The sequence below is a fragment of the Durio zibethinus genome, chromosome 10, assembly GCF_047325235.1.
Source record: "Durio zibethinus cultivar Kanyao isolate XHJ-2024 chromosome 10, ASM4732523v1, whole genome shotgun sequence".
Classification (NCBI taxonomy): domain Eukaryota; kingdom Viridiplantae; phylum Streptophyta; class Magnoliopsida; order Malvales; family Malvaceae; genus Durio; species Durio zibethinus.
Genome location: NC_143171.1, coordinates 21,008,552 through 21,080,122, shown reverse-complemented (window position 1 = coordinate 21,080,122; position 71,571 = coordinate 21,008,552). Strand labels below are relative to the sequence as shown.

The 71,571-nt window shown below is 31.6% G+C and overlaps 3 protein-coding genes across 5 annotated transcripts; 1 reads left to right on the top strand and 2 right to left on the bottom strand.

Annotated features, from left to right (window-relative positions):
* Nucleotides 1–16,409: 16,409 nt before the first annotated feature.
* Nucleotides 16,410–18,814, bottom strand: GPAT1 (glycerol-3-phosphate acyltransferase 1). The gene is made up of 2 exons (XM_022884029.2): nt 17,960–18,814; nt 16,410–17,604 (listed from the first exon to the last, which is right to left on the bottom strand). The coding sequence occupies exons 1-2, from the start codon at nt 18,701–18,703 to the stop codon at nt 16,723–16,725; spliced, it is 1,626 nt and encodes a 541-aa protein (XP_022739764.2). The 5' UTR covers nt 18,704–18,814; the 3' UTR covers nt 16,410–16,722.
* Nucleotides 18,815–24,313: 5,499 nt separating this feature from the next.
* Nucleotides 24,314–39,073, top strand: LOC111291904 (ribose-phosphate pyrophosphokinase 4). Of its 2 annotated transcripts, none has more exons than XM_022884030.2 (7): nt 24,314–24,587; nt 35,321–35,636; nt 37,620–37,715; nt 37,895–37,963; nt 38,045–38,173; nt 38,538–38,637; nt 38,728–39,073. In XM_022884030.2, exons 1-7 carry the CDS (start codon nt 24,442–24,444, stop codon nt 38,856–38,858), a joined length of 987 nt encoding a protein of 328 aa, XP_022739765.2. In that variant the 5' UTR covers nt 24,314–24,441; the 3' UTR covers nt 38,859–39,073. The 2 variants fall into 2 exon arrangements, with proteins under 2 accessions (XP_022739765.2, XP_022739766.2); XM_022884031.2 differs by having other exon boundaries at nt 24,315–24,587; nt 38,734–39,073.
* A 744-nt stretch (nt 39,074–39,817) lies between these two features.
* Nucleotides 39,818–47,052, bottom strand: LOC111291958 (protein MEI2-like 2). Of its 2 annotated transcripts, XM_022884107.2 has the most exons (13): nt 46,847–47,052; nt 45,988–46,041; nt 45,733–45,876; nt 45,179–45,648; nt 44,820–44,978; nt 44,610–44,726; nt 44,359–44,510; nt 43,093–43,184; nt 42,022–42,964; nt 41,836–41,920; nt 41,678–41,746; nt 41,222–41,401; nt 39,818–40,508 (listed from the first exon to the last, which is right to left on the bottom strand). In XM_022884107.2, the coding sequence occupies exons 2-13, from the start codon at nt 46,028–46,030 to the stop codon at nt 40,392–40,394; spliced, it is 2,571 nt and encodes an 856-aa protein (XP_022739842.2). In that variant the 5' UTR covers nt 46,031–46,041; nt 46,847–47,052; the 3' UTR covers nt 39,818–40,391. The 2 variants fall into 2 exon arrangements, with proteins under 2 accessions (XP_022739842.2, XP_089623030.1); XM_089766904.1 differs by having other exon boundaries at nt 44,610–44,978.
* Nucleotides 47,053–71,571: the final 24,519 nt, after the last annotated feature.

Below are 71,571 nucleotides of genomic sequence, written 5' to 3'. Positions count from 1 at the left end.
TATTCAAAATTTTTTTATTATGCTTAAAAAGTTTTGTTTTAAGGAGAAAAAAAAAAAGAATGTGAATCATTGAACAGTTACAATTGCAAAAAATAAAAATTAATTTTTAATTTATTTTTTAAAATAAAGGAATTAGCAATTAATTAACCAAGCCTACACCTATCCATGGTAACATTATAATGATAATATTATAGTTTTTTGTTATATTACACAAGGCCGAGTAAGGCCCAACAGAGCCTACAACAGGAAGCCCACTCATCACATTACCCATTACATATCATGGTGTAAGAGGGTGACAGACCAATTGGTATCTCTAATAATTTAAAATATGGGAATGATATAATATAAAAATAATATAATAATATAATTTAAAATTTTAATAAAAATTATATATAAATTTAATAAAAATAAAAATTTACTTTGTATTTTTATTATTGAGAGAAATTATAATACATAATTTTTATATAAAATATAATATAAATATATAAATTATCAAATCTATCTACAGATATCAACTCCAAGCAACCCTGATATAGGAATTCTGCTACTCGTGGATCCCTGGTATGTAAGAATAATAATGGTGCCATCTGATAGCGAAGGGTACTTTCGCTTTTACTTGATAGAAGTTAGTTTAAAGTAGATAATTGATAAAAATGTTCCAAAATTTTGTTATCAACAGGAACAAATAATATATTTTTAAAAAAAAGAGTAATTTAATTTTAATAAAAAATTTGTAAGAAATGAATATAAAATGGTACTTAGTGTCAACAAATTCATTTAATTTGAACTTTTGATCCATAAACTAAAAATAAAAAATTAATTTTTTAATGATTTAAAACCAACTATTTATACTTTTACAAAGCATTGAAACATAAAAAAAAAAAAAAATTAAAATTGAACTTTTATATACCTAGAAAGATTGATCATAATTGCTATTTATGTTTCTAATTAAGAGTCTCAATGAATACACAAAAGAGCATATATTGATAGAAACAACTGGATTTGATTCATGACATTTATATCAAAGATATGAATATATACTCAAAATAATTAATCTTAAATGACACTACAAATTAAATATACCATTAATTGGATTCATAAATATCATATATTCATAATGATTAATTTTAGAAAAAGTTAAATTCATGTAATTTAAAAATTAAGAAATAATCTAAGTTTGATTCATAAGTATTTATATTACTCAATATATATATATATATATGAATCTAAGCTTATACTATTAAACTTAAACAAAACTAAATACTAAATATATTCATTTAGGATTAATTGAATTCATATATTCATAAATGATTAAGTTTATGAATAATTAAATTCGTGTAACTTAAAATAAAATAATTAAATAATAATATAAAAAGGTTGTTGATAACTGTTACGTGACAACAAAGGAACTCCTTCAAGGATGATTTTTATATGATGTATAGATACAAAAGATAAGAATGTATAGTTAGGAAACTATACTAATGCCCTTCATGTCAATCAAAGTTATAAAAAGTTTTTTTTTTTTTACCACACAGAGTTATGAAAAGTATATAAATATATATATTATACTTATTGAATAAACCAATAAAAAAACAAAAACAATTGTTAAATAAATTTTGAAAGGTAATCAAGATTGGATTGAATGTTGAATGCTATTTAAATGATTTAATAAAATTAAAGGGACTAAGTAGAAGTGGAAAATCAAAATAAAAGATGCCCTAGGTATAAAAATAATTTTGGAAAAGCTTTGTTATTTTGATTAATCATTAAAAGATAACATATCTGTCATATGATATTTCACTTCATCATATATCAACGAGGTGCCATGATCAAAATATTATCTTTCATAAATTAATAATTAAAACAAAAATTTTTAGTAATTAAATAATTAAAATATATAATTTTATTATAAATTTGATGATTAACAGTATTTTTTATTTTTAAGATAGTTAAAATTTAAATTTTAATAACTAAAATTAAAATTTTAATACTTTATCAATATATCATAATACTAGTGATACAGTAACAATAAATGAATTGAAAATATATAAAAAAAAATTTTAACATTGAAGTACTTTTGTTTTTTGTTATAGCTGTTATGGTGACTTCTGATCCTGTATCTACCTTTACATTGACGTTTCCGAGTTTGGGTGTTACGGCTTTTGTCTTTTTGTGTTATTGTTTGGTATTAATTAATAATTAAATTTTATATGATTGATTTAAATAATTAAAATTTATTTTTATTTATGAAAAAATTTTGAATTTAAATTTTTTCAATAATTATTTATTAAAATCATATCGAATATACGATTTACAGTCATTATTTTAAGTTGTCACTTATATTAAGTTATTATATATATATATATATATATATATATTCTATTAAGCAAGGGTTAACGTTATTGCGAACTAATTACACTTTACTTTGGAGTTGTGTTTTGTGTTTGTGGAAATTTGTAGGGCCATTGTTACTTAACAATCCAAAGCCACAAAGTTCAAGCCATACATAGGTGTCCAAATTTTGCAAGCGAAGAGGTCGCTCGCAGGATAAGAAAAAAAATTAAAAATTAATTTAAAATCAAAACAGTCGGTTCTATTTTCAATTTATTTTTTATTCAATTTAAATTAAATTTTAAATAAAAAATAACAAAATAAATAACAAAACAAACTGAATGAAATCAAATAAAATTATATATTTTTATTAATTTTTATATATTTTTTAAATTTTATAAATAAAAATAATTATTTAATATTTAATTTTATTTAAATATATTAAAATTTATATTAAAATTTTTAAAAATAAATTAAATCAATAAATTTTAATTCGAATAAAATTAATTTAAAAATAATTAATTTAAATTCAAATCAAATTTTAAAAACATATACTATTATATATTGTTTAAAAAAATTAAGCCGAATCTAATTTAATTTGCTGACAATAAAAAAGGAAGCTGTGGGTGATTATCGACGGTATTAGATTTTATCATAAGAAACTAAAATATTCGCATTTATCGCATCATCCATTGCAAGTACAGAGGCTTTGGGTAATGTGCACGCATTTGAATGTTTGTGCAAGGAAAAGATAGCTCACTCTCACTTAGAGGTGTAAATGATACATTAGTACTCGCAAACTATTCGGGTTTGATTTGAAAAAAACTTGAATTCGATTCGATTATTATCGAGTCGAGCTAGAGCTCGAGTAGCTTGACTTATCGATCGAGCCGAATTTGAGTATTCTTATATCTGACTCGAGTAGCTCGCGAGCTTAATCGAGCTTTTATATTTAAATATATTTTTATTATTTTAATTAATAAAATATTTCGAGTCCGAGTTCGAGTTCGAGCATGAATAATCGAACTCTTGTCGAGTATACGAATCGAGCTTATTTTTACATATTAATCGAGCTTAATCGAGCGAGCTCGAGTAGCTTGAATTCGATCACGAATCGAGCTCGAGCTTGAAAAATAAAACTCGATCGAGCTCGAACCGAGTATCGAGCCCCAAGTTGTGAGTCGAGCTCGAGCTTGAGCTTCTCACTATTCGACTTGACTCGGCTCAATTATACCTCAACTCCCACCTATTCAACTAGAATGCTCACTATAACTATGAGTAGTGAATAGTTCTTATATACAAAATTATGAAACCACTATGACTATGAGGCTAAAAGGAAAAGAATTTTTTTCTTAACTAAGTGTGTAATATGTATATTAAATAAATGTATTTTTTTAATTTGATATTATTCATTTGATAAAGGGATAATGTTTACGTATAGCTTTTTAATTAATTATTAAAAAATATTTAATATGATATTTAAATTTTTTTTTAAAAAATCTAATTAAGTACATAAAATTGTTATCTCTTTATCAAATTATCCCGAATCTTAATATCATTAAAAAAAAACTAATTTTGATTGTTATCTAGTTAAAACGTGATATGTGTTCAAAAAATGTCACGTCATATATGGAAGTATTGTTGGATATGTACATGTGGTAACCACTTGAAATACACGTGTTAGTTCATTGTTATTTTTAATTTAAAATTTTAAAAATTAAAATTTTGGATTTTTCAAACTAAAGAAAAAAATAAAAATAATAATTAGAAAGAGAGGAAGAAACATGGAAATGGAAGAGAAAGATAAAAGAGGGAAAGGGAAAGGATTTACTAACATCTTGAATTGATTGATCTGCTGATATATGTCAAAATATTGAGAATCCAAGAGAATTGTTAAGAAGAATCCATTAAGTCCAATAAGAGTACAAGTAGTGTTTAGCCCATGAGGTAGCATACACAACTCATACGATATTTCAATTTCTAACTATTTGTTATGTTGTTGAGTATGTAATTGGGAGTTTGTTATTTGAAATTTGTCATTTAAAAGTTAGTGGATTGGTAGAATTATCAGAAGGGAGGCTACTAATACAACTATTATATTCACTACATTCATGCAAAAATAATATGAAAACAATTTTTCAATTTTCTTAGTCTTTTCCTTTCCTATTTTCTTTTTTTTTTCTTTTGTAACTCCATTTTTTGGAATTTACTCTCTTATGTGATCATCAATAGATTGAGCAGTATCATTTAATAAAGAGCCATGTTCCTGGCACCAATGGCAGACAGCATTACCATAATGTTACAAAAAGAGGTTAATCAATTATAACTAAAGATGCAACAATTAAAGAAAAGTGTTGACATAAAGTTTGATAATATTATAATTGAGATGAAAATAGAGTTTGAGAAGTCTGTAGCGATGAGAGTTGATTTGCAAAAGTTTATGGACCGAATGGCATTACATGATGATAGTAGGTCTATTGGGAAAAATGTTATCCAATCATCAATGGCTAATAAGTTTTCACCAACTGCTCCTTTAATAACAACAACTTCTCTACCTGATTTTTATAAGTCATTCAAACTTGAACATCTTAAGTTTAATAGGGAAGACTTCAAAGGTTGGTTGTTAAAGCTCAAGCAAGTATTTTAAGGTTGAAAGATTCTTGGAGGTTCCAAAGTGAGGGTGGCCATACTGTGCTTGGAAGGGAAAGCTCTTCAGTGGCATCAATATTATACTTATGCTCAAAAGAAAATTTATAAGCTTGGCTAGGAAGATTACATTCTTGAAATGCATGATTGATTTGTAAGTGGGGAATATGAAGATCTAATTTTTGAGCTAGTTGAAACAAACAAGTAGTGTTGAACATTTTCACAATGAATTCATTGGCATTTTTAATCTATTACAATTGTTTGATAGCTATGTGTAGACACCAAATTTTGTTTGAAATATTTTTCAATATGATTGATCTGAGGTTCATTTGCAAAATGGGCCGAGACCATTTAAGAGAACCATTTAGGACCCATAAAAAGCTCACAAATTTACCTATTCAAAAATTCAAAGTCAACTCAAGTCAAATTCGTTAAATAAAATCAAAATTGCAAAATTCGTTAAACAAAATCAAAATTACACAAAACTTGGTGAAATAGATAGAGCTTGGGTAAATTTTGAAAATTAAAAACCTAATTGAAATCAATGTGGTTTAAAATTATATTTGAAAATTTTTTAAACACTAAAATTTTCATTGCACCCCGAGAATAGTAAAATTACCAAAATACTCTTTATATGAGGTATTTTTGTAATTTGACCTTCTTAAGCTCGAATTTTTGTGAAACTTTTTAAATATCAATTTTATAATATTTCATGATTTTTGGTACATTTAAAATCATTGCGGTACCCCATGAAGTGAGAAATTATCAAAATACTCTTATAGGGATATTTTTGTAAGTTGGTTTTCTCAAACTTGGATTTTCACAAAACTTTTCATATCTCAATTTCATAATATTTCATGATTTTTTGTGTTTTAAAATCTCAAAAAAGAACATGAGAACATTGATTTTTAAAAAAAAACCTAAATACTGAAAATTTTGTATAGGGGTAAAATGATCTTTTATGTGTTTGGAGGGTATAAAAATCTAACATTTATAGTAAATAATGTGGACTATTGGATCTTTTATTGATTTTGATCCAATGACTAAAGGTGATTCCTTAAAAAAAATAAAAAGACAAGCTTTTGACCATTGGATAAAATTTCATTAAAGGGTCTATTTTCATCAAGATTGACATTTTATTTAAGAAATGATTATTAAAGGGGGCTGAGAGGTTGGTTGAAAGAGAAAAGGGGAAAAAAGAAAGAAAGAAAAGAGCCATTGTAAAAAAAAAAAAAGGGTAGGCCGAAAAAAATAGCTTTTAGTGGAAAAAAATAAAAGCAAAAAAGGAAGAGGCTTTGTAAAAAGAGAACTTGTGAAACACAAAAAAAAAAGACCAAAAAAAAAAGATGGGAAAGATGACAAGAGAAAAAGAAAGCTTTTAATGAAAAGAAAAGAGCTTTAACAAAAAAAAAGTGATAGTTAAAGCCTTTGGGAAAGCTAAAAAAAAAAGTAACTATTTTTTCTTCACTGGTCTTTTTTATGCATGAGTAGCTTTATTTTCTTGAGTTCATTATTTTAATTTTTACATGAGAGAAATGAGACATTTTAAAATAAAAAGAAAAAAAAGTGTTTAAGGAGCTATAAAGTTCCAAAACAAACTTTAAATGTATGATCAATCCTATTTTATTTTCTTTTTTTGAATGTGGTTCATTTATGGAAAGGTTAAAGCTTACTTCTTTTTATGCGTGGCATGTATGGGTGAAAACCTCATCTTTTTGTGTTTGTTGTCCATTTCTTACATATGGGTTGTGTACAAATGCTTGAAGGTGTATTTTATTCATGTCTTTTGTTCTTTTTTTTATAGTTATAGGTATGGGATGAAAAATATTTTAAAAATATAATAAGTGGCTTTTAAATAAATGAGGCAAAAGAAGATTTTAAAGGGGTTAAAAGGTTTTGGTCTAGTTTTTTTTTTTTTTTTTAAATAGCTTCCAAAATAGGGGAAGGGAACAACATAAAAAAAAAAAAATGGTTTCTTTGAAACAATAAAAATGGTTTTCAAAATAAATGAGGATAGTGGTATGTTAGGGGAAGATTTTAAGTTTTTCTTATCTTGTCTGTTATTTCGCTTTCTGTTGATGGTTTTTATGAAAATTTGAAGTTTTTTTTTTCTTATTACTTAATGTTTCTACATGTGATTTACTTTATCTGGGATTGTTGTCCAAGCTTAGAGATGTTTGTTTCTTGCTTTTATTGTTTATGGTTTGTGTATAGGAACTAAAAGCTTCAATTTTTTTATTATTATTGTATCCCTCTCCTTCTGCATATGAACTATTGAGAACATGGGCTATTTTACATATGTTTGATTCATGAAAACCCGAAAAACTCATTTTGCATTGATGGGTTTATAACTTCACTTTTTCTTCGTGCTTATAGGTTTTGGTGAACTTTGGGCCATTTTTTTCTTGTTGTCCATGAGTGTTTTAAGCTCTCTTGTCCATCATTCATTGCCATGGGACTTGTTGGGTTGGAAAACAATTTTTTTTATGTTTTTATTGTACGAAAGCATAGAAAACCCAATAACTTACGAAATTGTAGCAAAAAGTTTCTAAACCAAGCTTTCTTCCCTTTTACCATCATGGAGTTTATTGTTTGTGTTCTTTTCCTTCTAGGCTTAAGGCTATAGATAGGAATATTTTTAAATAAATAAAGGGTCTAAGAGTTTAGGAACCTTAAGAACTTTTCAAAAATGGGGTCTGCCAAAAAAGGAAAGGGGAAAGAAGCCATTTTAAAGGGAAAAAAAAGATAATGAGGAAGAAAGCTAATAATAATAATAATAATAATAATAATAATATATTAAAAAAAAAAAAAAGCTACCATAAAGCTTAGAGCTTTACCATATTCAGGTTCACATATTAAATCTTTGTTTGCATGCGTAAGTTAAATACTTCATCACCCACAAAGCTTTCACGCCTATTCCCTCTCTTATATAGTAGCTTATGAAAAATTTCTAAGCTAGCCTATAATTCCAAGACTCCTGCCTCTCATATTTTGCTTTAAGCTATATGCAAAAAAGAAGAGAAAATTTAAGGCAAGATATGATTTCCATCATTCATGTTTCACAACATAGGCTTTATAGGTTATTAAATGTTATAATACATTTATCTTTTACATATAATATGTTTTTTCTTTCTTCTTGATATTAAGTTTAATTTAAGCTTAAATATTATATATTATGATAATTGTGTGATTTGAATCCGTTTATTAAATTTAATTTCATGCAATTTATTTTGTAAATTATTTTTTATTCAATTTATTTTTCATACACACTAGTTTCATACAAAATAATAATAATAATAATAATAATAATAATAATAATAATAATTTTATGAAACAAAAACTATATATATGAAAATTTAAATTAATTTTTAAAAGAATTATAAAATGAGCTTGCTTTAAAAATCTGCCTAAATGGTGGAGATTTTTAGACAAGTTCATAAATTTTTAAATTTACCCAAAACTCTAAACTTATTTTAAATTTCCAAGGATTTGTATAAAAACTTTTCTTGAAGTAATATGTTCCTGACTGCCTCCTAAATGTTAGGGTATTTAAGAAATTTTATTTTATTAAGAATTTTCATACATTTTCATAGCTAAAAAATAAATTTGTTTTGTTAAAACAACAATTATAAAAATAATAAATAATAGTAATAATAAGTTGAGATTTTAAGTATAAAAATTTGCACTTAAAATGTGCCTAAATGTTGGAGTATCCAGGTGGTTTCTTTATATTTGAAAACTCTATTCTTAAATTCACATTTGATCATCATATATATATGTTTCATTTTTTTTAATTAATGTACTTATTTATAATACGTATATATGTTTGCTCTAGTTATGGTTGTTTAATATTAATTATGTTATTAATTACCTTTTTTTTACATCAAAAGTTTTTTTTTTAATTTTTAGTTTTGAATAAATAAAATTAAAATAGCATTCTATGAAATATAATTGATTGGTACTTTGCCTAGATGTTTGAGAGTCATCAATAATTATCATTTACAAAGAATATTATTTTATTATTTTTAGAAGGAATGTTATGATAAATCTTAAATAAAAAGACTATATTTAAATTCTGTCTTTATGTTAGAAACTTTGAAAGTATTTCTTAAATTTGAAGAAATCTCAGTTATATTAGATGCTATTAAAAGATGATGAAACTGAGTCAAAATCTGATGAGTGCCCTGAGGCTCGCTATGTTTTTAACGATGAAGCTTTTAAACTTTAAGGATGTTGAAGATAATTCTCCTATCATTTCTATTCATGCTATGTTTGGTACAAATGACTATTAAACCATAAGAATAGATAGAGTGATAAGTAAGCATACCTTTGTGGCTTTGATTAACTCTACCAATACACATAATTTTATTGATATCTCTATAGTTAATACTTTAGGGTTATCTATTTGGCATGATAGTCGGCTAACTATATCTATAACAAATAGGGGTAGTTTATCTACCGTTGGTATCTATAAGGGTGTTCAATGGTTAGTGCTTAAAGCTTGTTTTTCTATTGACTTCATGGTGTTACCTTTGAAAAGTTGTGATATGGTTTTGAAAATACAGTGGTTAATGACACCTGTCCCAATGGTGTGGGATTTTAATGCTTTAGCCATGTAGTTCTAGCATAACTTAAACTGGTGGTTGATATAAAGTCTGCAACTTGAGCTAGTTTAGATGATGTACAAGAAGAATACTTTAAAGATCTTGCTTTCCTTGATGCATAGATCTGGCCAGCATCTATTTGCTTGTCCAATGAGTATTAATTCTAATACTCAACTAATTGTTATCTAGTTTGAGGAACAAAAAGTTCCTACACATAAGTTAGCTTTGAAAAAGCTGTTATTAGAATATTAGATGTTGTTTGATTTGACCAGAAGACTCATTCCCAAGAGATTTCATGATCACAAGATTCTCTTACCAAATGAAGGCAATCAATTCAAATTCGATCTTATAGATATCCTGCCATTTAGAAGAACAAATGTATACATCTCATTTTATTTGAGAAAATTTTCTAGAATCAAAGTAGGCCTTTAATTGGACTTTGATTGGAAAACTTTACGCCTAAAAGGATAAATAAAGGCCCATAATTTTAATTATAATGTTGATGTTAATTTTAATTGTAACTTTGATTTTAAGTTTAATTTTAATTTTAGATTTTAATTGTGATTTTATTTTATTTTATTTTATTTTTTGATTTTGGTCAAAAAGTCAAAATCAAGGTTAAAAAAAAAAAGAAATAGGAGAAAATTGGAAATTTGCAAAAATGTTAGATTGTGTCTTGATTCAATTGAATGATAAGATTTTTTGTATAGAGGAAACTTGCACTAATTCATGCAAAACAAAAAGAAAACTATGAAAGTCAATTCAAATCAAATCATAATGAAGAAATGGTTGAATGGATTTATTTTTCAAATTTGAAAAAGATCCAATTCCTATAAGAATAGCAAGCACACATAAGGGGAAAAAAGGAAAGAAATCATAAAAAGAGAAGTATACATAGAGGGCAATTAATAATTTTGAGCAAGCAACAATTGAATTTTTTTGGGTTCTAGTTTTGGAGGCTGGGTAGTTTTTAATTTGCCTGAAGTTTTTTTTTTTTTGTTTTAATTGTTTCGGGTTTTAATTTATTTTAAGGATTCGTAGTTTCTGGAAATTTGGTTTAGATTTCAAGAATTCAAGCTTTGGGTTAATTTTGAATTAGCTTTGATTTCTGAAAGATTTTGGTGTTTCCAATAATTTTAGTTTTGATTTTTTCGTTTGTGGTTTGAATTTTAGATTCTAGAAGTTTCTAAGGTTATTCTAAAATTGAGGTTGAATTTTTTGTTTTTGGAATTTTTTTTTAGTTTTTTGGGTTTTCATTGAATATTTTAGTTGAGTTTTGAATTCTTTGGTGGGGCTTACAGTGGTTGAAGGGTTTTTGTGGCAGCCATATTTTGGAATTCATGGTGGTTTCTAGGTTGGGTTGAATTTTCTAAAGCCCTTTTAAATTTTTTGGTGTCAAAATCTGGGTATTTGATCAGTCGTTTGAACTTTTCGGTGGAACCTAAAAAGAGGATAGAGAACTGATTTTAGAAAGAGAGAGTAAAAAATGATCTAACGTAAAGGGGCTGAAAGCTAGCCTTTTATATCCAAGTTGATATACCGTCATTTTGCAAAGCCAGGCTCTATGTCCTAGGCCATATGTGACCTATACTTTGACCCAATAAGGACCCGACGAATCGCCCTTTTTTTTTTCTTTTTTCGTTTGATTTTTTACTTTGATTTTTATTTTAGTTTCTAATTTTTTTTGTTTTTTTTTCTATTTTTCTACTTTATGTTTTATTTTTGTTTATTTATTCTTATTAAATGACTGAATTAAATTTAAAAAAAGATAAAATTATTTATTGCATGATATATTTCTTTTTTTATGATTTTTTTTATTTGCATAATTGATTTGTATGTATGATATCTAATTGTATTTTTTACATTTATTGTGTGATTTCTTAAATATATTTTGCATAATTGTATGATTATATTAATTGAATGATAATTAATATATTTACATGATATTATATTATTATTGCATGATATTATTTGTATGATAATTTTTATTTATTTTAATTGATTTTTTAAATTAAAAAAAAGGTTTTCAAAAAAATAAATTTTCAATCTTACCAAATTATAAGATGATTTAAATTTTGAATTAAATTTTATCAAATTATTGGAGAACTTAATGAATTTTCTTAAAACAAATAATTTTTTAATCCTACAAACATATTGGAAAATAATTTTTGACAAAAGATCTTACCAACGTATAGAAAAATATTTCTGAAAATAAATTTATTTTTATAAAAAATAGATTGTGAATCTTTTATTAAAAACGTTGTAAATAGTACTCTCTATATAAATTTGTAGGTGAGAAATTTTTTTTCTAAACTTTACTAACATATTGGAGAATTTAATAAGAATTTTTTATACTAAGATTTTAATCTTATTTGTTATCACAAATAAAAGTTTCATTTCACAAAAAATTAAATGAATCTAACAACAAAGCCATTTCAAAGCGTGACAAATAATCTCCTTGAAGACTTTTGATGTGCGCAAATATTCTTAAAATATTATCAATATATTAGAGTAATTTAAGAAAAATTTTCAATATTAAATTACTTGGTAAATCATAAATATGTTTTAAGGTTTGGATAACTTGAAATTAAACTAGTACCATTCTTTAAATGAGCACTGTGAGGGTGATATAACATTTTTTACTTATAACCATACTCTTGAGCTTAAAATCTGATTTTGTAAATTAGAATATATAATTTAAAAATACCTAAGTCAAGCTTGAGATTTTTCTTTAAAATGAGATGGATTCAATTAGATTATCAATCGCACTTAAACAAAAAAATTTGGTGGCAACTTCTTAATTTTATACCTAGCGATAGGCTTACAGATTTATACATTATGATAACAATATTAAAAGAATGGTTAAAGAAATGTTAGACAGTAGCATTATAAGGAATAACAATTGCTCATTTGCATCGTCAATGGTAATGGTGAAAAAGAAATGGTTCTTAGAGGCTTTGCGTGGATTACAAACCACTCAATTATTAAAGATATGTTTCCAATTCCTTCATTGTGTGAATTACTAGACGAATTGGTGCATGTTACATGTTTTTCTAAGTTGGATTTATGATCTAGTTATCACCAAATCAGGATGCATGAAGGAGATGTTCATAAAATGGCCTTTCGAACACATGAGGGGCATTATGAATGTTTGGTGATGCTTACGAATGCACCACCCACCTTTCAAAGCTTGATGAATTCTATCTTTAAATCTTACCTTAGAAAGTTTGTATTGGTCTTCTTTAATGATAATTTTATATACTTTCCTAATTGGGATATTCATTTTACTCATTTGAGGAATGTTTTTAAAGTACACAAAGCCAACAAACTTTTAAGTTAAAAAAGCAAATGCCAATTTGGTGCTGTAGAGGCGGATTATCTAGGGCATGTGATCATAGTTGCAAGGGCTTCACCATGGACAATAGCAAAATTCAATGCATATTGGATTGGCCAATCCCAAAAATAGTTAAAGAATTTGAAGGGTTTTTAGGACTTATTGCCTATCACAAGTGCTTTAAAAAAGAGGCTTGGACTTGGAATGAGGTTACAACTGCTACCTGATAGCAATTAAAGACAGTAGTGACCACTGCATCAATCTTGACTTTGTTGATTTCTTATTAGAGTTTATGTTGAAACTGATGCTTCAGATGTGAGGGTTGTGTTGTTTTAACTAAAAAATGGAGGCCATTGGTTTATTTTAGCAAAGTATTAGCACTTAGGCATCAAGTGCTATTTGTCTATAACAAGGAGATGATGTTGTTCTTATGGCTATCAAATAATTGAATGCCTATTTGGTTGGTAGGCATTTTAATTTCAAAATAGACCAATAGAGTTTCTACTAAACAATAAGGCCCCTACTCAACAGATGTGGGTGACAAAGATGATAGGGTATGATTATGAGGTCTCTTATAGGAAAAGAGCATCAAACATTGTGGCAAATTTTTTGTATTGAAAACCATAATCACAGCATGCTCAACTGATGGCTATTTAGCCATAAGTACCAATTTGTTATAGAAAATTTAGGGTTTTCAGGAAATTGATGCCAGGTTGAAGAAACTTAGTATTGAAATACAAAACAATCCATAACAGAACTCTAAGTATACTTGGTATAGACAACAATTAAAAAGGAAGGGCAAACTTATGGTAGGAAATGACTCTGACTTGAAACAAGAATTGATGTAGTACTTCCACAATAATCCCTTTGGTGGTCACTTTGAATCGCAAGCCACATCGATTGAATCTCCAGCGTGCTGTCCTGGGAAGGCTTAAGGAAAGAAGTTAGGAGGAAAAAGAGGTTATTTTAGTAGTGGTTGACTAGTTCAGTAAATATACACACACATTTTTTGGCCTTGGCTCATCCTTACATAGCACTAATAGTAGCTCAAGTTTTCACGAATAACGTGTTCAAGTTGCATAGGATTTCAAACAGTATAACGTTTGATAGGGATAAAAATTTTATGAGCATATCTAATAGGAGATTTTTAAAAGGTTTGGGACTTTTTTGAAATCATCCACAGCATATCATCCTCAAATAGATAGGTAGACTAAAATAGTAAACAAGTGTCTTGAAACTTATCTAAGGAGTATGTCTAGTGAAAAACCTAAAGAATTAAGCCATTGGTTAGCTTTAGCTGAATGATGGTATAATGCCACCTACCATTCCTCTATCTACACCTCTTTTTATGAAGCTGTTTATGGGCAAAGTCTACTAATGCACCCTCCTTATTTAGCTGGTGAATCTCTGGTTGCTATTGTGGACAGGAGCTTGGAACTTTGTGGGGTTGGTATCAAGATGCTTAGGTGTTACTTGTAATGAGCTCAAGATATGATGAGCGTAATGGCAGATAAAAAGAGAAGTGAAAGAGAGTTTTAGGTAGGAGATTGGGTTTATCTAAGGTTACAACCACATAGACAGCAAAGTGTTCATAATAGAAGCTACTTAAAACTAGCTACTAAGTATTTTGGACCTTTCAAGATTTTGGAGAAGGTTGGGAAAGTGGCTTATAAGCTATAGTTACCACCAAGGTTTAAAGTTCATTCCAGATTTCATGTTTCTCAACTTAAGCAACATTTTAGCCAACGACTTACTCATTCTCAACTTCCTATTATTAGTATTGATGTTACTATTGTTAAAGAACCTATGCAAGTGCTTGCTTGAAGAATGGTGAAAAGAAGCAACTGGGTTGTGCTAGAAGTGCTGATGCAGTGAACCTAAGGTTGGTAACGGGTCTGAGTTGGAATGAGTTTTTGCTCGTCTCGAATCCGATTTTTTTTTATAATCATAAAAATCGAATCCGACCCGATCAGAAAATTTTTTTATCTTTTTTCATACCCGATTTAACCTGACCCAAAATTAATAAAATATTATTTTTTAAATATAAATATATAAATATATATAATTAAAAAATTAATTTTTATATAATATCATATCAGGTCATATTTGTCTAAAATTTGAATCCGACCCAACCCCGAAATTTTTTTTATATTACCTAACTTAATCTAACATAAAACTCAATTTTCAAAAAAAAAAAATTAACTTTATAAGATCGAATCGAATCAAAATTCGTCGAGAGTAAATTGGGCTGTCCCCCTGAGTGAACCAACTCTTTTCTTGAGGATGCTGAATGAGAGGTGCTGTATAAACTACAATAGCAATATCTTGGGTTTAATCCTCGAGGTCAAGGATTGTCTCCAGAGAGGGGGAGATTAATACAGACCAAAATATAGAGAGTCCAAGAGAATTGTTAAAAAGATTCTATTAAGTCCAGTAAGAGTCCAAGTAGTGTTTGGGCCATGAGGCGGTATACAAACTCATGTCGTATTTCAATTTCTAACTACTAATTATTTTGTTGAGTCTGTTATTTGGAGTTTGTTATTTAAGAGTCAGTGCATTAGTGAAATTCTCGGAAGGGAGGCTACCAATGCAGCTCTTGTATTCGCTACATTCACGTAAAAAATGACATGAAAATAATTATCCAGTTACCTTCTTATTTTCCTTTTCTTCCTTGACACTGTTTTCCGGAACTTGCTCACTCGTGTGATCATTAATAGATTAAGCAGTATCATCTGTCTGGTCTGGGCAAATCTACCTCGATCCACCCCAGTCAGCTAACCGACATTAATCCCCTGCCGTCTATCCATTTCCGTTCCTTCTCCCTTACCTGCTCCCCTTTCCCCTTATTTATCCCCAATTCCTTTCTTTTTTGAATATTTTGAAATTTGAATTTTTAAAGTTCTTTTTCTAGATTTTAAATTAGATTTTGAATTTCTATTCAAAAAGCTTTTAGATTTTAAAATTTTTTAATCTTGAATTTTAAATAAAAATTCATAATTTTTTAATCTTTCTTTTTTTATTATTTTGAAGTTTTTAGAATTTTTAAAAATAATTTTTTATTTTTATTTTTTTCTTAATTTTGAACTTTCATAAACATCAACAAATTTTATTTACGATATTTGACGATGGATAAATACATAGATTGAAAGTTGATGTACCTGATTAGATAATTTTTTAACTCAAATATTATATTAGATATTTTTTTAATAATTCAGGGGCTATATAAAATATTATCCCTTAGATATAGGTATTTTTAAAATTAAATAAATATCTTATAAAATTACATCCTCATTAATTAGAGTACTAATATTCATTTCCTGAGCTTGATACTTACATCACAATGTTTACATCCCCAATCGTTACTTGGAAACAAGCCTTAAACATGCAGGTAATATTTATACATCCATTTAATTATACTAATAAATAGATATTTGCAGGTGGTTGAATTATCTCTGTCAACCTAATTAACATGGCTGAATTCATTCAGGTCCAGAAAAGAAATTGACTGGTATTATAAAACTGAAGGGGGTGATTTTATAATAAGTTAGTACACTCACATCACTTTTACATGCCATGCAATGCATGTTGCAATCTGCAACTATAATAAAGCAATACAGATAAATTTCAGCCTCAATGGTGTACTATATAACCTGACAAAAAGGATCAATATATCTGTTACAAAAACTGTAAGGCTGATTGGAGAGGGGACTGGAAAACAGGTGGGCAAAAATTTAAAAGGAACTGTATATATATAGGGGAATCCAGTAGGGTAAAAGTGTGCAAATTAATTTTGTTGTGCAGGGTTTGTTAATTTCTTTTATTTTCATGGACAACCCCTTCATTACCTGCTAGCATCAAGTACTTGTCCCTCCTTGTAAAGGTAGTGCACTCAAATCCCAGAGCATCAGCTAGTTTTTTCTGAATATAATTTGCCACTTCAAAGCTAGATCTCCCCCCTGCACATGTAAACTCTGGAGGCACCTTTCCAAGGATTTGAACATGGTAGCTAGGTCTGGGGTTCATCAGAAAGAAGATGGGATCCAACCATTTCAACCCACTTGCAGTTGTCCCATAAAACATGCTTACATGTGCGTTCGTGGCCACTGGGACTATCTCATCAGCTAGCTCAGCAAACAATGAGCTAAACCTTAACAAATAAGGCTCTCTGCATGTGGTTCCTTCAGGGCACACCACCAAATCACCCTCACTTAGTAACTTCTGCATGGTTTCTCCGTCTTGCTTTCTGTCCCTGGTCAGCCTAACTGTTTTGATGGGAGCTATCATTTCAGACATTTTGCTCAAGCTGTAGGTCACTGCAGTCAAAGGCTTGCACAACGCTGTGCTAAGGAAAACTGGGTCCAAAAGAGTTCGATGAGTACAGACATATAGAACACCTTTTTTATGTTGTGAATTTGATGAAGGAAAGCAGCCTTGGAATCTCAGCTGTACTCCACTCAGAGTACCCCAGAAAACAGCTAACCTGTAAGGCAGGCAGATACCAACGAGAATCCTAAATATGGCAAGAACAATCCCAAAAGGAAGCCACAAAAACATGGAAAGAGTTGCAAATGGAGTCGGCAAGAAAGCTAGTCTCCCATCATGAAATATAAGAGGCTTCGGGTACTTGTCCCTTGGCATCAAACAGCTTTCGTTGTTTCTGCCATCTTCCTTGTGCACCACATAGGCTTCCTGTCGCAATCACGAAATTGAATGTGCAAAAATTCATCAGAAAAAGCAACTTTTTCAAGTCGTTGAACTTTTACACAAGAAAGGAATATTTGGCACACGTTAAAGTTTACAAGAAACTATACCTTGGAAAAGAGGAAATTCTAATCATTTACTACCATGCAGTTGAGCAGACATTATAGAGGAAAATTCAAAACGTTTTTCCAAAGTTGAGAAAATGATCTTTGCTCTTATAATGCAATAATCACAACCAAATTCTTAAAGAAAGGTCTTCAAGTGGGGTTGTCTCTGTACCAGGTAGGTCTTCAATGACCATTATTTATTTTTCTTTAAGAAGTTGAAGTAATAATAAGAATACCTTGCAAAGGGAGATAAAGCAATGGTCATGGGGGTTTGAACTTCCAAGGCCAACATCTGGCTTTTTTTCTCCGAAGTATTCCTTTAGGGCTTTATGCTTTACAAGCAAACCGGAGCTGGACAACAAACCTGTGAATCGGTTCCCAACAGTGTGCAATTCAGTCCCTACAACACCATTGACACTCATGTATTCATGGAGAAATCCTTCCACCATTACTCTAGGTATACTTGTAAACACAACCCTTGAACTTGTTTTTGACCAAACTTCATAAGCTTGGAGATTAAGATTTTCAAGATAAAACTTTGGCAAAACAGCCCTGCCAACACTCTCAATGTCCTTTTTTCTAAGCCCACAAAAGGATATAAAAATCATAACCCTCAATTTCAGCTCATAGTCCAAAACCCACAAAAAGGAACAAGATAAAAGCAACAGAAAGGCTCTCAAAATGGTACCACCTTCAAAAGCTACTAGCATGAAATAAGGGAAAAATGTTTCTGATCTTAGTAAGACTCCATCAATATCACAGACCAATGTATCAAACCTTCTACAATTATTGTCTAAACCACACTTGGTGACACTAGGGAACAAAGAGGCAGCTTGTTCCTGTGATGATGACCTAAGAGTTAGGCTCCTTAGAAAGAACCCATAGTTTCTCATCTTCCTGGCAGCTCTATAACATGAGTTAGCCAGCAGCTGGTACAAGACCCAGTCCGCTAGCTTCAGAAATACTGCAGGAAAAACCATGGCTTTTCTGCTTCAGGAGCCAATGATATTTTTCAGAAAAGAAGCTAGAAACAGCCCAGAGAAAGAGATGGTAGAAGGAACAAAGGCTTTTCCTAGTAAAGGAAGAAAATATAGGAAGGGTTTGCGTATAGAAGTAGAAGGAAAACAGAGAATATTTATAGGAGTCATTAAAGTGACGGATACAATGTATGTGGAGGTAAAGGTTGACCACAGCGCATTTAGTTAGCCACACCGCTAGCATTGATTGCACAATCGATCCTCTCCTGCTTTTTCTTCTTCTTTTAGCCCTTTTAAAATTATAATGTTAAAAAAAAAGCAGCGGATGGTTTATTAAGTTGGCAAAGAGGTTATGCTTTTAAAATTTAGTATAGTTATAGTTAAGAAATAATATTTAATAAATTTAATATTTAAATTTTAATATTTGTAATTTTTTTTATTTTTAAATTATGATTTTTTATGTATCAAAGAAAAAAAAAAGATTGTATTTTGTTAGTGTTTGAGTTTAAATTAGTTTAAAAGTTAAAAAAAAAATTTATAAATTTATTAGTTTATATAGAACAAAACTGAAAAACCCTTATGCTTAAAAATTTTTTTACATATTTGTTACAGTGATCTTTGTTAAGTTCCATGAACATGCTTAGTTCTGCGTGGGCAGTAGCATTATTTTCCTTGGCCAAATAGTTAGGTCGGATTATTGGTGACCACCTTTCTAATTAGTTTGGGGGTCTTTTGCTTGAAAATTTATCCCTCTCCGAGTAGTGTTATTTTACATGGGAATGCGTGCTTATACCATCAACTTGGAGATTTTAAACTGGACAAAATTTTGGTGGACTTCAATTTTTCAAATCTATTCTTTTCCCTGCGCATTAACCAATCCCAAGTTAGATGGCCTGTATCATCTGATCAATTGACTTTCTTCAAAAGTATTTCCAAGATTGTTTAATGGTCAAAATTTGTCAGAAAACAACACAACTACTTCTCCCTTTGATTTTCCTTTATGCAATAAATTATTAACCACTTGGTAACTTTTTTTTTCTTTGGTAAGAGATAAAATTTGAAGTAAATAGATTATTTAATATTATAAATTAAGATAAGATATATTATATTTAATAATTTAAAATAAATAATTATATATCATGTATTCGAAATAATTTTAATAAATCATCATCGATAAAATTAAAATTTAAAATTTTTTTATCAAAAAAATAAATTTTAACTAATTGAATTAATTATTTGTTGATTCGTAATGGCTGTTTTCTGTTTGATTTTCCATGTTCAAGTTTTCCATTTTTGCTTGATTTTAACTGTTAATCTGGTTAAAGAGTTATTTTGTTGGTGTTCACGTTAGATGAGTGGAAACAAATAGATGTACAATGTATGCAATTGATTCTCAGAAGCCTAACTGATTGTTGAGATCTAACAAATAATTTATGATTATATTTATATACTTTTCTCCAATTACCGAGACGTTTCGTAATTCAAGCCAGCTGCTATGGCGGGCTGTTAAGCGAGGGCAGCGTGAAATAGTCACCAACATTTTTTTAACATGGCTACGTTCATTTATCCTTTTTTGAATTATTGAATTGGAAATTCTTTGACTTTTTCTTAGCGGTTAAGATCATGAATTCTTGATCGTTAATAGGTTGGTGAACTTTGAATCATTTGATTTGGATTTGATGGATGACCTACTTTGCGTTGGAGCATCATATCCAATTAAAAGTAAAACATTTTTAAGTTAACACCTTTGCAATTGCATGGAGGCAATGATCGTTCAATGGAAATTCCTTTAGAGTTTTTAAGATCACGCAATTCTGGTTAACAATGAAGTTGGTAACATTCAATCTTATCATTTTTTTGTGAATCATGCATTTTGAGTGCATTCAAAATGTTTGTGCTAAATACTGATCCAAGGATAAACAGGGAAGACAAAGGAATATGTTGACGCTTAAATTGGTGTTTGAAGAAGAGAAGAAAGAGAATAAAGATGAAAAAATACCAATAAGTGCTTGATTTAATTGGTTAAGAGTCATTGTCTTTGATAAAGAGATTTTAAGTTCGAGTATTATCGATAATCATTTATTAAAATCATTTCAAATGTATAATCTGCAACAATTTATTTTAGATTGTCAAATATTATACCTCTTACCTTAACATAATAATAAAATGATCATGTGGCATTTGAAATTTTTCCTAACAGCCTTGTGTAATTTATATTCAATATTTTTTATATTTTTTTTCATACTTTTTATCAAACATGTTTTTTTGTTATTGTTTAAAAAAATGAAAAATAAAAAACATAGAAGAAAAATTATATCAAACGAACCTCAATTTGAAATGCAAAAAATGTATCCACTTTTTTTTGAAGATTTACAACCATATATCATATATAATATAATAAAATACAAGTTAATCTTATAAAAATTACTTATGTAAATACTTACATGAACATCCTCAAATAATATTTTTAATCAATTATTCAATTTTCAAAAGCTTTTAAAATTTTAAAAATTTGACTTGTCCAATTCTTTCAATCTATATTATAAATTTATTTTAATTTAAAATCATATAAAAAAAATCACAAATCATTATTTCTCCTACTATAACAATAGTAAAATTAATTAAAAATATGAGAATTATCTAATGTACTGGTTATTTAATTTTACAAGTGGAATTAATAATGTGATATATATCTCTTATGGTATATTTTAAAAAAATTAATTAACAAAAAGTGATGCATGTGTTATTTTATTAATGGATAAAGTTAAAAAAACTCAACTAATAATATATCAAATAATTTCTCTAAAAATATTAGTAACTATTTTACCTTCTTTTTCCCATGATTTAAAAGAAAATGATTTCTTCTTATAATTTTAAATTGCATATATCTGTTAATTTAAACCTAACTAGTTTATGGCACGTGTTATGCATAGGTTATTTTTATATAATTATATATAAAAATATTGTTTTAATAAAAATATAAAATTTATATATGTATATATCCAATGATATCTAAGAAAATAATACTTTTAAAATATTCAAGCATTTAATAAATACTATTGTTTAATACTTAATTAAACACTTTATAAAATTTACATATACATATATCCAAATAATATATAAGAGCAACTCATTATCATATGGACACTACATATAATTAAAAGGTTAAATGAAAAAAATCAAATTAAACATATTTTCATAAGTGTGATCAAATTTGCCTTAATTAATTTAAGATTGCAAAATGTTTTCACCTACTTTAAATCAATTATAGGAAATACATAATTCCTTTTAATAATTTTTATTAATTTGAATACACATATATTAAACATAAAATAATATCATTAAAAAATTATATTATTATTGAAACTTGAAATTTTAATATTTTAAGACGTTATAAGATATATATTTTTTTAAAAATAATTATATATTGAAGTATATACTGAACCAAAAATTTATTATATATATGTGAAAAAGAAATAACCAAACATTTATTATACGTGTACGAACTTTGAGTTGAAAGCCCAATATAAGTTTAAATAATATCAAATTAGTTAAGTTTTTTATTGAATCAAATACAAAAAATAAAAAATAAAATTGTAAATAAAAATAAGCGGAGAATAGTCGCTTTTCTTACTCATTACAAATGAAATATTTAATAATCAAATAAAAAAAAAAAAAGAAAAGTAGACTTTTAATCCTTTTTTTTTTCTTTGCAAATTGAATAATGAATTTATCAAAGAGATAAAAACACATAACTGCCAATTATTAATAACAAATCAAAAAATCATTTAAAGAGGTCAAAATTAAACTTTTGATAAAAAAAATTTATAGTCATTCACATTCTTTTTTAACATTATAACTTTTTTTTTTTAATATGAAAATCTTGCATCTATAAAATTGAAAAGAAAAGATTAATTACCAATTAATTTTCTTAGTAAAATATTTAAGAGCACTAAACCAAAACTGAAATAAAAAGAAAAAAAAATCAAAATAATCATAATTAAGATTAATCTAATAACTCTAACTGAAATAATTAAGGAAAATATATTTACAAAAATATAATACTAAATAAAAAAAAACATGTTATAAAAAATAATAATACTCACAGAGTTATAATTTTACAACACCCCTTTAAAGCTTATTATAAAGTATAGAAAATTGGTGTAAAATATAAAAAAGTTATACCATTATTTAAACAATGTATCAAGGGTAAAAAAGAATAGAAGATTACTTAAATAATCTTTTTTTATGTGTGTTTATATATATATATATATATATATTAGATCGTTCTAGCAAATTAATATGTTTATATAATTATAAATAAAGATTAGTAACTATGTAAAATTATTCATGATTAATTAGCTTTATTGTAAACAAAAATAAAAAGAAATATTCATACTTAAAGTTAAAAAAAAAAAAAAACTAAAATTAAGCCATTAAATAGGTAACAATATTTTTTGGACGATAATTGAGAAAATATTAGAAATTAAATTAGTTTGTAATTTTAATTTTGAAATTTGAATTATTGATTATGATCAAAACACATGACATCATTTGACATTATTCATGTATAAAATATTGCCCTACATGCATAGACTTATTTCTTTTTTTTTTCAAGTTAATATGTTGAAGTTATCTTTTGTGTGTATGTGTGTATATATATAAAATAGATTGTTCTAGTAAATTAATATGTTTATATAATTATAAATAAAGATTAGTAAATATGTAAAATTATTCATGATTAATTAGCTTTCTATTTAAATTTTGATTTTTTGAATTAATAATCAAATTAATTATAGCTAATTTATAAAAGGCAAAAATATTAGTATTTAAACATAATTAATTTAGTCATAATAAATTATTTTAAAATTAATTATATAATCAAATTCATTAATTATAAAACACACAACGTTTACTAATGATATTTCATATGTAAAAAAAATAACTTATTTACATAGGATTTTTTTTTATGTTAAAAGTTTTGACTTATATATATATATATATATAAGATTTGAAATTAGAATATGAATTCATTGTCAAAAAAACTTTAAAGTTTAAATATAAAAATGAACTAAATAAAAATTTAAGAAATTGACGTGATATTAACTCCTTTGATAGATTAGATATACACCTTTGAGACGTGGTTAAACATTAAACTTTTTGTGCAATTGAAATGTTTTTAATTATGGATTATTTTTAACTTAAAATAATTGAATTAGTTCTTGGTTGTATTTATTTTTATTATTGGATTTTCTTTTGGCACCATCAATAAGGTTGCAAGTCAAACAAGTTTGTTTCTTGTTTTCCCCTTTTCATAATCTTTAAGTATAAAAAAAAAAGTTGTTATTTATTTATTTTTTACAAAAAAAAGCCAAAAGATTGAAGATCTTTATTTCTTTTCAATTTGAATTAAATGAAATTCATTGAAATATTTATACTTATATCTAAATAAAAAATTAATTCATATATAGTACGGTTGACAAGTTAATTAATTATTATAAAAATTATTTTTGCAATTAAAAATTACCCAAAATGCAAAAAAAACAAAAAAAAAACAAAAAAAAAAAAAAAAAAAAAACAAAAAGGCGAAAGACGGACCCCAAGAAATAGAGATGAGTTTTAACTGTGAAGTCAGTTGGAGTCGCAGCCGACCCTCGTGCGATCTTTGTCACTTTATTCTCTGTCTAAACTCTAAGTACTCTCTTTATTTTGGAAAAAGCTAAAAGAAAGAAAGAACAAAAATGGAGAACAATAACAAGAACATGGGAGAGCTGAAGTCCCTGAATAAGAAGCAAGTTCAATTGTTTTACTGTATGGAATGCGAAGAGCTTGCCCGTAAAGTTGCTGCGCACTCCCAACTCATTACCCTTCAATCTATCAACTGGAGGTACTCACTCACCTGCCTGAATTCGTTCTTAAAAATCTTTATTGCTTTCTTTTAAGAATGAATCATAATTTTCGTGTTTTCTGTTCTTTGGGTTTTTTTTTTTTTTTTATGTTTTAAGGTGGGTATTTTTCTATCTTGCTTTTGGTTTAATCTGTTTGTAGAAAGCTTGAATTTTGAAAAATATAGTTGATAAAAAATATATATATGTATGAAAACTAAAGGGTATGATCAGATTGGGGTGTTAGGATAAGTGCAAAGAATTCCATGAATTATGTTGTAATAGAGCATGTGCCCTCCCCCCTTTTTTACTCTAAAGAGAATAGCAAAAACTTATGCTTTTTATTTGGATGGAAATTTATGAATTTTTTTGCTTTTGCATTTTCTTTATATTCTGTAGTTTTATGAGATTCTAATCAATTTCCTGGTGTGTTTACTGCTGGGCTCTATATGCTATTATTTCAGATTTGTAATTCATGCCATATTGTAAATGTAGTTCTAATAACCTTGCTACAGCCTACGAATCATAAGCCTGGATTCAAGGGGGTCTGTTTGATAGTAGAGCTTGAAAACTTTTTGTCAAGATTTGAGAATATGCAGTCCAAGTCAGTTAGTTCTAAACACACTCGTAAGTTGGTCAACACTCAACGATAGACCATTGCATTCAATTAGCTGGAAAATCAGCTTCTTTTGATGTTTTAACTATTTGATTTATCTTGAAAATTCAACTTTGCCTCAAGAACATTTTAACCTGTCTATGTTCTTACTTTCAAGCCCTTAACTGAAACTGAGCCAGTCTGGTGATAGATACACGTCACCCAGTAGTAAAGTCTCCTATGAGCTTGCTTGGAACTTCTTTACTTATGCCATTTTGGGTGACTCCATCCCTGCTCCCTTCTTCCTAACACAAACACCGCATAAGAGTGCATCATTTATTTTTTTTATTTAAAAAAAGTTGTGAGGCTGACAACAACATTATATTGCCATTGGACTTCTCACCATCAAAAGAAGATGCAGATGTCATTCATGTGAAGTTCTTCACATTCACACCCTTACCTCAATTCAGTAATTCCCTGGCAGCAGCATAAGCATTCCATAGAATTTTTATATCTTCTATTTGTTTTATTTACACTTCCTTTGCAATTTTTGCATGTTGACTTACCATGTATTGTCTAGCTTTCTTTTATTGCTCATGTCTGTATCATGACAAATCAAGAATATTAAAGCCTGTTTTAGAAATGAGGGAGAGAAAAGAGATGGAAAAGGGGGGGGGGGGTGGAAGGGACTGTTGGAGTTTCAGCTTTTATTGGCATTTTTAATAGTGACCTGTTGTTTTCTGTATTCAAACTTCCCATGTCCACATACAAGATAAAATTCATTACTCCTGTTGGGATAATGAATCCATGCCTAATTTTGGAATGGGTTTGGCAATCTGGAAGCAGCCTTGCATGCACATTTGTGCTAAATAATTATAGTTAGCATATGCTTTGCTAATTCTTATATTCAGTATGACAATTATTGCATTCTACTGCAGACATAAACATTTAAATTGCTCGTCTTTCTCATTGTTGATACCACATAAATTTCCTTTAGAATGTTCCACTTCATATGATAATAAATTTTAAGTTTTTCTGCTGCTAGGCTTGATGCTAGAATTGATTTTGATAATATATATTTGTTAAAATTAAGGCTTTAGAGAGCAACTTGCTAATCTCCTGGATTAGCCTTTCATTATATAGACAATACTAAGTGTGGAAACTGAATGTATATTGAAAAACTGCTTATCTTAAATTATACAAGAATCTTAGGTTTATATACAACTAACTAGGGGTTAAACTAGGAAACTAAATCTTCCTTAATTCTAGGGATACAAATACTTAATTCTAGAGATACAAATATAAATATACAGATTACAAGATTATAACCAGCTGTAAATAAGTGTTTTCCCACACTCCCCCTCAAGCTGGTGAATATGTGTTTTTCATTCCCAGCTTGAAAATAATTTCTTGAAATGTTGCACTGCTGAGACCTTTAGTCAACACATCTGCAAGTTGAACCTTGGTTGATATATAAGATGTACAAATCAACCTACTGTCTAGTTTCTCCTTTATGAAATGCTGGTCTACTTCAATGTATTTTGTTCTGTCATGTTGCACAAGATTGTGTGCAATGCTTATTGCAGACTTGTTATCACAGTAGAGTCTCATTGGTCCATCCCACTTGATCTTCAAGTCTTCTAGGATAATCTTTAACCATAGTAGTTCACAAATTCCTTGAGCCATTGCTCTGAACTCTGCTTCAGCACTTGATCTTGCCACCACATTCTGTTTTTTACTCCTTCAAGTCACAAGATTACCACCTAAGAAAGTGCAGTAGCCTGAGGTGGATCTTCTATCAGTTACTGAACCTGCATAATCAGCATTTGTATATGCTTCTAGAACTAACCCCGAATTTCTTTTGAATAAGATACCTCTCCCAGGATTGGCCTTCAAATAGTGCAATATACGGTAGACAGCCTGTAGGTGCACTTCTTTAGGACTATGCATAAATTGACTTACCACACTCACAACATATGCTATATCAGGTCTAGTATGTGAGAGATAAATGAGTCTTCCCACTAATCTTTGGTACATCTCTCTATTTACAGCAGCATCTTCATTAGCTTCTCCAATTTTATGATTAGGATCTATAGGGGTATTTGCAGGTTTACATGCAAGCTTCCCAGTTTCCTTCAGAAGATCCATCACATATTTCTGTTGTGAGATAAAAATACCATGCCATGAGTGAGCTACTTCAATTCCTAGGAAATACTTCAATCTCCCTAGCTCTTTTATCTCAAATTCTTTAGCCAAACACTGTTTTAGAGATTCTCTCTCTTTTTCATCATCTTCAGTTACAATTATATCATCAACATACACTAATAGAATTGTGACTCTCCTTGAATCAAAGTGCTTGATAAACAATGTGTGATCTCCTTGACTCTGTTTATATCCCATTGCTAGCATCACTTTAGCAAATCTCCCGAACCAAGCTCTAGGAGACTGTTTAAGGCCATATAAAGCCTTTTTTAGCCTGCATACTTTGTTTGCTTCTAGATGATCTCCAAATCCCGATGGAACCTTCATATATATTTCTTCTTCCAAATCACCATGTAAAAAAGCATTCTTTACATCAAATTGTTGACGCTGCCAATTGTAATTTGAAGCCAATGATAACAAAATCCTAACTGTATTCATCTTGGTAACTGGAGCAAAAGTTTCCTGGTAATCCACTCCATAGGTTTGAGTGTAGCCCTTAGCCACTAACTTGGCTTTATACCCTTCAACAGTACCATCTGCCTTGTATTTTACAGTGAAAACCCATTTACACCCCACTGGATTTTTTCTTTTAGGCAACTTTACCAGTTCCCATGTGTGATTTTTCTCTAAGGCCTCCATTTCTATTTTCATGGCTTGCCTCCATTTCTCACTGGATAATGCCTCGGATAATGTAGTTGGAACAGAAATAGTGTTTAGGCTCACAAGAAAATTTTTGTGGGATGGTGAGAATTTTTCAAATGACACAAAATTAGATATTGGGTATAGTGGATACTTGGTACATTCTCTGGTTCCTTTCCTAATGGCAATAGGCAAATCATAATCACTAGTTATAGTTTTAGGAGATTCATGCTCATTTTGAGAAACAGAGTCAAAAGCTGTAGTTACCTCATTTCCAGAGTTAGGATCAGGTTCTTGGACTAGCATAGGTTCAGGATCTGGAACTTTCCTTCTTGAGTACACCTGTAATTCCTTCATAGAATCAAGAACAATATTATCCTTTGTCACATCTTCCGTATTTGGAATGGGTTCAGACTCAAATTCAGTGTTTGACTTGGGCTTAGCAGAAACGGGTTTCGACTTAGAAGAATTAATGGGTGTAAATGTTGAAGAAGGGGGCAAATCAAGCAAAAAGAAGTCTTTATCCTTATCTTCCATGAATGAAGTCTTCCCTTGAAGATAAGGTTGAGTAAAAAATGGTTTATTTTCTTCAAAAGTGACATCTGCAGACACATAAAATTTTTTGGTAGGAGGATGATAGCACTTATATCCTTTTTAAGTTGAAGAATACCCCACAAAAATACACTTAATCGCTCTTGGATCCAACTTTCCCCTGTTATGACTGTGAACATGAACAAATGATGTACAACCAAATATCCTAGGTGTGAGATTGTTTGTGGTATTGAGGTTGGGATAAAATTGTGAGAGTAGTTTCATAGGAGTTTTAAATCCCAAAACTCTTGAAGGTAACCTATTTATAATGTGTGTGGTAGTGAGAACAGCTTCTTCCCAATAAGATTTAGGTACATTTGCTTGAAAAAGAAAGGCTCGGGTTGTGGCTAGTAAATGACTGTTTTTTCTCTCTGCCACTCCATTCTGCTGTGGAGTATTAACACAAGAGGACTCATGGATAATCCCTTCTTTTTGGAAATAGGTGGATAGACTCTGGTTGAAGTAGTCTCTTGCATTATCAGACCTAAATCTCTTGATTCTTACTCCAAATTGATTTTGGATCATGTTTTGGAAACTTAAAAATACACTATTCACATCTGATTTGGATTTAAGTAAAAAAACCCAAGAGACCCTAGTACAATCATCTATGAATGAAACAAACCATCTCGCATCAGAAATATTAGGAATTGTAGAGGGACCCCAAATGTCACTATGAATCAAGTAAAAAGGAGTAGAACTTCTTTTGTTACTGATTGAAAAAGACACACGTCTATGTTTTGCAAATTCGCAAATATCACAATGAAAATCTTCAACATTTAATTCTTTGAACAAAGAAGGAAACATGTTTCTCAAGGTTCCAAAAGAATGATGTCCAAGATGAAAATGATAAAGCTAGATTTTGTCTTTATTGGAAGATTTTTCAGAAAGAAATGACAAAGGTAAACTATTTTTTATACTACTTGTGTTATTTGATGTCTCAAGATAGTATAGTCCATCCTTCTCCTTAGCAAATCCAATCATCTTCCCCGAACTCTGGTTCTGAAATTCACAATAAGAGGGATAAAAAGTTACTTTGCAATTCATATCTCTGGTAAGTTTTTGTGTAGATATCAGATTAGTAGACAATCCAGGAACATGAAGAACATTTTTGAGAACAAACGAGGGATTAACTTGAACATCTCCTAATCCTGCCACTGTGGTAAGTGAACCATCAGCAACAACAATTTTCTTATTACTAGGACACGGGTTATATGTACTAAACTTTTGTGGGGAATGTGTCATGTGGTCTGTGGCTCCTGAGTCAATGAGCCGAGAACTCGTAATAGGCTTAGCCGAAACATTTAATCCATGAGAACCAGAAGCTTTACTTGAACTAGAAACTTTACCCAAAGAACATACCATAGTAGGCTTTTCAAGGATTTTCAATAAGTTTCTCGGCTTTTCAATCTCTTCCCTGTTCAACTCTCCTTGTTTTTGAGATATCTGTAGTACTCCAGTGATTTTTTCAGTTAACATTTTCTCAAATTGGGTGATAGTGATATCTTTCTTTGAAAGGGTTCGACAATAAAGGCCTAAACAGAATTCGGCAATGAAGGCCTAAAAAAGTCGGCAATAAAGGTTGAAAATTTTTCTTCCCAAGAAGAGCCTAAAGCTCTGATACCATGTGGAAACTGAATGTATATTGAAAAACTGCTTATCTTAAATTATACAAGAATCTTAGGTTTTTATACAACTAATTAGGGGTTAAACTAGGAAACTAAATCTTCCTTAATTCTAGGGATACAAATACTTAATTCTAGAGATACAAATATAAATATATAGATTATAAGATTACAACCAGCTGTAAATAAGTGTTTTCCCACACTAAGGAAAGAGAATCAATTACAAATTACACATTAGTGCTCCCAATTAATCCCTCCTAAACTGTCTCCCCTGGAATATTCTCATAATATTCCAACTCACACACATGTTTACACTAACACTTGCTTTCAAGCTGGAGCATGTATATCAGTCGTGCTTAGCTTGTTACATATATAGTCAACTTAAACTCCTGGAAGTGATTTCATAAGAATATCGACTGGTTGTTCCCCTATGCGCACATGCTTTAATAATATTGTTCCACTCTACAACTTTTCCTTAATGAAATAACAATCAACTTCTATATGTGTGGTTCTTTCATGAAATATTGGATTGAAAGCAATACGAATCACCGCCTGATTATCACACCATAACTCTGTAGGGGTCCGAACTGAAAGCCCAGTTTCATCTAAGAATTGAACTATCCATAATATTTCTGTTGTAGCCAAAGCCATGGCTCTATACACTGCTTCTGTGCTAGACCTAGCAACTACTTGCTGCTTCTTGCTCTTCTAGGACATTACATTACTCCCAAGGAATATAGCATAACTGGATGTAGAGTTCCTATCCATAGGAGAGCCTACCCAATTTGCATCTACATAAACCTGATTACCCCCATCATTAGTAGAATTGTAGAGTATTCCCTTTCCAGGATTTCTCAACAAATATCGGAGGATGCACATCATTGGTCTCCAGTGAGTCTCTTTAGGAGCTGCCATGAATTGATTTACCACACTCATTGGAAAAGATATATCAAGTCTTGTCATGGTCCGGTAATTCAGTTTTCCCACTAGTCTCTTGTAAAGTGTGGGATCAGTAAGTCAAGTGCCATCTTCTGGAGAAAGCTTAATACCTAGATCCATCTGTGTGTCACTTGGCTTGCCATGGAAGAAGCTTGCATCTCTAAAAAATATCCAACACATACTTCCTCTAAGATATAAAGATACCTTTTTTACACCTTGCCACTTCAATACCTAGAAAATATTTCAATTAACCATCCTTGGTCTCAAACTAGGACTTATGATACATCTTAAGTCTGTCAATTTTTGCACTATCACATTGCTAGTGATGATGATATCATCTTCATACACTCTCAACAATATAAGGCCAGAACTTTGCTACATATAAAATATTGAATGATCTTTCTCATTCTGTTGCATGCCAAACTGAACAAGAGTTGCACTAAATTTGCCGAACCACGTGTGTGGAGATTGCTTTAGATCATATAGAGATCTATGCAAACGGTACACCTTCCCAGACTCCCTTTGAGCAACAAACCCGGTGGTTGCTCCACATATACCTTTTCAGTCAAGTCACCATGTAGGAAAGCATTCTTCACGTCCAATTGATGTAATGCCCATTTATGTGTAGCAACAAAACTGAGGAATAGGCGAATAGATGTCATCTTTGACACTGGTGAAAAGGTATCAAAATAATCTACTCCATATGTCTGCACATATCCCTTTGCTACTAGTCTTGCCTACAATCTAGCCAATGAACCATCAAGATTCAATTTTGTGGTGTAAACCCACTTGCACCCAATAGCTTGCTTTCCTTTCGGTAGGGAAAACAAAGTCCCATGTATGGTTGGTTGGCCTCTAGGGCCATAATCTCATCCTTCATAGCCTTATGACATCCTAAATTTGCAAAAGCATCATGAAGAGTATGCGGCATAGTAATAGCATAAATTGTGACAATACAAGTTTGCAGTTGAGTAGAAAGTCCTTTGTACGAAGGCGTGTATAAAGGAAAATTTTTGCAAGTTCGCGAATCTTTTCATAGAGCAATCGGTACATCTTCAGCCATAGAGTCTCAAGGTGGATCCATTGACGGAGGGATTGTCTTGATAAGGGAAGTTTCCGTAGATGGATCTATGTAGGTCCTTCTAGTGTATGTACGACCAAATCGAGTGTCTGAGCATGCCTCAGAAGGGGATGCATTAATCGGTTTGTTATGTATATGATAGATGAGAAAATCTTTTTCTTCTAGTATGATAGGTGATGGATGAGATTGTAGTACCAAAGGAAAAGGAATCGACTCATGAAACATGACATCTATCGAAATAATAAAGCGACCCAGGTCTGGAAAGTAGCATCGATACCCTTCTTGGACATGTGAATAACCTAGGAAGATACACTTAAGAGAATGTGGGTCTAATTTAGTGCGGCCTAGATGAGTATCAGTAACAAAACATGTGCACCCAAACACCTGAGGGAGATTGAAATAAGGGATGATCAGGACATAATGCTTGAAGAGGAATTTTTCTTCCGAGAACCGAGGGTGGCAAACGATTTATAAGGTAGCATGTTGTGATGACAGCTTCACTATAGAACACTTTAGGGACCTTCATTTGAAACAAAAGAGCTCTAGCTAGTTCCAACAAATGGCGATTCTTCCTTTTGGCAACCCTATTTTGCTATGGGGTATTTGTACAGAGGACTGATGAACAATACCTTTTGCATTTAGGAATTGAACAAACTCTGTAGAAAAATGCCCTCCCTTATTATCACTTAGTAAAATTTTGATTGACTTACCCAATTGATTCTCTATTTCTACATGAAACGTAGTAAAGACAGAGAATAATTTAGAGTGGCTCCACAACAAATACAACCAACAAACTTCTGAATAATCATCAACAAATGTCACAAAGTATCTATAACCTGATTTCGAAATAATAGGACAAGGCCTCAATACATTAGAATGAATCACAGCAAAAGGAAACTTTTCTCTTTTATTAAATTGAGGTCGATAGGACACTTTGTGCAGTTTAGCAAACTTGCACCATTAACAATCAAAACCAAAAGATGATAAATGAAGACACATAGCTCGTAAAGTTGACATAGATGGATGACCAAAACGACAATGAGACTCATAAGCTGATGACAATTCTCCTGAATATGTCATTAATCGAGACTGTATCTTCTGTATGTCATCAAGCACATAAAGACCTTCGATCCTTCCCCTACCAGTAGTCTACTTTGTCAATAGATCTTGAAAAACACAATGAGTAAGAAAGAAGGAAACAGTACAATTTAAATTCCTTGTAATCTAATTGATTGAAAGTAAGTTAAAAAGAGAAGGACATGTAGCACTGATTGTAAAGGTAATGTGGATATAGATCGAGCGTTGCCATTTCCCACACTATCTATAGAGTTTCCATCAGCAACCAAAACAGAATGTTTCCCCACATAGGAGTATATGAATAAAGAGTACCTGTAGTACCCGTCATGTGATCCAATACTCTTGAATCAATCACTCAAGTCCTAGGGGGGGGGGGGGGTTGCTAGGCATGCGGTAGATTTACCTTGTATAAAAGTTGCTGTTGGAAAGGAGATCGAAATCTGATTGTGAAGCATCTGAATAAGCTTGTCATACTCATCTTGGGATAATTTAACTTCTTTCTCATCTTGTTGTTGGGGCTGAAGTGCAGCATTAGTTGGATATGCCTCTGATGGGCTAGAATTGCCCCGAAGCTGTTGACAAACATTCTGTAAGTGTCCATGCTAGCAGGACCGTGGGTCTCCTCTACCACTTCCACATCTTCTACCTCGTCCATCACATCCTTTGCGTGGTGCTTGCGCTTCACGTTGTGGGGCCACAAATACTACCCTGTCTTCCTGTGGAGGATCATACTGAGTGACCTTGCTCAGGCACTTATAAGCATCTAGTAAAGAAAGTGAATCTTTGCCTGCTAACATCTAAGTGCTAGCACAGGCATACTTGTTTCTCAATCCTGCTAAGAAAAACACTACGGCTAGAGCCTTTTGTTGCTCTTGGTTTGTCTTTAGATTGATAGACAAGGGCATGAGTTCATTAAACTCGTCATATACCTCCTTGAACGGAGCAAAATATTCTCTCAAGCTCTTATCGGACTGCTTCATTCTAGACCATGCCTAACATTTGAGATCTTCTATCAATTCGCACAATTTGCATAAACAATTTTTAAAGCATCCCAAAGTTCCTTACTTGTAAAGTATTGATTGAACATCACCTTGACTTGTTCCATTGAGTTGAATAATTGTCCAAGTACTTGATTGTCCTTCTGCTTCCGTGCTGCATTCTCCGAGGTTTCCTTTGCTGGCAGCTCACTTGTCAGAAATTGAGACTTTCCACGACCTCACAAGGTCACCAACACAGTCTTGCTCGATGACAAGTAGTTGAAGCCATCAAGTTTCCCATCCGACAACCGTGAGCCCGTGATAAACTCTTGAGTTATCACCTTCAATGCGGTTGCCTCTTTTTTTGCCTTGGCCACACATCCTTCTTCCTCTAGAACATAACTGGTAATCTTTCAATCGGGTAACACAACCCCAAATCAACAACCAGGAACTCTGTCCCTTGTTCTGCAGGCACGCTTTACACTGAGAAAACTTGTCTCCCTTAATCTATCATTCACGAAGAGGTTGCAACCCTTCTTGCTGCCTTTGAAAATAAGGGGTGGCCTTCTTTCAACTAATGAGGGACTGGTGAAGAGGAAGGAAAAGTTTTAAGTACATAGCTTTAGGGTTGCGAGATCAAAGTTTGTAGTAGCAACGGCTTAGGGGACGATGCAGGGGCTATCGCAGAGGGGTTTGGGGAAAGAGAGAGAGCAGGGGGTGGCGGCTGCTAGGGTTGTGCTACTGGCTCTGATACCATGTTAGAATTAAGGCTTTAGAGAACAACTTGCTAATCCCTTGGATTAGCCTTTCATTATATAGACAATACTAAGGAAGGAGAATCAATTACAAATTACACATTAACGCTCCCAATTAATCCCTCCTAAACTGTCTCTCATGGAATATTCCCATAATATTCCAACCCACACACGCATGCACTAACAATATTTAATTTTTTTTTTAACATGGAGTATTCTTATATGAAGGAGAAATGCTGAATTTCTTTCATTTGCAGGAATTTTGATGATGGATTTCCAAATCTTTACGTAAACAATGCACATGATATCCGAGGCCAGCATGTTGCCTTTCTTGCATCCTTCAGCTCCCCAGCTGTAATCTTTGAACAGCTTTCTGTCATATATAATCTTCCGCGACTGTTTGTTGCTTCCTTCACATTGGTGTTGCCATTCTTTCCAACTGGCTCCTTCGAGAGAATGGAAGAAGAAGGAGATGTAGCAACTGCATTTACCATGGCAAGGATTTTGTCAAATATTCCCATATCTAGAGGTGGTCCCACAAGTTTAGTCATTTATGACATCCATGCTCTGCAGGTTTGTTTTTCGTGCAATGAAAATATCATATTTATTTAAGCTCCATTTGATAAATGCTTTTACTTTTTACTTTTTGCTATTTGTCTTTAGTTTTCTATTGAAATTTTATTTTTTGTTTTTTCCTTTCCATTCAATTTTTGCAAAAGAAAAAAAAAAGGTAAAAAGCAAAATTATTTACCAAATGCAGTGTTGTTTAGCTTCTGCTGAAGCTTTTTATCAGATTCATCTGGAAAGTTTTATTTAATCTTTTAGCAGTATGATGCTAATAAGGAGTACCTTGTTTTAAGACACTTTAAACATAGTAAAAATCGTAGTTCTTATAATCTCATTTTGGGTCATTTGGCAGTACTTCCCTTCCTTTCATATCTATCAATATATCTTAATTCAGTCACTTCATTTGTTGCGCTTATTATACTATATGTGATATAAAATTTTTTTAGCTTTGAACTTATAAATGGCATCTAGAAAGTGTTTCTTGTCTTTCGTTATGTCTCATAGGATGGAGCTGGGATGTATGTTCCTAACTAAAAAGGTCAGTGTGAGAGAAGGAGAAAAAGTTGAAATTGATGTTCTACTGCAACATCTAAAGCCTTGGATTAGCTATGCCCATAATTATGTTTAATTGTAATTGTTCAAGTATATTTATAAATTACTTATTTGCAAATATGCATGCACTGGGATAGAGAATGTATAGGCATTTTCTATTCATCTGTCTCAAGTTTATTCATGCTGACATACGATGGAGGAAATATATGGTTGCACGAAGAAGCATGCATTAGATGGAGAATTTCATTGTTTTGAGGAAAGGTGGAAGTGAAGTTCTAGTTTTCAATGACCTTTTTTTTTTGTTAGATACATGTCTTTCCCATACTTATTTTATTTATTTTTAAAGTGTGGCCTGTATTTTGTATTTGGGCCTTCTCCTGACTCAGCCCAAGTATTTTGTACTCCAAGTCATTACTATATAAAATGTCGTGTTAGGTCTTTTGTGGAGAGAAGAAGACCCATTGGTTGTGTTTAAGGCTTAGATTTTTTAGTATAAATATCTTATAATCTCCACTCTTCTTCAGATTATAGTGAATTTTCTCTTCATCTCTTCATGTGGACATAGCTATCAAGTCAAACCACGTAAAATCGGTGTTCTTGTATTTGATTCTTGTTTTCTAGCTATTTCCATTGTTGTCTTGATTCCATGTGGGCCTTGTCACAAAAGTTTTGTCTAACACGGAAAGGAGAAGAGGGTATTTGAAGAAAAGTATGTCAAAACATTGGAGCATAAGGTAGCTTCTTTTAGACTTTGGTTCCACTTAATAGAAAAAGCAGATGGTGAGGGAAAGATACTTGCATATTTTTTCTCATCACGTCCAAAATATAAGGTGATAGGTCCAGAAACAAAATCCTTTGGCCAACAAACAATGACCTCAGCTACTAGTGATCAAATATTCAGATTGTTGAATTTGGTTTCAATGTATGAACCTCATGGAAGATTCCGAACACAAACTAAGGATTATTAACATTGATGTTATCAGCGTCAGGGTTCACTGAAGGCCATGGCCTAGGAAAGTGATAGATTGTTTTGTTTGTTAAGTAGACTGATAGTTTCTCCCAAAAGTTTATTTATAAGCATTGTAAAGTAAAATACAGGGAGCATCAGGTCAACTGATAGGTGATTGTTGTTTCCAAGTTTTATTTTAGATTAAATTTGTATATATAATATTTAATATTTTCAAACACAATTATTTTGTAATTCAGTGGTTGAGGGACATGGTTCCCTTGGTTTATAGTATTCTCACCAACATATTGGTTTTAGGAACGTGAGGATTGTTTTATTTCTTCTCATAGTTTGACTTGTTCCTTCAAAGCAATATCAAGGAAAGGCTTGTATTTTTGCTTTCTTTCTCAGTTTATGCTTAGGGTCATGAAATTTTTTGTTTGGTTGTAAGGGGGCTTGATCATTATTTGTTAATTTTGCTTATGATGTAGGAAAGATTTTATTTTGGAGACCATGTGTTGCCGTTATTTGAGACTGGGATTCCTCTTCTAAAGCTTCGCCTTCACCAGCTTCCTGATGCTGATAATGTAAGTAAATCACCTCAAAATGTTGTCTGTGTCAAATATATTTTTTTGTGTTCATGCGCTGGTCGGCATCATCATCTACATGATTTCCCCCCTTAATGTTGTTGTTATTCATACGTTAGGAATGGTCCCTCATGCTAGGTTTTTACATCCTTTCCAATTAAATTGAAGTTGTTTTTCAGATAGTTGTTGCATTTCCGGATGATGGAGCTTGGAAACGATTTCACAAGCTGTTAGATCATTTTCCAATGGTCAGTTTGGACTTTTACCTAAATTAAGTTACATTATGTTTCATGCTCATTTAATGAAGGTACATGGTAATTGATTGGCAGGTTATCTGCACAAAGGTTCGTGAGGGTGACAAGAGGATAGTTCGGCTCAAGGAGGGAAATCCTGCCAATTGTCATGTGGTGATAGTTGATGACTTGGTGCAATCTGGAGGCACTCTTATTGAGTGCCAGGTACTTGTAGTCCTATAATCTCTTCTTATTTTTTTATATTTTTTCCTTTATTTCATTATTGTTCTCGTAGAGGTTGCCATGAAAAAAAAGTTCTTGAAGCCATAACAAAAATCTCCTAAGAACTAAGTGGGAATCATATGTTTAGCTACTGATAGACATGTATTTCACAAATATTTTTATCAACTAATGTGTATTTTTTTCCCTGTTGAAAGATTTTGATGGTCATGTGTTTTTGACTATTTAATGATCTGAAAAGATCAAGAAGTAGTCCTATAATGGACATTTCACTTATAGACATTCTTCGGGCCTTGGACATGAATAATATGGCCTTAACTGCTTCTTCATGTCCATGTTATTGTTCCAGAAAGTTTTGGTAGCTCATGGTGCAGCAAAGGTGAGTGCATATGTCACTCATGGTGTTTTTCCTAAACGCTCGTGGGAGCGATTTACCAAAAAGAATGATGGTAAGTGCTTCAACATTCTCATCTCTGTTTCTTTCTTTCTCCCTCAACTTATGTTGTCTTTGTTTCTACTTTGATTCCATTTTGCGGAAGGGTCAGAGAAGGGATTTACCTTCTTTTGGATCACGGATTCTTGCCCCCACACTGTTAAAGCCATAGAAAACACAGCTCCATTTGAAGTTCTGAGTCTTGCAGGATCAATTGCCGAAGCTCTACAAATTTAAGCAAATATTCCAGTTTCCAAGAGTCTCAAACTGTCTTCTTCTCAGGTATTTGAGATTGTTAGGAATTTTGATGCTGAAACTAAGAATGCAGCATCTTATCAAAAACTGTTAAAATCTTTTTTTTTTTTCTCTTTATATAAAATTATGAACTTGAATAATGTTAAAAGTGATATCCTTATCACTCTATCCTTTTATCAAACAAAAAAATTTCTATATTTTGTTAGACTCCTATTAAAAGAGACTACATAAGATGAGTTGTATAAGTGCAGTTACAATTCAAAATTACGTGAAGCCTATCAAAATTTTACATTGGAGATCACATTTATAAATGGTGAATTTTTACATAATTTTTTTTTTTAATTATGATGGAATAATTATAATATTATATTAAAAATAATTTCAAGTGATGTTCTCCGAAAAGCAATACAATTTTTTTTTTAAATGTTTACAAGATAAATACAAGGATAATTGTAGTTTAAATTGATACTAAACTTAGGATTATGTTATCTACCAACAGCTGTAACAATTTGAATTGGCTGTTTTCATTTGGTCTAGCTGAACAAATATTTCCTTTTTTTTTTTTTTTGCAAAAATGATCATAATCTGAAAAAAAGAAAGGTTCGCAATGCTGAAATTTAAATTAAGGCTACTAAATATTAATTTTAAAAATAATTAAATGAAATAGCGAATTAAACTTTTAATTCATATTTCAAATTTTTTTCTGTAGCCATTCATACCCCCACTCAAATGCGAACGATGGTACAACACGCAGGTTATATATTTCCAATTTCAATTACACATACAATTGAATCTCTGAAGCGGATTAAATAATGTTTTCTGCAAACCCCCTTATTTTCCAAGTAATGTTTCTCAAATAATGTTTAGTGAAATATACATCGTTGACCATTAAATTTAAATTAAAAAAAAATGTGCTGGAAACACACAGGAAGACAAAAAGAGGCTTGGAATATCTGTACAGAGACGTAAATATTGACAAATACAAGACAAATGTTCACAACACTGTTACACATTACATTTACCAGGATTATAGGGTCTGTTTGGCCCCCTCCTATACAATTTATAAACAGCCCTTTACCTTGGAATTTGGATTCCCCCAACAAAGATTTGCATACAAAACAAGTAACAGTATCAGCATATTGACATAAATGACATAGTAAAGAAATGTCGATGATTAAAAAAGCAAAAACCCCAGAGATCCATGCACGCATTCCGGTGCGATGAAACTTCGATTCTTAGCATCACGCTCCGCCTTATTCTTGGAACCCTGGTTCAAAAACAATTCTTTCTCTACATATAAACAAAACACTTTCTGCCTCATTTAATTTTTGACTTCTCTAGTGAATTACCATTGAGTGTCCGTAACTGAAAAGCAGACACTGCACATGACACAAGCATAACATACACCTGTTCTTTGATTTCTCTGCCAACTTTATACACTTAACACACCTATCCACATTTTAGCACTCCTAGCCATTTTTTCTCAAGCTAAGAGTAAGATTTCCAAATGCATTGTTAACTCTTCTCTGGATTCTCATCTACAAGGCCCTTCGGGCTTTCCAATGAATCCCCAGAATAAGACCCATCTGGTTGGCGAATACAGATGTTCAAATTGCTAGAGAGGAAATGTTCCTGCAAGATCACAAACATATAAATATAACAAACACATAGTTTATACTGGTGTCCGTAAACCTTTGACAAGAGTATGGCCCTGATTAATCTATCCATTCATTTTAGAAAGTTTTTAATATAACTTATAACTGAAGCACCGTTTAATACTTTGGCATTTTAGTATTGATATTGATGCGGGCAGAAAATAACACAACCAGGGGTCAATCCTTTGCTTAGCTGTTTCAGCTCCGTCCCTCAACCAAAACAAAATAATAGGCCTTATAAAAATGATTGAAATATTTTCTCCCCAAATCTAAGCCACATGTAGTATTCATGGTTCTTTCAATTTGTTAATATTACAAACCTACTAGGTTTTTTACCCTGGTCATTGATTCCCATCAGATATTAGGAACAAGTTAGAGAAGTTTTCCTTCTTTTTCTATCCACCTCACCTCCCCCTTTTTTTTCTTAGCTGTCCATTTGAATTGATTTCAGGGCACGGGCACCCCATTTCATCCAAGCAGGTAAAACATAAAGTAGAGCAGAAAGATGAAAGCTTACAAATTATTTTTACTTTTCCTTCTTTGCACTATTTCTTGCCTGGGTTTGTGTGGATTAATCCAATACTAGGATTCATATATCTAATATAGTCTACAAGGAATTTCAGAGTTAAACAAGAACAAATACTAGTAAAAGCCCTCCAACTCATGAAAAACATGACTGAAATACATTACCTGATCACCAGTCTCCTGGCCCTCTGAATGGAACAGAATTGGCCGGCATCTCTTATCTTCATTCATCAAGCTTGAATTTTGGAAATGTGCCACAAGGGCAGCCTTGCCCTGGATTCGAGCATAAGCCAGAGATGCAACCTTCTCGCTGTTGAACTTCTCCCATTTCTTTCCATTAAAAGCCTGCATAAATTTCAACAGAAATAAATCTTTTCTTTCTTCACCAAGAAGATACATGTATGAAAGTATGAAACTCTAACATCCTTATCTCGTATGGCTAAGTTGCCGTATATAATTCCTTTGAAAACCAGAAAAAAGACTCCTAGTCCCATTTAATATAAATAACCTACTAATTTAGTTTCTTTTCTTAATACACTTACATGATGTTAAAAAATACTAACTTATTGATAATATATACTACTTTTTTCACACACTTAGAAAAGGGATCAAAGATTGAACCTGGTGAAAAGAGATAATATGTGAAGGAGAGATCATATTGATGAAGGCATAACCTACATTACACTTGTTCTGCAATCAGATTGGTCAATTAATAATCACAAGCAATTTTGACTTGACATAACCATACAACATGTCAAAGATCCACATGGCAAAAGTACCTTGAAATCAATTGGCAAGTAGAGAAAATCATAAGTGCCTCTGTGATTTTCATCAATGGCAGCAAGTAGCATCTTTGAAGTATACCTAAAGAAATAGAATAAAAGCAAAAACCATCAAGGAAAACACCATTTTACATAAAACCTACAAGCATTGTAATTCTTCACCATTCATTAACTTTGTCTTACTTGTTGGGGATATTTTTAATCATTAAAGTGGTCCTAGTATCTTCTCCATTAATTATTTTATCTAAATCAAGCTGGTACTGCTTCTTGTTATCAATCTGGTTTCCATTATTTTCAATTCGCCGACTTCGACTGCGGTCAGCCAACCCATCATTGCCAGCCATTCCTTGTCCAGGATAAGAACCATTCCCAAGGAAAGTAGGACCGTGCCTTGGAATTGACATCATTCTGAAACTAAGTGAGCCATTTTCAGTTACATTTCCTGGGAGACCAACACCAACACCCATAGTTCCACGAGCACCAATATTCATCATTAAACTTCCATTGCTACGATTTAAACCCACACCAGCAAAAGAAACAGGGCTCATAAAGGATGTTTCAGGTGACTCTGGGAGGTAGCTAAAGTGCCTATCAAGATGCACACCAGAAGGAGCAGATCCTACATTGTGGTGGTTCCTTGAACCAAGGAAAGAGCCATGTCTAGTTGTGTATGGAAAACCCTGTCCACTTGAAGAAAAGGGATGTGCTGCTGATGATGTTGGCCAAGCAGAACTAGCATGCTCAGAGTAAGGAGTGGAACTTCCCCAAAGAAACTGAGGACCAGTCAATGTTCCAGCACTGGATGAATTTGAATTAGATTCACCAAAGCCAGAGACTGGTCCAGGACTTGCAGTTAATTTCCGATCAGAGAAGGATTGAGAATGCTGGTAGGCTGCTCCTTGCACTGCTCCAGTACTAGTAAAAATCTGGTTTGTATGGTTGGTCTTCCCTTGGTCCTTACCAATAGGTGCAATCTTAGGAGAGTTAGGCACATGATGTGGGAGAATTGAAGCTAACCCAGGCAAATTATTGTTATTTACAGGGCTGAAAGATCCCAGAGCTGGAGACTTACTAAAAGCATGCAAAGGATTATGTTCAACAGGGTTGCCAAATTGTGCCCAGTTACCTGTCACAGCGATGCTTTATTCAGCTAATAATAGAAAATGCATTTTCAACAGATGCAGATAATGGAGTAATTGTATAGAGCATAAAGTTGTTGAGCACACATAATTGACGTGCATCTACAATATTTACCTGGAGGAGAGTTCGCAACTGGAGAACCTACATGATGTCTAAAACTTCGAGCTTCATCTTGTTCCAGCTCCTGACTCAGCAGCTGCATCAAGCTAAAAAAGAAGGGACATCAATTTTAATTTCTTTATACTAGTGTAAGAATATGCCTAGCAACTATGAGGAAAGTGCAATTGTAAGATTCAAAGATAGCAGAGATCCCTTTTGGATTGTCAAAGATAGCAACACTTGAACAGTTGTAAATATGCACAAATGTTTTAGATGCCCAAGAAAACGAGTGCAGAAAGTTATGAGAAGCATAGAAAGTGTTTACATGAAATTAGTTAGCTGAATTAAGAAAAATCAATTTAGCATGTTGCCCAATTGCCACAAGCATTAAGCATTCTAAGGAAGAGCATTTGCAAAAGTACTCTTGAAAGCCACAACAATTGCACTTCCCCTTTCTCCATGTTGGTTCAAGAATTGACAATACCTGCTCTACCGTTACTAATCTATGATAATCATTCTGAATTTCAATTTTTTAACTTAAAATTCATAAAAGAACTGTAATTAAAAGTGGAAAACTGGCTAAACGACTACATAGACAATCGACACTAAGACTCTTCTTATCTCAAAAGTTACATTGCATTCCCTTAAGGGAAGATATACAAGGAAAGAGATTTAATACAATAGAAAATATCAAAGACTTGGAGTCCAGGTTTCCATCTTTATTTTGTAAATTTTTTCCGCTTAGAAGGATAAAATACACAACTAAGGTAAAAGAAAAAAAAAAGGCTTCCACCATCTTCCCTATTCCCTTTTATGGATTTGTTACATAAACAGAGAGATATTATCTTATCTCCTAACTCGTATATGTTCATGATCATTCCCGATTTCAGTCCCACAAGATTAAAAACAACATAATAGCATTAACAGCACATATTTAGTGCTTCTCGAATCATATCCCGCTAAAGATCATCTTGCAGAAACAGCTACAAGAAATCAGATCATACATCGCTCCACTACTGATAGTTTTGGAAGAAGCTATAGAATCAAAAGTCATTATGATTGAAAGACATTGCAAGAGTGCCACTCTTCCAAGAAAAAGATATTAGTTGCATCAAAACAAAAGAATCCTTTGCGAACATGCTTGTGTAATCAAAATCAGTAACAAGAAAATCTTCTCATGGATCAATTAACTTCCCTTATCTGACCTAAAGATTATTTGTTCATCTCATTTATTGCAAGAATCTGCAAGTTTATCACAAAGAAGTTAAAATTAATGCTTACTTTCGACGAGCTCCACCAGGGCGGCTAGGTTCAAGCTTTATGCGTTTCCCAGCTATGTCACTCCTATTCAATGCTCTAAGAGCTGCCTCTGCAGCTCGAACATCATAAAATTCTATGAACTTATGGTGTCGCTTGTGTGGTGTTTCCCTGATCTGCATTTTTCACAACCAAAAAAGTAACCAGCAAGTGCTGAAGACATCTGAAAATGGCAATTGAAACCAGTAGAAGAACAAATTATGCAAAATGAATACCTCTTTGACCTCCCCATAAGCCCCAAATATTTGGCGAAGGTCATCATTTGATACTGATGGATCCAAATTGAATACTACAAGAGTTCCCTGATTTATATCTTTCTCTGATGGGTTATCCTGGTATATTACAAGGGAAAAAATGCTTCTAAACTTCTTGATGAGATCAACATTGTCAAACTCAAATGTAAAACAAAATACACTACTCCAAACCTTGGGAATTGAGAAATGAATGTCCAGTTTTCTTCGCCTTAGCGGCTTATTTTGTAATGCACGCATTGCAGTGCGTGCAGCCCGAATATCATAATATGAAATCATTACAAAACCCCTATGCTTGCATGCAGTGTACAAAGTTCTGATATCTCCATATTGCTGCAAGAAGTGAAGAAATTTCAAGATAATAATTATTAGCCTAGTATGATAAGATGAAAACCATTCTGTGCACATAAATAAAGAAAAGGACCAAAATAAATCTTGGTCAAGTAACCAAGAAATAAAACTGCTATCGGTAAAGGGATCTAATAGCCAGAATACTAGCTAAATTGAGCAAGATAAAGCCTAATATAGAATACCTCAAAGAGAGATCTCAATTCAGAGTCTTCAACATTACTATTGATATTTCGTACAAACAATGTTCTTGAAGGGTGCTCGCCATATGGATGTTCCCCAGCCACTGTTCCCACACCATTTGCAAGAGGGTTAGGACCATTCCCATTAGCAGGAACCCCATCAGATAGGTTAATATTTGATATAGCAATATTAAGGCTTTCTTGAGGTTCAAAATCCAATTCCATTCCCCCTCCAGTACCAAAGACATCATATTCTTCCAAGTCCTCCAACTGACCAGGCAACCCACTTAAGTCGAAGTCATCCATTATGCCGGCAAGGAGCTCCTCTTCATCATCAGGAAGTAAATTTCCAATTGCATTTGTTTGAACATCTTCAAGTGGGTCCTTTCCTTCATTTTCAAGCTCTAGCTTACTTAAATTAGGAGAGTTCTCATCAACAGATTGACCAGAATGCGCCACATCAGCGAAGTTCACTGCATTTTAGCAAACCAAAACCTCAGTGCTATTCTAAGTATAGCATAATACACAACATTTTCATATCAACAGTTGGCACATACATTTTTCATGAGAAAGGACAGGTAACGAGCTAGAAAACAAGCTCGCATCGCTTGATGAATGATATGCGTCAGTTCCATGTGGGATCCCCCATGCACCAGTTTCCCACTTTCTAGAAATGTTGACCAAAGGAGTATTAGATGGACCTACAATACAAGTAAGAATGACTGATCAAGATCTGGCAACAATAGATAAGCAAAGATGAATAAGATCATATGCATTTGTGTCCTAGACCAGATTTAACAAGATAGTTATACCTTCATATTGACTTGATATCAAACCTTTTGAGCTTGGCTCCATTCAATCAATTTCTGTAGACAAAGAATTTCAAGCAATAACCATCAATATATGCTAATGCAGACTAATTCAGCATATAAAGCACTGGTTATGTGAAACCCTAGAATAGAATAGCATATGGCTAAGAATCACTAAAATTTTCAAGTTCATACTGAATTCTAACACACACGGCAGTTCCTGTAAAGCAATTCAAGTAACTAGCATGGAATTTCTGATTCCAGTTTCATAATCATTTCGCTACTGTTAAACTACAATATTTCTAATCTGTCATTGATCACACAACTTTAATTGTAAATACTGATTACTAGAATTCACTTTTCGGTAGTTAATCATGCAATGATTCTCTATGGATGACACAAATACAAATAAAGTGAGCAAACGGTCAAGATCAGAAAGAAAATTGATAAGGGTATCTACACTGCAAATCTAAAGAGCTGATAATTATGATCAAATAACAGCAACATTATTAAGTCAACACCCCAAAACATGAAATGAGGAAATTTTATCGAAGAAAATGGAAAATTGCACTTTAGTAAAAAAAAAAAAAATCATCAAAACTCAGCAACTCAACAAGAACTTCACTTAGTAACAAAGTCAACAAATTTCTACACTCGGAAACAAAGTTAAGCCCTTTTCAGCAGTTTCCCAGGAACATTTCTCTCACCATCACTCACTATTTTTCTTTTTCACTAGTAATTATTGATATTAAATAAAAATAATAAAATAAATAGACAATTACCCACCAAAAAGAAAAAAAAAAAGAAATTACCTGGGAAGAAATAAACAGGAAAGCAGAAAAAAAAAAAGAAAAAGAAATACCTTTTAGAAAAAAATGGTATATAAGAAAGTAGTTAAAGAGAGTCCATTGAAGAAGTTAACTTGACTGGGCTGATTCCAAACAAAGTTTTTGTCTTTGATCACTCAAAATTATATATACAAAAAAGGGAAATAGAAAGAGAAAGACAGAGTTTCGCAGAAGCCGAGATATTTCTTTCTCATACCCCTCTACTTACTTCACCCTCGCCGGGAAACTAGAAAAACTAAAAAAAATATAAAGAAGATTGAAAGAAAACCGAAAACAAAAAAAAAAAAAAAAGAATAAGTAAAAGTACCAATATATTAAAGAGAAAGTGGAAGAAAATTTATTAGAGAGAGAGAGAGAGTAAAATGATTGGAAAGAAAGAGATATAATTCGAAGGAAAATAATTTTAAAAAAAAAAAACAGTATTCTTAGGAATTATGTTTTTGTTCTTGAAAAAAAAAAAAAAACACTTGATAAAAGATTCTGCTGAATTTGAATTTGTTTGGCATCCGTTGACACATAGCCCACACAAGACACAACACAACTACCACAAAGTAAAAAAAAAAAAAGGAAAGCAGATAATTTTGGTTTATCCATTTACCCTTTATAGTCCGTTTTATTACGACTTTGCCATGCTCTGTCTTATGATGTGGTATGAAGTTATTGGTTCGAGGATTGTTTGTGTAAATGTGTTTCAAAATAATTCTTATTGCATCCAGACAAACTGACCCTTTGACATCCAACGACAGGTTTTTTTTAATACACGCGGGGATCTATGATTGGTTTTAATTTTGCATTTGGGTAGTAGCTAGTTGGGGTGAAAACAGGTGATTATTTGAGCTTTTGTACTTTTGTTGGTGGGGACCGATGACGTGTTGTTGCGTCGGCAAAGGTAATTGGATTCAGATGCCCTCTCTCTGGATACAACCAATTACGTAATACCACGTTAGCTTGAATTTCCTCTGGTACCTAGCAAATTTGGGGGGCATTTTGAGTGTTTTTCAGTGAGGTGTTTTTGTTGTCTGTTCATAGTTTTTTTTTTTTTTTTATCTGCTTATTTATGTTAAATATAATGAATTTATAAAAAATTAATTTTTTATAATTTTCGAACCCAAATAATAAAAAAAGAGCGTACTTTCTTTCACTTAAACCAACATCTATTGGTGCATTTTGAGATTTTTAGATTCGTACCACAAGAACAAATCTGGATGATCTATGCCACAGTTGATCACATCATATTATGATTTCTAATCATAAGATTTAATTCACAGCATGTAACATGAAGAGCCACAATATCCAATTTTTAATTTGAATAGTTACATTATTGAGTTACTATTCTTTCTCTCTTAGTATTTGTCTTTTATTAATTTTCACAAAATTTTAAAAATTAACTTTAATATATGCAATATTAAATTAATTTTTTATAAATTTAATGTTCCATAATTTTTTCTGACAAAAAGTAAAAAATAAAAAATAAAAAAATTTTAAATTTTAAAAAGTAGGATTTTAATGTTTAAAAAAATAATTTTGAGACGTTTAAATGAATAAAGATAGACAAATAAAATGGAATTATTTATTAAATTATTATCTCTGTCTATGTATGTAATTCTGTTAGCTAGAATGATTTATGCAAAAAAATATATATATATTGTGAATGATTTAAGAATTATAATAAAATTTTTAATATGGTATTTTAATTTTAAAAATCTCTAATTTATTATTTAAAATATAAATTTATTAACTAATATAATATTTATCCTTAATATGATGAATTTTAAATGATAATATATGATAGATAAATAATCTTTTTTAAATATCATATTATTTAATAAATTCATAATTTAAATACTATATTAAAAATTATTTAATTTAAAATTTTTAAAATTTAAATATCACATTAAATATCTCATATAATTCAAGAGTTATTCATAACATTATCCCTGAAAAAATAATAGCAAATTACAGTCTTTTTGCTATTTAATATTGGTTAAAACAATGTGTTAAACAAATAAAGAATACGTGCCTTTTGCTCTTTTTATTGGGATGAACAGTCATAAAAGAATGGTGATTATTAGTAATGTTTTTATTGTATGATAAAACATCTAATTTATTTGAATGGCTATTTATGAATTTCTTAAAACTATGAATGACATAAAAACTTAATACAACTTTAACAGATCACGATGCAATAATGAGTAAAGCAATCTCAATGATGATGCCTGAATCATATCATCTATTATGGGTGTGCCACTTAGAGTAATGAACTTAAGTAGCTTAGCCATCTATATGAGAGCTCATTTTTTTTTGTTTTGATTTTAGCAAATTTATTATAAACTAAAATAAATTCGTGAGATACTGTAGGTTTAAAAATTTTTATTTACTAAAATTAAATAATTATTTTTATTATTTAAAAATAATTTATAATTTATTAAAAGTTTGGATTTTTTAAAAATAAGAAAATAAATAAACTTCACATCTAGCCTTTTTATTTTCTTTTTGGGCTAGGGTCACAAAAGTAAACCAAACTCAAATTCTTAACACATGGCTAAGCTTGTAATCCTCTACTTAAAATATTTTAGCATAATAACATCACAATTTAAATTAATTAAATGAACAAAATAAAGTAACTACAAAAAAATTCCAAAAATCTTTTTAAATAAATAAAAATATTTCTAACTAATCCATAGTCATATAACAGGCCAGTTGACTATTTTCATAGCCATTAATGGAGCTCCATGAATAGTTTAATCTTGAAAACACAAGAAGCAACCAAATAGCTTGGCTTATACCATATGATTATCAAATTAGATGTAAAATGTAGCAAAAATGAGAAATCATTACCTGGATGTAGAAATCCTTTTTTCATTATCGGCCTCTAGTTGAACAATACACTCATTATAGACCATGAACTACTTCAGGATTCTTCAATAACAAAAAAAAAAGTGAAAATTAAGTATGGAAGAAATAGACAATTAAGAAAAGATACCAGTCGAGTCAATGTATTTTTAGTTTTGTACTATACAAAATTTATGAGGTATGGTAAGATAGATTGAGAAAGTATACAACAACATAAAAATAATGACGAAATAATGTGCTTTAATTACTGTCAATCACACAAAAAAAGGTCTATATTTATGCACATCATCACAATGAATGGCTTTAATTGCAAGCTTTGTTCTATACATGTCATTATATATGAATGACATTGATTCAATGTCATGATTAGCTATCTTTTAAAGAACTTCAGCAATTGGTTCTAAAGATTTTTTTGACATCTAATCATGTCTATAACAGTTAAAAGACACTTAGAATGAGATACAATAAGATTAAAAAATAAATCAACCAAGATATTAAATAAAATGTTGCCCATAAACAAATAATGCCAAAACATTGATTTCTAATTAAAATGATAACATGAGCATTGATTCATGAATTCAATATAGAAAATATACTTTTAGATGTATGCAATTATTTGCATGCCTACTAAGGATGTGATATTAATGAACACTTCACACACCAATCTCAAAATGTTAGATGTGATGGGATAAAATCAAATTTGGGCATCTAATAATGTGTATATAACATAAAATATGTACTTAAAATAAGATACAATAAGATTAAAAAATAAATCAGTCAAGAACCAAGATTTTAAATAAAATGTTAACAATAAACAGATAATGCCAGAACATTGATTTCTAAAAATTAGGTAATATCAAATAGATTAAACTCAATCAAGAATACATCCATAATTTAAAATTCTTATCATTGAATATATATAGAAATAAAAATAGGAATATGGTACTAAAACGCATCAAAAAAACTCAATTCAATGAACATGAAAAACAAAAATATGTAGTAATAAAAATAGAAACTCTGCTAAATGCATAAATGGTAATAAGCGATATGTAAGAGTACTACTTTTTTGTGGAAATTAATTGTGAAAATAATGGAACTTTGCTAAAAGCAGAAGTAAAGCTAAACCCATGGCCTAAAATTTGTTGCATTGTAATAGCTTTATAGTTATGATGAAGTTAAAGATCAATATATATTGGAAGATGATGTTCCTAATATTTCGTTTCAAAACTTCAAAGCTTTATCCTTCTACTCTAATTGAAATTAAATAGGATGGACCCCAAAGATAACAAATCAATTAAAGACAACTAGCGATTAGACATTATTTAGGAAATATCTCAAGTACTTTAGTTTTTAAATTTAGGAACTAATGATTTGTAGCAATCTAGAACAGTAGTAATCTAAGAACATAATATATTTGTAAAGGAAAATTGACTAAAACCCTAATCAATATATATATATATAAATCTAGCTCATGTTGGCCTCGATCTTGGTTTTAGAGTTTCCTTTGTACTTGAGATATGAAAACAATAAAAAATTCTTAGCCTCTTTGTTTGAATAACTTCATTGCATAAATTTCAAGTTTTAAAGACTCATCACTTCTCATTCCTAGATTATATTTTGTCAAAGTTCTTGTTTACCTTTCGTTCTTTTTTTTTCCAGTTCTACCAGTAACTATAAAACATCACATACATAAATAAGTTCACAAATCTATAAGTTTTAGATTTAATTTTATGTTAATGAAGGAAAATGCTTCATCTAAACAAAAAGAAATGCAAAATCGAGGCAAAAGAACATTAAAATAAGAAAAAATTAATTCAAAGAACAAATATTTTACCAATACATTGGCAAAATGGTTATTATAAATTGTACAATAGTTACCAATTAGATGCCTAAATCTGTCCAAGGTTCTGCTCAATTTGGTTTCTATTGATTAAATAAATAATAAATGGAAAAAATGGAAAAAAGAAACTCTGGCAGGTTGAGTATGTGTAGGATTATGTGTGAGGTGTTTAAATTGGATTTAAAAACTAAAATTAAAATTTAAAGGGGATTGGAATTCCTTTCGGGGTACAATTCTTTTGATTTAAGTCTATAAATATAGCCCTATACTAAGAAGTATAACACATTAGAAATCGGCAGGGAAGCAAATAAAACGCTCAGTCAAAACCTAGGAAAGAACTTGGCACAGCTTGTGTTTAGAGCAATAACATGCAATAGACCATCATGTAGAGACACTAGCTTGTGGGAAGAAGTAAGAAAGGAAGTGCCTTGACTGAAAGTCTAAGAAAAAGAGAAGCAAATGAGAAAGAGAAAAGAGCAAATAAGGAAAGTAAACAGGTTTGATAAAGCTTAAATTGATTTGAAGACTTTTCAAGGAGACCTACGTGCTTGTCTTCATTTTAGTCAAACTTTGGTCCTTTTACTTACTTTTATTTAGTTTTTTTAAATTCTTTAATTATTTGCTATTTGTTCTTATTTTCTTTAATTGATTGTTTATTCATTTGTTTTATGCATAATTGTTTATTTACTTACTTTATTTTATGGTTTTCATTATTTGATATTAAATAAAATAATAATAAAAAAACATAAAATAAAAATAAATTTTTGAGAATAAATATTAATTATCCAATGATGGAATTTATAGAAATTTCAAATGGTAAATTTCTATAAAATTCCTAAGGTGAGAAATTTGTCTAAATTTGTCCCAAATGGTAGAATAATTTAGATAAAGTTTCAATAACAATAATTAATGTTTACTTTCAAACAAAAAATAAAAAAATATGAAAAAACATAAAAATAATAAAATTTTTGAAATTAAATACAAATTATCGAAGGATGAGATTCTTAAAAATTTCAAATGGTAAATTTTTAAAAAATCTTTAGGTGAGAAATTTCTTCTAAATTTGACCCAAATGGTGAAATAATTTAGATGAAGTTTCAATAAAAGTAATTGTATTCTTTTCCAAATAAAAAAATACAAAGAATTTCTAAATAGGTCTAAATGGTGAAAAATTTAGAAATTTAAAAGAGAAAATATTTCTAATTTGGCCCAAATGGTGGAATGATTAGATATATTTTTAACAAAAAAAATAAAAACAAAAAATAACTAAACTTTTTTTCGACGACAGAGCCTATTCAAGTAATCAAATAGGATTCTTGAATACTCTTGAGGTGAGAAAGTATTTTTTTAAGAGTTCTACCAGATTGATGGAGAATCTTAAAAATTATTTCCAATATTTAACATAAAATTTGAAACCATTAGACTCAAGACCTTAGGATAAATTTGAAATAATATGGTATCATCCTTCGGATGGGCATGTGGGGGTGCTATAAGCTTTTTCACATGTAACTAAACTCCTAAACTCTGTTATGGTTTGTAGACCTAAACGTATTCTTTTAGGGATCCTTAGTCAAGCTTAGGAGCTCCTTAAAATGATAGATTCCTTAGGTGGCCAATCACACATAGTAAAAAAGATTGGTGGCGACTCCATTCATTTGTTAAGTCTAGTTATAGATTTACCGATTTATATGTTATGACAGTTTGATGACTCCACTGGGGAGGCTAGAGAGTCAAGCCATAATTTTTGAATTTATCTTACTCTTTGGTCTAATGGTTTTAATGATTAGTGTTTACTAACATCTTTCTTGTTTTATCTTTTATTTGATTTTTGGGGCATGAAACTTATGTGTTTCTTCACACACACTATCACATACATTTGCATTTCATGAGCTTTATACCTGGGCTCCGTCTCTCTTAGGAGGAAGTCAAGTACCTACACTCTCATGAGATGATAATCTTCGTAATGGTTAGCGAAATACTCTCACTCAAAAATAATCATTTCTATTAGTAGCTTGTGATGGGTGAAGATTAGACTACCTTACTAGTCTGTGATGGACGATGATGTGAACGATGATGTAAAGAACAATTTGAGAACCTTTAGTGGTCAAAATCACCTAACCTTACATATATTTCATCCTTAAGTGGCCAGTTTTAAGATAGAGCCATTCTTATCTATCAATAGATATAACCCAAAATTAGGATACAAGAAGAAACAATTTGATTATTGCTTACCCATTTGTTTGTTTGATTCTGTGCATTTGCAACATTTTCATATCATTTCATTCTATTATCATTTCATGCATCATTTTCATGTTCATATTTTAACATTATCATTTGCATCATTCTAATATAGAAAATATTTACCACATATCAGTTATTGATAAATCAGATCTCACACTTACATTAATGAAAAACCAAATGCAACTAAAGTCTACATCAGTCCATTATGAGTTTGCTCATCAATTGAAAATCAAGTTAGAGAAAGGTCAAAGAAAACTAAGAGATTGCTTGCCTAAGGATTTTATCTCATCATTGTCTGAGAGAATTTATCTCGAGCACAACAAAATGATCTAGCTGACTTAAGTAGTGTTTGGAGATGCTTGAGTAGAACAAGGCATGAGGCATTTGAGAATAGATATAGAGACATAGCATCACTACTCCAAGTAGATGTGGACAATAATTTGATTAGGGCCATCATTCAATTTTGGGATCCTTCTTATAGATGTTTTATCTTCAATGAAACAGATATGGTACCCACAATTGAAGAGTATATGGTCTTACTTCATTTTGACTTGTCAAATCCAAACAAGATCTACTAGTCAAATAATATGGGCTATCGTAAAAAGTTAGTGCAAATGTTTGGACTTAGCTTGCTTTAAGTTAATGCATGTGTCAAGATAAAAGGTGAAAGTAAGGCTATCCCGTAAAGTTTTCTATGAGATTTCATCCAGGGGCATATGGATGATGATCAAGGGTTAGTGGCTATAGCTATTACTTTATATGGATTAGTGATCTTCCCAAAAGTTATCAAATATGTTAATGTTACAGTGATAGACTTTGTTGATAAGTTAGCATACCAGTTAATGCAGTACCAACCATTTTGACAGAAATCATTCGTTCTTTGAATTTTTGTCGTTGAAATGGTAAAGGTCGATTCAATGGAAGCTTACAGCTATTTTATGTATGGATGAAACGTCACATTGAATACAAAGAAAGTTAGTTCTGAAAATCATACCTTCGTTCTAGCATCCCTATTAAAGAGTTTTGTTACAGCACATGGCTTTAAATGAAGTTAAAAGAAGAATGGATTTCTTACTTTCGAGCCCTTGATGGTCAAGGGATAGTTTAGAGAGCCCCTTGGATGAGTCATGACACAATGTTATACAATTGTAAAGATCAATCGTAAGTGTTCTTATTAGGCCTATGAGGTGCTGTTACTTATACCCTCACTTTAGTGAAAAGATAATTTGGATGTGAGTAGTTCATTCCAGAAACTTATAGACTTAACTAGTGAGAATTTTTTTTGTTGATAAAGGGGCATATGGAATGGTCAAAAAGATAAAAAATGCATGGAAGCAAACCACCAGGGTTAACCAAGAGAGGCTTACCTATGATGTCACCCCAGAGTATAGTGTATGGCATGCAAGGAGGGGTAAAAACATGGTGTTTCCTTAAGAACAAACATTTGGCCATTCCCCAAAACCCATTCTTCAAGATCCTTTGCTTATAGTAGAAATGACAAAGAGAAAACTCTAAACCAAGAAAGATGAACTAGAACAAGAAAACAAACGATTGAAGTTAGAAATGAAAGAGAGTTTGAAGCTTCAAGAATTGAAAATCCAAAGCCTCACAGAGTAAAAAGATCAGTGCAAAATCTTATTTAATGATCTAGACATGATACATTCATCAGTCACACATGAGCTTGCTCGACTTTTAAAAGAAAATGAATTACTAAAAGTAAGGGTGGAAGAAGAACAAAAGGCCACTGTAATGGCACACAGACATAACTAGATGTTACAAGAAATAGTGGATCGATGCACAGCATAAGTAGAAGCTTTGTCTGATGAATGCAGGAGATAAGCTTAATAGAGTGAGCTATAGAAAGATATGTGCACAGAAAAATAAAGGCATCTAAAGCATTTGTTCGACCAATTATGCATCGCTGCAGATAAAACATAAAAAATGAAAGAAAAAAATGGAAGGTTTGAAGGCTATGGTGCAACCAGTGGGAGCTTATGGGCGACGACTGCTTGATTTCCTAGACGAGGCATAAAATCATTATCAATAAACTAAGAAATTTATAGTGAGGCATTAGAAATAAAGGATTATGTTTAAAACTTTAAAATATTATTTTGACTTTATTAGGATGTAATTTTGAAATTTTATTAAATAAAATTTCAAATAGAGATTTCTTTTATCAATAATAGTGATGTGGTAAATATTAGTATATTTCATGTATACATTTGCGTATCATACATAGAACACATAATTTCTAATAATCATATAATTGTGATACTCAAGGTTCCAGTTATATCCAGTAGAAACCCCACTCATCGATACAACACGAGGGCCAGAGCTAGACAAATAGAACGAGAAAACTCTCATCGCCTTGAGAAAATAAAAAAAGCCCAAAAAAAGCTTGAAAATGAGTTGAGTAAGATTTTGGATGCTCTCAATAAGCTAAATAAGGGAAAGAATGTAGAGGAGAATACCAGTCAACAGGACCATCCATCACAAGAAGTGACTGATCCTCTATATCTACCTAGTTTTGGTCCACCTCAAGCCCAATTTACATAAGAGGTTCCACCACAACAATTCACATACCCTACCTATCTTGGAATGCCATCAGTTTTTAATCCAGAGCATTACCACAGCTAAGTGAATCCTATCTTTATCGAAAAGACAGTAGAACCGATTCAAGTTTCTGATCTGGATAAACTGAAAGAAAAAGAGAAGAAAAAGGTAAAAGTGGAATCTCAGGAAAACTCAAAGATCAGTATGTTAGAACAAAGGCTATGAGTTATGAAAGGAATCAATTTTTATGGTTTTGTTGATGCTGCTAGGCTTTATCTGATCCTAGATATGGTTATCCTTCCTAAGTTCAAAGTATCAAAATTTGAGAAATATAATGGTATGAAGTGCCTAAAGACTCATATTATCATGTACTATTAGAAGATGACAGCCTATGTTCACAATGAAAAGCTACTAATGCTTGTTTTTCAAGACAGCATTATAGGCTCCGCTGCTAGGTGGTATGTCCAGTTGGACAAAACTCGCACCATTCCTGGAGTGATATGACCTATGACTTTATCAGTCAATATCGATATATCATAGATTTGGCCCCTAATCGTTTGTCTTTACAAAATATGAAAAAAAAGGTAAACGAGTCATTCAAAGAATATGCCTAGAGATGAAGAGATGTAGCTTCTCAGATGTAACCTCTTCTAACTAAAAAGGAAACCACAGTGTTATTCGTTAACACCTTAAAATCTTTTTATTATGAAAAGATGACATGGAATGCAATAAAAAATTTCGTTGATATGGTGATCTCAAGTAAAATCATTGAAAATGCCATTAAAAATGGTAAGTTGAAAGGAGGAGAAACCAAGAAGACAATAATAAAAAAAAAGATCGAAGCTCAAGCTATAAGCTTTGGCAAACAGTACAAAGGTTATTAATCTTATCCACCCTAAGATTACTCTCTATACTATCCTGCTGTGAATAATACTTCATCCTACCCATACTAACCAATGCCATTACCATCTTATTCATCAACATACCAGCCTATTTTTAGCGCTCAAGCTCTCACGTATAGCCTTAACATTCATCTTATTAGCGCAGTAAATGGTTCATGAGAGTTACGAGCTACTTAAAAAAAACTCATATTTGATCGAATCCCCATGACTTATATGGAGTTATATCGAGAGCTTTACAATAACCACTTGATTACCTCCAATTGTGTGGAGCCACTTAAGCTACCTTATATCAAGTGGTATGATTCTATAGCCTACTGTGACTACCATTATGAAATTACTGGCCATTCTACTAAAAATTACACTACTTTGAATTATATGGTACAATGATTAATCAAGGATGGGATGGTAAGCTTTGATTAAAAAAGAGCAATAACACCTAATGTTAGTGGCAATCCATTGCCTAATCATAATATTAATGCTTTGGGTGAGAATCAAGAACACGTTAATCCAAAAGAGCTTGCAGAGCTACAATGAATTAGGGGGTAAGATATCAATAAAGATCTTTTACTTGATCGTATGGGGCATAATTTGGAAAGAAAAAAGATGTTAAGGCTGGTTGAATATTGCTTGTCATTTTAGGGTTTCTCTTAGAGTAATGTTAGGATTTCTTTTATGCAATAAGACTTCATTTGTTATCATTTTAATAAAGGCAAGGATAATGCATTTTATTACATTTTCTCTTTCATTCAACCATGGTTCCATACTTTGTTACCTTTCATACTTTTCATTCCCATTCTAAAATTTCAGATGATGAATGTTTAGACAATGATAATAATAATTCTGGGATTTAATTTTGAAAACTCATTACATTAATCTGAGGAGATTATTTGAGTAAAGAAGCTAGCTACTAGCAGATATGAAATAGATGTGTCATAAAAATATGCAGTCTATTATAAAGATCTATAAGCTTATTTTTGTTCAATAGATGATCTTCAAGAAAAACATTCATATTTGAGATAAAGATGGCCATCTTTTTTTTACCATTTGAAAAATTATTCATTGCTACCCATTTGAGCCTATTATGATTTCTTTTTCTAAAAAATCCTGACCAAAGATCACTCTCCACACTGAGAGATATCTTTTTTAGAAAAAAAAAAGGCAAAAGATCGTAAAAAGTCTCAAAAAGAGAAAGAAAAGTAAAATGAAGGAAAGAAAGAAAAGAAAAATGCCACCAATAAGTTGAGGCAAAGTAATGAGAATCTTTTTAAGAGGAATGAGATGAAAAAAAAAAAGAAAAGTAGGGAAATAATGTGGAATGGGACAAAATGCCAAGTTATTTCAAATGATAAGAAATGATCATTTGGTTTTAAACCCTTTAAACACATGTTTTGAGCCTATTTACTCATTTTTTTCATGACCCCTTACCATGGCGTACATTACAACTTTTAAAAGTCCATTTGGATGAAATGTGAGTGCTTGAATTGAATGATCATATATTAGGCTAAGGCATGCTCATGATGGAATGACAGAATCATGCTTTATTGCTCTATAGATTAATGTGGAAGAGATATCAATAATGGGTGAAAGAATGAAAGAAAAAAAAAAGAGAAAAAAATAGGAAAGATGAAAGGAAAAAAAATAAAGACTCAAATTGAAAACCCAAAAGGGCGATTTGGGTAGAAAAATCTTTAAGTTAAGAGTTGGACGCATGGTTGGAAGGTCAAAGACATCTAAAATTCTTTTAAAGCTAGAACAAAGTTTGATGAGCTCAAAATGATTTCGACAGTCAATGGAATGAGTTTTTGAAAAAATCATGGATTAATATTCAGAATTATCTGAATATTCATTATTTGGATATACCATTCATCCATCCAACTTGTTTCTTTTCCCATTTATTTTTGTACCAAACTCACTCCTCATTGATTACCTTTCCCGTGATTCACTTTGTGTTCTCTTATTGTTACATCCTTAAAATAAATTGAGAAAATGTATGAATGCATTATATTTGTCATGATTTGAAATGATGATGAATGAATGACAATGTGCATAAAAAAGATCTTGCATTCCTTTAAAAAGAAATCCAAGATGATAAGAGAAAAAGGACAATATGGTTGAAACGTAACAAAAGATGATTTGAAAAGGCATATGGTGTGACCAAATGATGAATATGGGGATGAATTGGTCGACATAACTTGTTAATGGTGATCAAGTGATGAACATAATGTGGATCAGATGATAAAATTCATTCTAAAATGACTAGTACTAAGAAGCCTATGAATTGTGGTGAAAATAGTATAAGTTAATGGATGAAATTTATGCTGAAATTACCAGTACCGATGAGTCTATAAGTTGTGTTTAAATGATATGAGGCAATGGAAGAATATGATGGTCAAAAAAGATTACATATGAGGAAATTTATTCTGGGTGGTCAAAAAAGATTACCCAGAAAATGGTGCTTTCTCGAAGCTTTACATCTGTAATCATTTTTGAAAAATATGATGGTACAAAGTGCCCCAAAACCCACATCACCATGTATTACAGGAAGATGGCAGCTCATACACATGATGAAAAACTTTTGATGCATGTTTTCCAGGACAGTCTTACTGACTCTATGGTTAGATGGTATGTTCAACTGGACAGAACTCACATTCGCTCTTGGAGCGATATGGCACATGACTTTATTAGTCAATATCGACATATCATCAATTTGGCCCTGATCGTTTGTCTTTACAGAATCTAAAGAAAAAGGTAAACGAGTCTTTTAAAGAGTATGCCGAGAGGTGGAGGGATGTTGCTTCTCAGGTACAACCTTCTCTGACTGAAAAAGAAACTACAGTGCTGTTTGTTAGCACTTTAAAACCTTTCTATTATGAAAAGATGATAGGGAATGCAACGAAAAATTTTACTGATATGGTAATCTCAGGAGAAATCATTGAAAGTGCCATTAAGAATGGCAAGCTAGAAGGAAATGAAACATCTAGCAAAAGAGTCTCGAAGAAAAAAAAAACTGAAGCTTAGGCTGTGAGCTTTGATAGACAGCCACTTAGAGGTTATTCACCTTACCCACCACCAGAATATCTGCCATATCACCTCGCTGTAAATAACACTTCCTTTCATCCATACCAACCATTTACACAACCACCATACCCCCAAACATATCAAGCCCCTCATAAACCCTAAAATACCATGTATAGTCTTAACATTCAACCTACCTCAAGACCCTAAAATCGCCCAACTAACCCCATTGGTGGCTCGCAGGAGCAACGAACCACTCGTGAGAAACCTATTTTTGACCCAATTCCAATGACTTATACAAAATTATATAAGGAGCTCTACAACAGTCATTTGATTGCTCCAAGTAAATTAGAACCCCTCAAGCCACCTTACCCTAAGTGGTATGATCCTACCACCCATTGTGATTACCATTATGGGATTGCTGGTCAGTCTATAAAAAATTGCACTACCCTGAAACACAAAGTGTAACGGTTGATCAATGATGGGATGATTTACTTTGATACTAGAGGGATGACTGCTCCGAATATTAGTGGTAACCTTTTATCGGATCATAATGTGAATGCTATAGGTGAAGAACAGGAGCGTCATGTGAAGAAAAAAGTGGCAAATATTAAGACACCTCTCAGCCAACTATTCGATGTTTTACGAAAAGTAGACATGATACAACTGGTAAGTTCACACAGTTATCGTGGAGCATATATAGTTGGTACTAGTTGTAAATATCATAATGGGGCAATGGGCTATTCCATTGAGACTTGTGAGCAGTTTCACCAGGAGGTGCAAAAACTCTTGGATTCACATCAGATGGAGATTTATGAAGAAAAAGAAGACTTAAAGAATGTTGAAGTGCACATGACTGATAGGCCTGTAAAGCTGTTTCTAAAACCAGTGACAATTCAGTGTGGGAACAAACCAAAGTCAGTCATAGACAAACTCCTCCCCAAGTCGATAACTTTTAAAGTCTCGACTCTTTTTTCATACAAAAATGATAAAGCTGTACCCTAAAGATATGGCTGTGTCACTGTAGTTCAAGGACAGAAAGAAGAGGTCTCCAAAGTCGATGCTTCCAATATTACTGGTGTAGAAGGCATTACTCGAAGTGGAAGATGTTACACTCCAAAAATGCTAGAGAAAGCTAGGAAGGAGAAGGTTAAAGAAAGAAAAAGACTAAATAATCCTGAGATAGAACCTGAAGAAGATCAGTCGAAGCCAGTATCAGAAAGAGAAGTTTATGATTTTTTGAAGCTGGTAAAACATAGTGAGTATTCTGTTGTGAAACAGTTGAATAAAATGTCAGCTCGAATCTCATTATTATCATTGCTGCTGAACTCAGAGCCACACCAAAATGCTCTGCTGAAAGTGTTGAATCAGGCATACGTGGCACATAACGTATCTGTTGAATATGTGAACCACCTGACTGGAAACCTAGTCATGCCAAATCACATTTCATTCAGCGATGGTGAGATTCCTTTGGAAGAAAAAAGAAATGCCAAGGCTCTGCATATCACAGTCAAATGCAATAGCCATATTATAGCCAAAGTCCTTATCGATAATGGCTCTGCTATCAACGTCATGCCTATGTTAACTTTGGTAAGGCTACCCATTGATTATTCTCATATGAAGAACTGTCAGATGATTGCGAGAGCCTTTGATGGGACCAAAAAAAAAGTCCTGAGGGATATTGAAATGCCTTTACAATTGAGCCATGCACCTTCAATATAAAATTTCAAGTGATGGATATCTTTCCATCTATAGCTGTCTGTTAGGAAGATCGTGGATTCACATGGCAGGAGCTGTGCCTTTTACTTTGCACCAAAAGATCAAGTTCAATGTAGAAGGTCAATTAGTAGTGGTAGTTAGAGAGGAAGACATATTGGTGACCCAACCATTGAACACTCTATATGTAGAGGTTACTGAGGAAGCATTGGAATGCTCCTATCGATCTTTTGAATTGGTCAATTTTGTAGGTGAAAGATTTCAAAGTCAGCCTTTTTCAAAGATAGTGGTGAGCCAAGTCATCAACAAAGGCTGGTATCCAGGACTTGAGCTAGGCAAAAACTTACAGGGAATTAAAGAACCTCTAATAATAATAGACAACAATGACAGGGTAGGCCTAGGCTATGAGATGGCAGAGTGGAAAGTCAAAAGAAGGCCATCACGAAAGACGGTAAGACTGATGTTTATCCTATACTTGTATGAAACCTTCAGACCTGAAGGATTCATGTACCTAGATACAAGAAAAAATATGGAAGAAGTTTTTGCCTAGTTAGCCATTAATGCTGTTGAAGATGAAGTGAAGGTTAATTAAGAGGAATGGGTTCGCCTTTGTCCACCAGATTTTGAGCTCAATAATTGGAGTGCCATCAAGATGCCTTTAACTTTTGATTTTGATGCAATGTAATTGAAACATCCCAATAGCTATTGCCCAAGGCATTAAGGTGATCTTTTTTGTTTGGGCCATTCATCATTTATTTTTTTTAATAAAAATTAAGAAGTATGCATTTTCATTCATTTCTTCTTGTGTCTTCATTATTTTTATCTTTCTAAGCACATTTTGCCAACATATCTCATTTCATTCAATTTCAGGTCTTTAAATGAACATAAGGATAATCATGATAACAATTAAGAGGTTAGCTTTGAGAATTCAATTAATACTGATGAACTTGACGATGAAGAGAATTCTGAAGAATATGTTATGCCTTAAGACCTAATGATGATGATTGAACAAGAAAATAAGCCAATTGAGCCTCATCAGGAGGTAGTGGACTTAGTGAATCTGGAAAATAAAGAGAATAAGAAAGAGGTCAGAATGGGCACTTCACTTTCATCAAGAAATAGGCAACGATTGACATACCTACTTTGAGAATTTATAGATATATTTGCTTGATCTTACCAGGATATGCCAGGGTTAAGCACAGAGATAGTGGAGCATAGATTGCTCATAAAGCCAGAATGTAAGCCAGTTTAACAGAAACTGAGACGGATGAAGCCCGAAATGCTATTAAAGATTAAAGAGGAGGTGAAGAAACAATTTGATGCAGGTTTTCTACAAGTGGCTAAGTATCCAGAATGGGTAGCCAATATAGTCCCAGTTCTTAAGAAAGATGGAAAAGTACGAATGTGTGTAGACTATCAAGACTTGAATAAGGCTAGCCCAAAGGATAACTTTTCTTTGCCTCATATCGACACACTGGTAGACAACACGGTTAAGCATTCGATTTTCTCCTTTATGGATGGTTTTTCGAGGTATAACCAAATAAAAATGGTTACAGATGATATGGAAAAGACTACTTTTGTGACCATATGGGGAACTTTCTGCTATAAAGTCATACCTTTTGGGTTAAAGAATGCTGGGGCAACATATCAAAGGGTCATGGTAACACTCTTCCATGACATGATGCACAAAGAGATCGAGGTGTATGTAGATGATATGATTGTAAAGTCTTGTGAAGATGAAGATCATGTCACTAGCCTCAAAAAGTTATTTGAGAGGTTGAAAAAATTTCAGCTCAAATTAAACCCAGCCAAGTGCACCTTTGGGGTAAAGTCAGAGAAGTTGTTAGGCTTTGTGGTTAGTGAAAGAGGAATTGAAGTTAATCCCGATAAGATACGGGCTATTCAAAATCTATCACCTCCCAATACACCAAAGGAAGTTCGAGGTTTTCTAGGGAGATTGAACTACATTTTTTGATTTATCTCTCAGCTTACTTATAAATGTAATCCCATATTTAAGCTTCTTCATAAAGATAATCCTGGAAAATGGAATGAAGAATGTCAAGAGGCGTTTGATAAAATTAAGCAATATTTATTGAACCCTTCAGTATTGGTGCCACCTGTTTCAAGGAAACCTTTAATCTTATACTTAACCGTATGTGAAAATTCAATGGGATGTGTGCTGGGGCAGCAAGATGAGGCTAGCCGAAATGAGAGAGTTATTTATTATCTGAGTAAAAAGTTCATGAAATATGAATCCAAGTATTCTTTATTGGAAAAAATGTGTTGTGCATTAGAGTGGACTGCCAAAAGACTCAGACAGTATATGCTCTATCACACTACGTGGCTCATAGTAAAATTGGATCTCATTAAGTATATCTTTGAGAAGCCTTCTTTGTCTAAAAGAATCGCTAGATGGTAAGTAATACTCTCAAAATATGATATTATATATTTGAGCCAAAAAGTAATAAAATGGAGCACTATAACAGAATTTTTTATAGATCGTGCTACTGAAAAGTATGAGCTGATGAAGTTGGAATTCCCTGATGAAGTTGGAATTCCCTGATGAACACTTAATGACTATTTTCTAACTGAAAGAAGGGGTGTATGTGGAAAAATGTTAGAAAATATACTTTGATGGAGCTGCTAATGCCTTGAGGTATGAAATTGGAGCGATTCTGATTTCTCCAGAAGAACGATACTGTCCTATAACAGCAAGGTTAAATTTTAATTACACAAATAACATCGTTGAATATGAGACATGTGTCATGAGCTTGCAAGCTGCTATAGATAGAAGAGTGAAGATACTAAAAGTGTTTGGAGACTCGGCTCTAGTTATATATCAGTTGAAAAGAGAATAGGAGATGAGAGATTCAAAACTTGTTCCATATCATAAGTATATTTTAGAGTTGGCGAAACAATTTGAAGATATCCAGTTTGATCACTTACCTCGAGAAGAGAATTTGATTACTGATGCATTGGCTACTATGACTGCGATGATTCGAATTAATAATAATATCGACATTCAGCCCATCAAGTTAGATGTTAAGGATATACCAGCTTATTACTCTAATGTAGAGGGAGAAGAAGATGGAAAGCCTTAGTATTATGACATCCTATAGTATATTAAGGATCAATAATATTCAGTTTAAGCAACAAAAAATGATAAAATGATCATCCGAAGATTTGCTATGAGCTTTTTCCTGGATGGAGATGTCCTGTACAAAAGAAGCAAGGATCAAGTATTATTGAGGTGCATAAATGAGACTGAAGCGAAGAAAATCATTAAAGAGGTGCATGATGGAATATGTGAGGCATATACTAGTGGACATATGATGGCAAGACAGATCATGAGGACAGGATATTATTGGTTGACGATGGAGAATGATTACATTGATTATGCTCGTAAATGTCATAAATGCCAAATATATGCTGATAAGATTCATGCTCTGCCATCTGTTTTATATGTTATGACACCACCATGACCATTTTCAATGTGGGGCATGGATGTCATTGGTCCAATCACCCCAAAGGCTTCTAATAGGCACAGATTCATTTTTATGATGATAGATTACTTCATAAAATGGGTAGAAACAACATCGTATGTAAATGTGACACGTTCCGTAGTTTACAAGTTCATAAAAAAAGAGATCATCTGTAGATATAGACTTTCAGAGAGAATTATTTCAAACAATGCCAAGAATCTAAATAGTAAGATGATGCAAGAAATATGTGCTCAATATAAGATCAAGCATCATAACTTGGCACCATACCGTCCGAAAATGAATGGGCAGTTGAGGCAGCTAATAAGAATATAAAGAGGATTTTGGAGAAGATGATCAAGACTTACAAAGATTGACATGAGAAGTTACCATTTGCATTACATGCATATCGAACGTCAGTTCGCACCTCTACTGGAGCAACTCTATTTTCTTTGGTTTATGGGATGGAAGCTGTACTACCAATAAAAGTAGAGATCTCCTTTTTGAGAGTCTTAAAAGAAGTAGAGTTGGAAGAAGCTGAATGGATTCGAGAATGGTATGAGCAGTTAAATTTCATAGAAGAAAAGAGATTGACTGCGTTGTGCCATGGTCAGCTATATCAAAAAAGAATGATGAGGGCTCATGATAAGAAAATTTGACCCCGTTGCTTTCGAGAAGGAGAGTTGGTTTTGAAAAGAATTCTCTCAATCCAGTACGATAGTAGAGAAAAATAGACTCCAAATTGAGAAGGACCATATGTGGTGAGACGGGCTTTTTCAGATGGAGCGCTGATACTGACTAAGATGGATGGAAATGATTTACCCCATCCTATAAATTCTGATGCTGTGAAGGAATACTATGCTTGAAAAAATAAAAAATAAAAAAATGGAAAAAATGAAAAATGATGAAAAAAAAAAAAAAAAAGAAAAAGTGAATGAAAAAGGAGGACTCAAGGCGAAAACCCTAAAAGGGCGGTTTGAGTCATGTGGGGTTTGTCTAATTTGAAAACTTGAAAAGGTAGCTTAGATAAGAAGAATACAGCATCGAATTTAAAAGTTCGCTGATATGGAGGCTAGCAAATTCAGAAGAGTTCCAAGTTGTTAAATACATCAGAGGGTTGAGTTTTCAGAAAAAAACTTTAAGATATGTTATCATGATTATCTGATTATTCATTTTAGGGTTTGTCCTCATACCTATCCTTGTAATTCTTTCTTGGCCAAAGTTTACCAACATTTTGCTAATAAAAAATATTTTATTTCATTCTTTGTGCCTTTTTCTGATGACTGTTTCCCAACCATTCATATTCCTTTCTTCTTAGTACCCCACCATGGAAGAAATGTGTGAATGCATTCTTACTTTTTGAGTTTAAAATAATGATTGATGAATGAATAACAACATAAAAAGATTTTTACATTACATTGAATAAATCAAGAGTGATAAAGGCAGAATCGAGATGTTCAGTTCTTGATTAGGACATTGAATCTGGGAAGAGATTTTTTTTTTACAAGAAGATTATGAGTGGAAGAAACAATTAAGAGCTACACTGGTTCGATCTTAGAAGAGCAGTGTAATTGGATCTTTGAAGAATCAAAAGGCTTGATGCCCAAGAAAAGCTTGAGAAACTTGAGTACCATACATTGAACAGGAATTAATTGGCCAACATTTGCATAGCATGCATTGAATTTCATATGCAGTTGCATAGCATACATTACTTTCAAAAAAGTATAGTGTATGAATTCAAGAAACAAGGGTGTTCCAACATCCCACATAGAGAAGGCAGATATGAAGATATTTTGCAAAATTGAAAAAGAAAAAGCTTGTCAGGTAAGTTCCTAATCCTTGAAATAGGATGTCTTTTGGTATCAGGGTTGATTTGTAAGACCTTTGGGCATAATCTCCTGAAATTCCTTCAAACACAACTTTCAACTCCTTTGGACATGATTGTCAATGAGCAATTTATTTTCCAAAGTTTTGTTGCCTCTGTTTAGAGGAGTAATTTACTTTTCCAAGTCGTGTTGCCTTTGTTTAGAGGAGCAATTTACTTTCCAAGTCGTGGTGCCTCTGTTTAGAGGAGCAATTTACTTTCCTAAGTCGTGGTGTTTAGAGGAGCAATTTATGTTTCTCAAAGTCGTTGAGCCTCTATTTAGAGGAGCTTTGGTTAAAAAAAAAACACAAAAAAAAACAAAAAATGACAATGTTGAGTTGAGTCTTGATTGGGTGTCTACGTCTTTGCGCAATTTCTGTTTCACAGAAAATGTGCAAAGAGGGGCAGCTGTAGACACCTAATTTGGTCCAGGCCCGGATCAATTGGGCCTGGCCCAAATGGGTAAGTCCAATTCGATTTTTATTTTGTATTATTTTTATTTTTATTTTTTTATTTTGTATTTTATGTATTTTATTATTTATTTATTTATTTATTTTTGTTAATATTTATATGTATTTTATTTATATAGTTATATATTTATTATTATATTATAATTTATTTATTATTATTATTTTTTTATCTTGTAATATTTTTTGGATTTATCTTATTTTATTTTTAATTATCTGTTAATTTTTTTTATTTTTTTTCATTTATCTGATTATTATTATATTTTCTTTTTTGGGGTTGTGATTAAAGGATGAAGAATCCTACTGTGAATGGGGATTCAATCAGAAGAGTCCAGATTGGATTCAAAGATTGAATCTCCGTCCAAAGAGGAATTAGGATTGATCAGGAACTCCTAATCAATCCCTATAAAAAGGATCCTCTGGAACAAAAGCAAGACAGAAAAACAGTGAGCAAAGCTACTGATTTGAGAGAAAAGAGACGTATAGAAGAGTATAAAAGGCGAAGGAAAGATTTAAAAGTATTCTAGGAATTAGCAAAAATTTTTTGGAGATTTTTGAAAGATTTTTTTCTGGGAATTTTTGGAAAATTTCAGATTCCGGTGATTTTTTCGACGAAAATTGAATTTTTTGATGAAGATTATGGCCAACTTTGAAGTTTCCGGCAAGCTGCCAGTTTTCGAAGAAGAATCCCAGAAATCGATGAACTTTCGACGAACTTTCGATGAAAAACCCAGATTTCGACGAAAATTCCTAGAATTCAGTGAATATTCAACCGGAGTTCTTCAGCAGTTTAGAGAGAAACGAGAGAAAAAGAAAAGAAGAGAAAGAGAAGGGAGGAGCGTTCTGCCAAAAAACAGAGGGAAGAGCCTTATATACCCTCCCAAAACGACATCATTTTGGCTTTAAGTGACCTAGAGGATCCGCGCGTTTTATTGAGATACGACCCGACCCGAGCGTCGACCCACGTCTTGACCCTTGCGTGTATCCCCCTCTGAGCCGATAGCCGAGCCGAGCTGGGTTTCCAAGCCACTTCTCCGAGCCATTTTCTCTTCCTTGAGCCGAGCCGTATACCGAGCCGCTACAGTTTTTTTTTGAATTATTTTATTTTATTTATTATTTTATTTTATTTATTATTTTATTTATTAGATTAGGTTTAGTTAATATTCTTTTTATCTTTATTTTATTTTTTATTTTTGTTTTACTTTTCTTTATTTTATTTTTTATTTTCATTTTTATTTTGTTTTATTATTCAATTTTCTTTAAATAAAAATAAAAAAAATATATTTTTGGGAAAAAGTTGAAAGTATCAATTTTCCTTAAAAATAAAATTTCAAAAAAAGGTTTTTTTGAGGAAAAGTTGAAAGTATCAATTTTCCTTGAAAATCAAAGTTTCCAAAAATATTTTTGAGGAAAAGTTGAAAGTATCAATTTTCCTTGAAAATCAAAATTTCCAAAAAAATATTTTTTGGGGAAAAGTTGAAAGTATCAATTTTTCTTAAAAAATAAATTTCAAAAAATCAATTTTTGGGGAAAAGTTGAAAGTATCAATTTTTCCTGCACAAGAACAATCATCCTTTCCTTCCTTTTTATTTTGATTTTGATTTTGATTTTTCTTTATAAAATTCGACGATGGAGCCTTTGCAAGTGAAACGGTAGTTTTTCTTGTATACTCTTGAGGTGAGGGAATTTTCTCAATTTTTTGCTAAAAGTATTAGAGTCAATTGAGAATAATTTCCAATAATTAATTACTCGGTAAAATTTTAAGGCTCATTGGATAACACAAATTTTAGTTGGTACCATCTTTTGATAGGCGTTGTGAGGGTGCTATAACCTTCCTCATACGTAACCGAACTCCTGAACCTTGTTCTGGTTAGTAGACCTGAACCTATTCTTTTAGGGACTCTTAAACTTAGGTGTTCCCTCAAAGGACAGATTCTTTAGGTGGCCAATCGTACCTAGATAAAAAAGATTGGTGGCAACTCCCTTAAGTCAATGTCTAGCGATAGATCCCCGGATCTAGACGCTATGACAATATGCATTTGCATTATGCAGTAAACATTTGAATTATGGTTAAGAATATGGCATTGAGAAAATCTAGATTGTTGCATTTGCATAATTAAGAAAGCATTTGCATATTTGATTATGACATTCATTCTTGCAAAATTTTGAGTCCCTTGAAAAAGAAATTGTGAATCTTTTGATAAGAATTTTTTAGTTCTCAAATGTGAATCGTTGAATTTTAAATGAGGATCTTTGAGATGTGAAACCCTCAGATTTGTCAAATGTGAATCTTTAAACTCAAATGAGAAGCTTTAAACTTTTAAATGTGAATCTCTAAAGTTCAAATGAAAATGTTTAAATATTGGATACAAGTTTTGCAAGTTGCAAATGCGAATTTTGAAATCTTGTAGATTTGAATTCTTGCACATCTAAAATTTTACAAATCAAATTCTGGTGAAACTGAAATTTTGAGAATCAAATTTCAATGAATTTTTACGAAGCTGAAAGGTTCTTGTGAATCTGAACCTTTGAATTTTGAACTCAAATCGTGAATCTTTGAGTTTCCCTTACAAATTCCATCAGACATGATCTATGACTCATCTAGTCATGATTGTCCATGAACAATTTATTTTATTTTATTTTATTTTTAAAGTTCTATTGCCTCTATTTAGATGAGCGATTTATTTTTTCAAAGTTCTGTTGCCTCTATTTAGAGGAGGGAGTGATTTATTTTTCCAAAGTTCTGTTGCCTCTATTTAGATGAGCAATTAATTTTTCCAAAGTTGTGGTGCCTCTATTTAGAGAAGCAATTTATTTTTTTCAAAGTTCTGTTGCCTCTATTTAGATGAGCAATTTATTTTTTCAAAGTTCTATTGCCTCTAGCAATTTATTTTTTCAAAGTTATGTTGCCTCTATTTAGAGGAGCAATTTATTTTTCTAAAGTTCTGTTGCCCCTATTTAGAAGAGCAATTTATTTTTTCAAAATTGTTTTGCCTTTTGTTTAAAGGAGCTTTGTTATTTCAAAAAAAAAAAAAAACAAACAAAAAAAATATCGAGTTGATTGGGTTGTCTATATCTTTACACAATTTTTGTTTCACAAAAAATATGTAAAGAAGGGCAGTTGTAGACAACCCAATCTGTCCGGGGTTCTACTCAATTTGGTTTCTATTGATTAAAAAAATGGAAAAAATGGAAAAAAGAAACTCTGGCAGGTTGAGTGTATGTAGGACTATATGTAAGGTCTTTAAATTGGATTTAAAGATTAAAATTAAAATTTAAAGCGGATTGGAATTCCTTTCGGGGTAGGGTTTTTTTTAATTTAAATCTATAAATATAGCCTTATACTAAGAAGTAGAACACACTAGAAATTGGTAGGGAAACAAAGAAAACACTCAGCTAAAACCCAGGGAAGAACTTGGCACAGCTTATGTTTAGAACGGTAACATGCAGCAGACCATCATGTAGAGACACCAGCTTATGGGAAAAAGTAAGGAAGGAAGTGCCTTGACTGCAATTCTAAGAAAGAGAGAAGCAAACGAGAAAGGGAAAGGAGCAAACAAGGAAAGTAAACAGGTTTGATGAGGCTTGAAGTGATTTGAAGACTTTTCAATGAAACCTAGATGCTTGTCTTCATTTTAGTCAAACTTTGGTACTTTTACTTACTTTTATTTAGTTTTTTTAAATTCTTTAATTATTTGGTACTTTTTCTTATTTTCTTTAATTGATTGTTTATTCATTTGTTTTATGCATAATTGTTTATTTACTTACTTTATTTTATGGTTTTCATTGTTTGATATTAAATAAAATAA

Excerpts from the sequence above, each read along its gene's own strand:
- GPAT1 (XM_022884029.2), bottom strand. The coding sequence starts at position 18,703 with ATGGTTTTTCCTGCAGTATTTCTGAAGCTAGCGGACTGGGTCTTGTAC. Across the intron at positions 17,605-17,959 it reads GCTTTATCTCCCTTTGCAAG|GAAGCCTATGTGGTGCACAA; the intron begins GTATTCTTATTA and ends TGATTGCGACAG.
- LOC111291904 (XM_022884030.2), top strand. The coding sequence starts at position 24,442 with ATGGAGAACAATAACAAGAACATGGGAGAGCTGAAGTCCCTGAATAAG. Across the intron at positions 35,637-37,619 it reads ATGACATCCATGCTCTGCAG|GAAAGATTTTATTTTGGAGA; the intron begins GTTTGTTTTTCG and ends CTTATGATGTAG. Across the intron at positions 38,638-38,727 it reads ATTTACCAAAAAGAATGATG|GGTCAGAGAAGGGATTTACC; the intron begins GTAAGTGCTTCA and ends ATTTTGCGGAAG.
- LOC111291958 (XM_089766904.1), bottom strand. The coding sequence starts at position 46,030 with ATGGAGCCAAGCTCAAAAGGTTTGATATCAAGTCAATATGAAG. Across the intron at positions 44,979-45,178 it reads AATTGAGATCTCTCTTTGAG|CAATATGGAGATATCAGAAC; the intron begins GTATTCTATATT and ends CACTTCTTGCAG. Across the intron at positions 41,747-41,835 it reads ACTTGCCAATTGATTTCAAG|AACAAGTGTAATGTAGGTTA; the intron begins GTACTTTTGCCA and ends ATCTGATTGCAG.